Source organism: Parambassis ranga, chromosome 1, assembly GCF_900634625.1.
Source record: "Parambassis ranga chromosome 1, fParRan2.1, whole genome shotgun sequence".
Taxonomy (NCBI): domain Eukaryota; kingdom Metazoa; phylum Chordata; class Actinopteri; family Ambassidae; genus Parambassis; species Parambassis ranga.
In genome coordinates this window covers 14,566,092-14,638,180 of record NC_041022.1, presented here as the reverse complement: position 1 = coordinate 14,638,180, position 72,089 = coordinate 14,566,092, and the positions used below count along the sequence as shown (strand labels likewise).

At 40.3% G+C, this 72,089-nt stretch overlaps 1 protein-coding gene across 1 annotated transcript; it reads right to left on the bottom strand.

Annotated features, from left to right (window-relative positions):
- Window positions 1-31,140: 31,140 nt before the first annotated feature.
- mtnr1aa (melatonin receptor 1A a) lies at window positions 31,141-71,104 on the bottom strand. The gene is made up of 2 exons (XM_028401873.1): window positions 70,592-71,104; window positions 31,141-32,630 (listed from the first exon to the last, which is right to left on the bottom strand). Exons 1-2 carry the CDS (start codon window positions 70,773-70,775, stop codon window positions 31,762-31,764), a joined length of 1,053 nt encoding a protein of 350 aa, XP_028257674.1. The 5' UTR covers window positions 70,776-71,104; the 3' UTR covers window positions 31,141-31,761.
- Window positions 71,105-72,089: the final 985 nt, after the last annotated feature.

Below are 72,089 nucleotides of genomic sequence, written 5' to 3'. Positions count from 1 at the left end.
GGTACTCTTGGTGACAGTTTTATGAAGGTTCTTATACATGTTGCCTGGGAGGAGGTACAGCCATATTGTAGAGGCTAAAGTGGGATAACAAAAGCCTCTTATCAGAAAACACAACGGACTGAAAGCTCTCAACAACACATTAACTGGAACCAGCAGTGATCCATACCTGTGGCTGTTTCTAGATAAATCAGCGAAAAGGTAAATCCCTCTGTCCACAGGTGGGTTAAATGAAACTGTATGGACATCAAACTATTTTACACATTTAGACAATACTATCCTACAAATAAATCAACAGCATTTATGTCCCACTGACAAAGACCTCAGATGAAAAGGCAAGGAAGCAAGTCACCTGATTCTAAGACATTTGAAAATCATGTCATTATCGATAGTGATGTACAGAACGTTTTAAAATACAAAAGGTAACCTTGTGTAAAAAACATCTGCAGTTTGTCACTGCAGAACACAATAGATCCTGATCCTCAGAGAACCCAACCAGTGTCACACCTATGTCAAGGACAGAAGAGGTTAAAGACAAAAGGGAAGTGCGGTGGTGTAGAGATAATAGCTATGAAGCCTTCCCCGACCTCGGGCAAGGTGGTCCTGAGATGATCGACACATACATGACCCGTGTTACGAGAATGCTATGCCTTTCTCTTTACGATGGTCGGTGTAATACACACAGGGATGGTCATCAAAGGTGCAAGTCTAAGACAAAAAAAGGCTGCAAAGAGCCAGCAAGCTGTGCCACTCACATGGAAAGCTACCAACCAGTACATTGTCTATGGCGCCAGCATAGCCTTTTACAGAAGCCCTATGTTGGAGGAGAAGTGAACCATGAAAGGTCGAAGAAGTAAAGCATGACATTGTGACCTATTTCAATGCACGGTTCATTATCATACATACTAATGAATGCAGTGTAAAATGCATCTGTCTGTAACAGCAGATCCATCTGCTACCATGTGCTCAGGCTCCTCCTTCTGTATAAGGCATATGCACCTCTGCTGCTCTTTGTCTGCTGACGTCAATGTCACAGCCATGACCCATAGCTGCACCATATAGGTCAGAAAGAATCTCTGACACACATAGGGCATTGTTTCAACTTACTGCTTTCAAACATCTAGAATGCATAAATGCAATCTGAATGTCCTTTCTTTGCTTACACAAAGGTGCCGCACGCCCCACTGAGATCCTGCTACTTTCACTGCAAAACAACAGGATAACATCCTAAAAAAGAAAAGCAATTAAATAAGGAAGGCGTTTATAATGTAGAGCAACAGAGAGGAAAATGTAAAGGAACACCGAACATATCCCTGTTTTATCTTAATTCACAATCGAACACGTCTTGGAAATGAAAAAAGAAAATGAAACGTACTGGACTAAAATAATAATAAATCATGCAGACTGTGGACCTAACTTAAAACACAGTGTGCAGTGTGTGATGTTTATTTTTTTCTGTGTTGTCTTTGTTCACACATGAATGGCTCTAATCAGGAATACAAATCTAAACATACACAGATAATGAAATTGACTTGGTTATATTTTATTTCACATAGCAGGGTTGTCCAATAACCAGAAGGTTGGTGGTTCGATCCCAACACCTCCCTAGTCACTGTTGTGTGTCCTTGGGCAAGGCACCTTACCCACATAGCCTCCAGTGCACTCACTGGTGTATGGCGCTCTTTGCTGGGCTGCGTTAAGCAATTTCCCTATTGTGGGACTAATAAAGGTTTCTTAATTTAATTTAACCATTTGCAACAATGGTTTGGAATCTGCATAGAAGGTCTACATCTCTAGCTTCCAGTGGGCTATGATACAGCTACATTATATCCACTCATAATGTTCACTGTTATCTGGCCTGGCCACTGACACTAATAGCCATAGCAGTTATATTTCCCTGACTAAAAATGAGGCTCTGCATAAACATTCGCTCAGCTGGAAACTGTTTCTCAAGACAGTTCCTGCCAAATATCCAGCTTGACCTGCCAGTCATTCCGACTCTGACCCTGGGTTGTGGAGAACACAGCTCGCTTGGCTCGCAAGGCTTTCAACTCACCGCAAACCAGTGGGAAAGGAGAGAGAGCAAGCCGCAGGCCAATGTGTAGCTGAACTGATGGAGATCAGCAGCCGTTTTGAAACCCTACAGTCATGGCCGTGTCCGGGAGATAAGGTTATCAGTGTAGGAGTAGTACCCCTTGTATAAAGTCATAAGTTAGAAAAGCTGAACTTATAATTGGTCAAAAAATTAAATGAATTTAGACTGTTGATCTCTGACATGATGCCAATCAGTGTGGACAGAATCTGATCACTTACAGTTTCATAGTTTTTGACGACTATATCTAGGAAACCCGAGATATATAAACACATTAACACATAGATGCCTGTTCTGTTGTCCAACGGCACTCTCAAAGCTGTCTTCCAGTGTGACATTGTGTCATCCCACTTGATGCCTGTGTCACCTTGCATCCACAACATGGAGCCATTGCTGAGCTAGGTATTCATTTTCCCAATAGGGCTGCCCATGCAGGAAACAGCATGCACCCAGGGAAGCACATGGTGCTCAGGGGGCAAAAACATATACTCGGCACGTGTTACACTGAAATTACATTACATTGTTTCATCATGTCCTTCAAATTACCCACAGCCAGGTACATTGTGTTTCCAGCTGAGGAATGAGCTTAACTAGACGTCTGTGATCAGTGCTAAAGATTTGTGCCAGCAGTATGTACGCCGGTCCTTATTGGCCTACATTAGCGAGTGAGCAGCGGAATAAAAATGACTGGATTTAGGGTTCTGTTTGGGATCAGATTAGAAGCTAAACCCCGCGGTGACTGACAGCATAATAAGCCCCAAAGATTTGGAATATTGTAATCACTATCTTTTCCTTTACGCAATCACAGAAGCACAATCTTTCATTTTTATACACAACATATATCTCCTTTAATACTTATATTTTTCATTTTTTCCTCTAACGACTCTTTTTTTTCATAAATTCCATCACTTCCCAAGCTTGATATACTTTTTTCTCCCCCTTCTGTCAGTGTTATCGCTGTGCCCTTGGCTGTCATTTCTCCGGGGCTTTGATGGGTGCTGTGATGGCAAGATGATTGACAGGCTGAGCTGATTTCCACGCACTAATCATGACATCACTGCTCAGTCGATTTCATTTCACATCACATCACATCATATGAACGCAGCCTGATTGGAAGTAAAAAAGACCAGAAGACATTTTACTTCCTATCTTACAGGAAATTAAATGTACAGTGTCAGAGTCGCTTACAGCACAACTGATCTGCTTACACTTCGATATATTATAAGTTGTTCGAACAAAGAAAGATGATTAACTCGTCTTATCCATTTGTTTGCTCTCACTGCCCTGTGAAGTACTTTAAAGTGGCTATATCTCTCCAGGATTTTACAGACCTTTTTGAGATTGTTTGCAGCTTAAAATACCGGATTTTGCAGCAGATTTTTCAAAAATTGCAATGAAAGTTGTGACGTTTTTAGATGTGTGTTGTGGTGAAATTGTGGGGAGAAGAGAATGTTGCAAAATAAGTTTTACCTTCTTATTTATGATTCATAACAAGGCAATTTGGCATGCAAGCAAGAAAACACAGCTATCACCAATGCCATCTATGTTACTGCTAACTATGCACGCTACAGCACTTTAAGTTGACCGAGATGCGACAGCCTGTGCCTGTGACAAAACTATGGACAGAGCTTCTGCGAAGCCATTCGTTTGTTTCTGAAGAGCCATTTCAAGGCTCCCGGACGCTCCGACCGCCGCCATGTTGGCAGCGTCACAGTCCGCCAAAACTCCAAATACGGACAAAGGGCAGGAGCACAAGCCGAGATGGGGGGAGCTTGTACTGTCACATGTGTCATGTTGTTATCATTATCACCTAATCACACTAGACATTTTCCAGAAGTGGATGGGCTTAGTATATTACTGGCAGAAATATAAATATTTAAATGTATGTATATTTTTGGAACATGTTTTGCAGTGTGTGCAATGTACTTTTCCTTATTTTGCCCTTTTAGAGATTCCTATAGCTACAAACATCATTTACTTACCACTTTAGTTTAAGATTAATGTTATGAAAGGTCTTACAATGGTTACCTAATGCAGGTCAGGGAAAATAAATCTGGATAAGGTGAGCAAATTACACAATTGTCATGAACAGGAAATCTTTGAAAATCAAAGATATATCATTTTCTTTATTGTATTTTCTGCTAAAAGGTTGGAGGGTCTGTTAGGTTTGACTCACTTTTGAGGCCAGCCTCAAGTAGCCACTTGATGAACATCAGTTTCATGCTAAAGGTCCTCAAGGTTGATAAATACCTGCAAGTTGACTGGCACTGACTAAAATTACCCAAACTAACTAGGAAGGAAGAAAAATGACATGCAATAGTAATAATAAAAAACAAAAACAAACGGGTACACCTGGGACATTCCATTTTAATGATGGCAGATGACCATCCCTGATTTTACAGCAAAAAAAAGTAAATAAATAATTAGGGACGTCTATGGAGGGCTGTAATAAACCAACAATTTTGCTACAACTGTTGTGCTCTGAATTAGACTCTGGTCATTACTGCTCAAATGGGCCTCAGCAGGACAACAAAATATCCTCAAATGCATCTGAAATGGATATTTAGATGGAGACCAAATTTTCTAAATCCCAGCTCCAGATGCAGAGCCTCATCAGGCCAGGAAAATTTCAGACTGTGGGCAATAACACAAACATGGTGCACACAGAGCCAGTTTCAATAGCTGGTGTCATGGTCGAGGACAAATGTGACCAGTGTTTGGATTTGGCTACATTCAGATGAACAAATAACTCTGTAAAAGTAAATAAGATGGTTCGTCAATGTACTGCTGCTGATTGACACTGTCAGTCTCCATGGAAAAAAAACGGATGAGAAAAAGGATGAGATATGAAACAGGAAAAGTTTGAAATAATTTAACACCACTTGAAAAATATTCACCAATCTTATTTGAATAGAGATTATGATCCAATCCATGGTCCGTTGGGGAAACACTGATGTTGGAGACAGCAGAAAACGACTCAGTCTATCTTCAACTAAACATTAGTAACATTGGCAAATTCACATGCAATACACATGCTTGTGATGTTAAGAACAAGCTGTTCTGAGCTGTGTGTACCGCAACAGACAGCAAAACTGGGTAGGAGTTGTATGTGATGAAGGTGGCTGGTGTGCAGTGTCCTAGTTACACAGAGAATGCATATAGCTGCTTATTTTGTTCATTTTTGGATGCCATCCCATGTGTGGCAGCCATGGTTGGACTGAATCTCACTTTAACATTCAGGGCCTCTACTGCCATTATGTGAAACATCATTTACCACCTTGAAGATCATGGACCGCCATGTTTCACACATGTGAAAGGCACACAGACACAGTTAACCTCTGAGAAGGACTTAGAACATAAACATAAGAATGGAAGAAAATGGTAAACATGAGAGACACTTCCAAGATTCTTCAAACTCAGTTGTTCGAAAGTACTTTGACAAGTGATTACATTACATTACCCAAAATCAAATCTTGAATGTTTGATAAATGCAAACTTTTCGCTGTCTACGTGCTGCCTGCTGTGGCAGAGATGGAGATAGGAAAGCAAGCACAGGTCAGCTGCACAATAGAGAGTGTGAGAACTACACAACAATCTGTCTTCAAGTTCAAGTGCTTTGACTGAGCAGCAGTGATTTGGGCAAATTGCGTCTGTGCACCCTCTGATGAAAAACTTCAAGCAAGACCTTCCTGTTCAGAACTTCTTCAGAGCCAACAATTCAGAACTCCTTGAATAAAATCAGTGTGAGAAACAAAAAGGTTATTTTCTGGCCCCTTTATATTAGGGGAAAAATACAATTATAACACTTAAGGGTTTTTTTATTGTATGAAAGGAGCAGATCTTAAATCCTGGGCTGAAATAAGTCCCGTTCCTTCACTATAAAAATGGATTATTGACCATAAAATGAGGGAGAGACATATGAAGACTGGTATCTGTCCCCTCTACAAGTAAAGTGTTACATCTATCTAATGCACATATATTATTCCCATCCTGATATCCCCATCACTAACCTTCTCTTTGTTGCTGTCTCACTCTGTCTCTCTCCTTTTATCTTTCACCCTCCACACATGACTATACTATCCTATAAATAGCTGCAGCGTTCCCCCAAATCATCTTCTCACTGGGGGAAAAGGAGCGTTAAACCTAAATAACCATGCCTTTGCCTGACAGGCAAAAGGCCAATGTTTCACCTCTAAGCCTGACGCTAATCATGGTGACAATTTTTACAAAAAAAAACAAAAAACACACACACACACACAGATACTCACAGCAGCTCTGTCATCTCTGACATTTCCCATTTTCCATCTTGTTATCTGCAGCCTTCTGTTGACATTCCCAAAGCCTCACGTGCAGAGCCAGAAACAGTCGAAGGAGGATCTAAAAATAGCAGCAGCACACAGCTCAGCGTGCCCAATATGAGTGAGCACGTTTTTAATATCCCCTCATTAAATATGCATGAGATTAAGTACTCCAGACTCCACTGTTTATTGAGTGACAAGCATTGTTTTGAAATTCATACACTGCCTGCACACACCCCACAAATTTGCTGTTTATTCCATTCAATATGAATAATCGGTTGACTGACTGACACGTGAATAGAACCAAAACAGATATGACAGAATATACTGTATATAGTACTGTAATTATTACTACACAGTGATGCACTTCCCCACTGGGAACTTCCCTTTTCTTTTATGATGACAAGCTTGTACCTTCCAATTTATGTCTCCCGTTTTCTTGAAAATGCTCATTAGTGCAGAATATTGCATTTATAGAATAGATATAATACTTGATCTTCTAAATGTAGAAAAGGAGGTCAGAGAATGCAGCTGCTTAATCATAATTTTGGACCCTATGAACATTATGTACACAGTTTCCTCTGTGCTGCCTTCCCTTACTAAACTGTGCTCATACACCTCTAATGATCTGTGCCGGTGTCATTAATTCAAATGTGGGTCATTACTCATGACCTCACAGACCGGGCAGCATATGCCACACTAGGCACCAGAAGATCTGGCCTAACTTCACACCTGATTCTCACAAAGACCAACTCTCCATTATAGACCATCTTCATCAATTTACTTATCATTCTCCAACATAAGTGCCATATTTGTGGTAAAATAGGTACAACTGTTAACAGGCAGCCAAAATCCCCTTTGCTGAATTGGCTTCGGTGACAGCCCCTATAATCCGAAGGGACAGGTGTTGCCATGACAACAGCTTGCCCTGAGCTGAGCTGGCAAAGCTTACAAACAAATGATTACATGAGTATAAAAAAAAACCTATGTCAGTGCCAAATATGCCTGTAAAGAGCACACAAGGCATTCTGTTACCTCCGCCGCTCTGCGGGATGAAAGTAAAAAACACATCTAAGCCCTAATTGACTTCTTCAAACAGTCAGAGTAAGAGATGCAAAGTAGGTGAGTCAGCACGAACTGACCTTGAATCAGCAGCACATAACCCAGTTAAAAAAGAAAAAAGGGATGGACAGTGTATAGAGGCCTTATCACTATATTGGCTGGAGATAATTTAAGAGCAGAAACCCTCTTACAATATGAATGCCAATCAGACCACACCCATCTCTGGAACTGAGTTCTATTTCAACAAAATACAGTCAGAACATGGACATGAGCTAATGCTGAGTTTCCTCGATTGAAAATGCTTTGCCAGGCTTTTATTGCAGCTGCCTTCAGCTGCTGCTTGTTTGTCTCTCTCTGCCTTCAGCCCTGTCTCAGTCAGTCTTGTCTCAGTAAGTGAAAAGCCTACTCTACTGGGTTGAGATCAGGCAACTGAGTTGGACAGTAACGAATACCCAACATCTGCCTTTACAAACTCTTGCTAGCTGTAGCTGGTACCTGTGTGTTTTGGGCCATTATCCATCTGCAATAAGAAGCAGCGTCTATTTGCAGGATCTGGCTGAATCTGAGAATTCAACCTGCTGCTTCTGTCAGCAGTCACATCAACAACAAGCTCTAACAATGAGTCAGGCCCCCCAGATATTTTAAAATGGGTAACTTTACAGCAGAAATGAAGATGTTCACAGACCGCTACAACAAAACAGAGTATTGTGCAGTACAGTATATATATATATATATATATATATATATATATAGTCTCAACAGGTGACAATTATGGGAATGGCTATTGTTATTGTTTTGTTTGTGGGCATGACCACAAACAGTTAACACTTGATCTTCCAGCTAAAATATCATCTTTATTTTAGTAGCTTAGCTTAGCATTAAGAATAAGTTACTGGAACCAACACTATGATGTTTTTTTTTTGTTTAAAAAAACTTTAAAGGGATTTTAAATAAGAAAAAAGGGAATTAAATGGGTCCATTAACAGCAGTAGCAGAATTAATATCACTTTGTTTACTTTTAGTGGCCTTTGAGTCAGAATTTAGACGCATTTAGGGGAAATGTTTCTTTCTACCATGATGTCCACAACCCCAAAATATTCACCCCTGCTTTGACATTTTTAATTATGTAAAATAAATAAATAAAGTAAAGAGTACTGGAGAACCATTCCAAAAAAAAACTAAAGTGGAAGTATAAAGTAGCAGTAAGAACAAGGTCCCTAAAACGACACCTGACCACAGCACCACTTTTCCATAAAGAAGTGGCTTTCAAAATGTTCTAACTTCTAACGTCAAAGAAAACAATAACAGCAACAATCTGTTATCTCATAGTACAGTAAAAATTATGAAAATTTACTCTCAAAAACCAAAATCATGATGTCCACAATGTGTTAAATGTCTTTGGTTGTTGTGCATGAAATCAGCCCACCTCATTCTTTATCGGATAGAAAGTGACAAACACCATTATTCCATTTTCTTTTTTCAATGGTAACTCTACAGAAGCAAAGAGCTGTTGCTTTTCCTTAGAGGCTCACTACGTGGTGGAAGTAAGTGCATTTGCAACCAAAAAAAAGAAAAGTGTAGTGCAGTTATTGCAGTCATATCTCAGGCCAACGTCTCTTTAACAGTGTTCAGGAGCGCACCCTGTAAGCACAGCATAAAAAACATTTACGCACTGGATCGGTAAAAGGCTCGAACCTAATGAACCCTGAAGTAATGCCTGCACATAAAACCCAATAATGTAATATAGTCTGCAATGTTTTAAAAATAATATAAGGCTTCATGTATTGCACAGGAATGTTTTGCAATTGCAAGTTTTAAAGGGCATACAGTTATATTGTTGGCCCGATTTTGCTAAAGACACCCCTCACCCCTATACAAAATGTGCTGTTTGCCAGTAATGACAAGACAGATCAAACCAATAAAACAGCAGCTGAGGATGTCATATAGTGAATATGCACTGTGCCCTACTACAAAAAATGTTCTCCCTACATTACTGTAGGTGAGTAACGGCATGTCCATTTTGCCCTATTTTGCTCAAAGTGCTGCATTCTTCCAGACAGGAATGAATAAGTTCCCTGAACTATCTAGTCAGGTGTAGCTTCAGCAACGATAAGAGCAAAAATACTGTCAACAGGGAAATAGCACTGAAAATGAAATGGTGAATGCTGCTTTCAATGCATCCCAGTCCCGTGTATGCACACAAAAATCGATACCACTCTCATATCTGTCCATTAAACGTTTCCATTACGGGCGGGTTAACGTAAGTCTCAATGGAGCCGACAGTATGTAAGCTCACCATAAAGAAAACACTACAGGATATTGCCAAGAAGCAGCTCAGCATGGATTAGCGAAGCAGCCTTGGCTTGCCGCATGGACCCAGTCCTCTAAGGCACCTGACACTGTCTGTCAACATGAATGACAAGAGGTGGAATTATAGCCAGTGTAAAAGAAAAATTATTTACATTAGACTCTTTTTTGACTCAGCAGCCCATCTACTGGTACAAACTATGCTATGTACCTGTGCTATAAATGTCGCCTCTGTGGAAATGTCTTGCGAACAAACACAATGATGATATACAACATTTATTCAGTCTAGTAAAATGGTCAGATTATAACCAAAGTAGTATGTTTAAACAAGAAACCAGGAAATGAAATCCTGTGCAATGAAACAAATGAAATCCTGGGCCAATTGATCATATCAGTGTTCAATTTAAGACCACACTAACCAGGACATGACCAAGACCAAAATGTATATCAAAAGAAGACCAAGAATTTAAGGCTATGAGACCAAGTCAAGACCAAGGCCACTGTGCGATCATCAACATCGACTATGTGGTCTTGAGACTGATCCCAAGAAATACAACACTAGTACATCTTTGTCAGCATGTCTCTACTCACAAATAGTTACAAAACAAAACGTTGTTATTAAAAATGTGTCTCGTTAGCACTCGACTGTCTTTTGGGATTATAAGAAGAACAAAATTGCATTAAATAAATGAAAATAAAAAAATCATCATTGTCCAAATTCTAAAACTGTGTGAGAAGTAGGAGACAATGTGCCTCAAACCAGCAATAAAATCACAATAATGACTCCAGTGCTTCCATTATTCTGTTTATTGCCTGCTGCTCCAGTCAGTTTAGATGAAATATTGACTTAACTTGAAATTTGCCAGACTTTTTCTGTGGATTGGACGCTGCGTTTCCCTGGTAATCAGATGAGAAGAAATGGTCTGTGTTTTTTTATAATTGACAGAAAAAATGTTGCGACTGACAGTGTTCTGAGAATTTAACGCACTGTAATATAAGAGATTTAGTGACTGCAGCTGTTTCAGTTAAGAAGGACATTTACTTCCCTAGAGAAGATCAACAGCCCATAAGAGACAGTTCAGTGAATCCCACAGGTATCGCAGTTTGTTACCTGACCGTGTCAGTCTAATTCTGGGATTTCATTCGTATTGTGGAGCTTGTTTATTTGGCTTTGCATCACAGCCTGCACTGGCATTAAAAATTTACAGTCAATGCCTTGTGAAACTATTTTTGGGAGCTGCAACCCACAAAAGCTACCTTTCCCTGGGTAGCACAGGCTGCCAGGGTAATTTAGGTTTCTAAAAGCAGCTCTCACGTTTGTGCTTGTGATAGAGGAGCATTAAAGCATAGAGGCATTATAAGTCCTTCTCTGTGGACTCCGGCTTATATTCTCGCAGAGCTGTCTCATCCAGGAACACTTCAAATTAGCATCTCTGCCCACGGGGCAGTGCTAGGAAAACACTGGACTGTCTGTAACGTGGGAGCCAGGAGCTGGCTGACAAAGCCCAGAGGGCCAGAGCAGCCCTCTCTGCCTTTGGTTGGAGGTTTTTAGAGAGCAAGTGGGAGTGATAGATAGAGTAGGTGGACAGTTTCATCACTGTGAGGAAAGAACGAAAGCAGGGTGTTCTCCCAAATAATTCTGGAGGGTGGCTGGAACAATTAAAGAGAAGAGTTAAGTAGAGTTGATTACTTAATGTGAGAAAAAGCACACCTAAGTAGCCTAACAGCCATTCTAACCCACACATTCTCTCCCAGGCTAGCAGCTGCTTAAATGGGATTCCAGACTGCGTGAGAAAAAGAAGAAGAAGAAAAAAATTGGTCCAAATATCAGATGCATCCATTGAACATTCAAGATGTCATGTCAATTATTCAACACGCCTAGCTTTCTAATTATGCACATTCACATCAGTTATGCACATGAATTATGCACATGATTAAAATGTCAGATTGAAAAATAGGAAGAAATGTTTGGAAATAAAATCTGTATATGTTTAGTTTTCCTAAATAGCAAAAAAGCCACAAACAAACAGAATGTGCTGCGTAATGTAACGGTTGAGATGCGTTCAAAGAATGGACGATGAGCTACTACTGTGATTGTGCTGGCATGAATGGCACTGGAGACACATAGCTTGTGCTACTTCTGATGCTAGTTCATATATTTAAATAAGATTTATAAACAAATTCAGATTCTGCTGGGGAGGGGGGGGTCCACACATTTTTTATGCAAATGACTGACTGCGGGGTCTGACTAAACAATTCCACCACATCTGCACCTAATGTGAAGCAAAACATTGAGCTGAAGCATTCCACCAGTCATATGGAAAATATATCTGAATGAAACAGGAAATCATTAACAAAGGGTAAGACCATGAGTCAACAGCCAGGGCTTTTTTTAAAATGTAATCTCTGCCTCTGCTTCAATAGAAGATGCAGATGGATGGGTAGGATCAGGTTCTGCGAAGGAAGAAAAGCTCTGAGCAGCTCATTTGAAAAAAAAAAAAAGTACAAAAAAATGAACTGGGTCATGTTTTTTGGGACTGTGTTGGTTTACCAAACAACCTTTTGTGAAGCTTTTTATCTGTGCTCCCTGTTGTCTTCAGTAAACTGATCCCACCAAACATAAGGTCAAGTTGTCAACTTCTGAAATGGTACTGATCTCCTGCCAGATATTCCAACCTGTATATCAGCAATGACACATCACATGCAGGTAACTGTGATCGCAATGAAAATAATATGTCCCTGATCATGTTTTTTTTATTGTATAAAAATGTTGATTGACGCTATTCTATTCTGACGCTAGTCTATATTAGAACCAATAAAAAGCAGCCACATGGAGGGTGGGGACTGTTTACTTTTATGTATCTTTTACTTCAATCTTTCTAAACTCACGGCCAACAAAACGATGCTCGCATGGACAGAGACAGATGGAATTTGAGTCTACGATGACTGAGACTTGTGTCAGGGTACTGATCAGTGCTGATTAGAGCTGGGGATAAAAAAAAATACAACTGCAGTCATATCATTTGTAAAAACTGTTCTTTCTTAAGATAAAATCATTTCCACCATTGACATTTAGCTTTATTTATGTAACTGTTTTAATGCTCTTCCTCCTTAAACATTCAACTAAATAATTGCATTCCACTGTTATGAAACACTAAGTTTAAAATAGCAATGTGCATTCCCAATGTAGAGTCGACCCCCGTGCCCTAATGTACATCCTGTACATTTGTGCAGATGTAACAAGCATGTGAATGTAATTAGGCTTAACGTATGCAAGCAGGGAGCATGTTGTTAACGCTGTACTGTACCCATCAGTGTCATTAGCATGCTTAGTGTAGGCTACACATGGTGGATCATTTTCTACGCTGAGGGCAATTGCTTCTCAGACCAATTAGCCAATGGCCATGAAACATCCCACTGCTTCTATATAAGTTTGCATTTGTTATAATTGCTTATACATAACAACAACAACTGTATCAATTAACCTGGAGCTTAATTACAATTTCAAAATCAGATCTACTGTTTTGCAGGGCTCTTGGAAAGCCTGTGTTTACTTGTGAACCAAGATGCCTTCCACTTTCATCTTCCCAGTTCTATTTTTGGATGTGTTCTGTGTTGTCCAGCGCAGCCTTTCCTTCCAGAGGCTTGTTACTTAGAGCTGGTGGGATCTGGGCACATGTGTCCCTGTTTGTTTCCGATGTATTTTCAGGGAGGTTAATGCGTGCTGACATCACATAAATGTCCTCTCATCCAACTGAGAATATGCCAACCATGCAGCAAGCAAGCCAACTGCACACACGCAGGCACGCTCACTCGCTTTCTATCACTCTGTCCTCATCTCCCCATCTCAGTCAATACACTGGAACTCCCAACTCACCTTCATTTGTAAATAACAAGGCATTCCTGTTTGATGTCTCTGAAAGAGTGCAGTCATTTTTTATCTGTCCTTCTACTCAGAAGTAGTATCATATTTTCCTGCCTCCATTAAGTTGAAGAGATTTATATTTTTTATTAGGTCAAAATATAAGTGCTGCTTTAGGGGGAGCTGCGTGAAGTCTGATAACAACGGTTGGCACCGGAGACTTCAAGTTTGGAAAATAAGAGGAGCTTGGAGACGTGGAGTTAGAAAGATGTGAGCTTAACAGTCCTCTTAAGACTACTTGAGGTTAGACTGCAGGCATGTGGCTACAATTCGACTCTAGCAACACAGTGGACTCCTGAAAATTTCACAAAGTACACAGAGAAAAAACTCTAAACAGCACACACAGCACAGAGACACAAAAATATGAGTATCCCAAGGTAGATAGATAGTTCAAGACCAAGTTGAATTGAAATAATATATATGTACCTGTATATATCTCTGTATTCTCTCCTACAGTCCTCCAACACATGTGGATTCTGTGGATGTAACAAGCTACTGAACCACAAACACATAAAAAGGGTGGAATTCTTTCAAATTAAAAGCATGCAGAATAGGCACAGCAACATCAGAGTAAACTGCTCATGTTTTGTTGTATGTACCAAGGGTGCACATTGTGTTCATTACAAATCCAAACACATATTAAAGGTAGGGTAGGAGATTTCATTCTGATGCACGTTTTGTTAAATTAGTGTAACTCTTTACAATCCAATAGCAACCAATTGTTGGGCAGTTTCTCTTTAAAACGAAGAATATTATTATCTGTGCTATAAAAGCTATAAAACGCTAAAAACATCAGCCAATCCTCCGGGTGGACCCTGCGCGGAGTATTGGCTGGTTGTCACTCTCTTCCGGCACTGCATGCACCAGAGAGGTACATGCATGATGGCCGACTTCACAGACCGCAGCTCGTCTTCAGGTAATGCGCGTCCATGTGATTGGAGGCGTGGCTTCAGGGTGAGCTCCGAGATAAGGGGTGTGTGTTTACTTTTTCGAAATCTGGCCTACTCTCACTGAGTTTTCAAAATCTCCTACCCTACCTTTAACAAATATTTTAAAGAAATTACAAGGTCTGAATCACCATCTCTATGTCCCTATTTTGTCAAAGCTAATATGTCTGTGGATGCTCTCTTCACCAGGTCATGTCATATCCAAGAGTTTAAATTGAGGCAACTGGACACATGGATTCTTTTCCTGAAGTTTTGCAGAAATGGGGGAGTGGCCAAAACGTCCTCAGAAAAAAAAAAAAAAAAAAGTAGCCATGAGTAAGCACAAGTTTGGCCATTAGTAATGAGTATTTTTCATGTTAATTGATATTAATTTCATCATAGATCATAAATGCGTACCTCACTGTTGTGCTACAGGGTTTTAGCAGAGTAGGCAAACGGGTCTATCTAACAAACTCCGATCAAGTGGAAACAATAACTGATGTATCGCTGCATGTTTTAGGTGATCAATCAACAACAGAAACACTTCATCAATGTGGATCCACTTGGGCCTCGGAATGCAACACTGAAGGAAATGCGTTGAAGTGATGAGGTATAGGGAGATATTGGACAAATATAATAATTTGACTGGAAGAGTAACTTTGACTGTGTAGAACAGGCTTACATGAGGTTTTCATGCCTAAACAGCTCTCCCTGGTCTAGTTACACAGTTCTGTAGCCACAGGATGGAACTTTTTTTTAAATGGTCCTGTATCTACGTATTCAGTATATAAGTTGGCAGACAGGATTTTTAGAAAAGAAGAGGAAGGAGAGGATCACTTATCTAAAGATGGAAATAGCCCTAAAGATAATCATACAAACAGGTTGTTTGTGTTTATACTATTGAAGGTGTTTATTTAAAGAAATTACATAACAGATGATCACATTGATCAGCTGTGTGATTAATGTAACAATGTGCAATGAGTGAGCCACTCAACAGAATTTGATTTATCAATTGTAGAACTGCTATGCAGGTTATTTATTTCCCTCTAGATTTGATTTACATTTTTAGGAGGTGGTTTCACTGGAGCTGCAAGGGTCAGCCACCTGTTGATGGAGGGTTTTACTGTCCTGTTTGTAATAATAAGGACAGAAGTTCTTCACAGGCTTTAAAATGCTTGTAGGCTCAAGCCTCCTTAAATAAAACTTACAATCCTCTCCAACCTTAATATATTCCAAACTAAAACATCAAACATTATTTTCAAAGGTTCCTCTCTCTTTATGTGTCTGTGGTTCAGTAGCCTGATTAAGGCAGGCTTATAATAAAGCTTAAAAGGTCAATATCAAGCCCTACAAGATAATATCCTGATCATATCCACTTGCCTTGAAAGCTTAGATATTCAAATACTCAGTTTATTCAAAGTGTAATTCACAGTCATATTAACCAGGTCAAAAAATGCCGACTCCCTACCTTTGACTCTGCTCTGAAGTCTCCTTACAAGTTCTTTGCTTGGTTATTTATATTCTCTTAGTCCATTCGGGTCCACTGATCCATTCCACAACAATGTCTCAAACACAAAGTCCATTTTCACCTTCGGCAAACGTCCCTCGTCAGATAATAAATAAACTGCTACCACTTAAGGCCTTCTTCTCCACTCTGAATATTTGTGGTTTTTACTAAACATGCTGTCTGTATCATCAAAATGGTGGTGTCCTTGCCATTGTAGTAGAGGAAGCACTACTAATTAGAAAGGTGCTTCTGTTGTCCTATTGGTTATCAAAACTGTCAATCATTTACAGCTTTAACCAATTACTTCACTTTGCAACAAGTGGGCTTGGCAATGTTGGCCCCTCCCCCAGTGCAGTGCAGACAGAGATCAATAAAGAGGAAGAGGAGCAAACTTTTGTAGGCTGATATACTTTGTAAAGCTATAAGACAAAGCACACCAAAATGGTTTATAGCTTTTACTATATCCACTGACATGTTTCCTGTGGGAACAATGATCTAAGGCTAAAAATCAGCTCGATTGTCCCCTTATTGTATGCATCTTTGTTTTAATCATCACACCAGCAATTTATCTTCCTACCACACTGTTGCACTGCAATCACAAAAGTTATTTAGCTCACCCTGTGGCTAAATGAGAAGCTATAATAAAGTTCATTTTCCACTGTCTTACACCATCCCATTTAATCACTTGTAAAAAAACTATAGGACCTCAACTATCCCTTAAATTGTAATTTATTTTTATTTATTTATTGACTGTTTATGTTTCAGGCTAAATTACATGGCATTGGTATTACTCCATTACTCCAAACCATACAATCAAGGTGGCAACTTGTACTGTAAGTTTGAAACACTTAAAAGCTAGTTTATGCTAAAATTATGTAGCTAGTAAGGGTGCCTGCAAGGAAAAAAGGTCAAGAAGGATTGAACAAGAGAAAGACACTACATAATTTCTTTTACAAAGTGTACTTTAAAACCATGAACTGTATGGACTAGCCTACCTTCACCAGGAAAACATATTAGGCCAATATTTATAATTTAAAATTTTCTGTAACATCATGAGAGCCAAAAATGGGTGGAGGTGACCGCATAAGAGAACGGTATAGTACTCATTCTATGGATGTGTGTGTTTAAAGACAAACTGTGATCTTTACCTAAGCCCTAACCCTGTTTTTAATGTCTAACCTTAACCAGCATTTTTTAATGCTCAACCCAAATTGCAGGTAAAAAACAAAACAGCCCCCAAAGTCAGAGGGAGGTGGACCCTGGACTCATGAGTGAAGGTCTACCATACAGCCTGTGCCAACCTACATGGACGCAGCAGATGACATTGAACACCACACCCACAAGTTCCATTTTGGCAATCATTCATAAATGTAACTACGTGTTGTATATAGGAGATGTATTAATGACCAAATGTGGCCTTTTTCTGTTAGGTGAGGTATGAGCATTATGACAGCTCCCCAAAAGGCATGCCAGAAAATAATATAGGACCTGTCATCTTGTCCTGCTGTCTGACTTTACAGCATTTTTCTCTAAATTATTTTCACATGTTGTCATGTTACTTTGCCTGTTTCCTTTTTGTTGCAGCTCAAGGCCAATGTACACAAGGGGACGTTTTTGCCCTTAAGATGTGACACTATAGGCCAGCAACCAATACTAATCATCAATCACATTGCCATGCACGGATACAAAAAAGAAGCAAGCATACGCAAAGACGACCTTCACAGTGTCACCGTTCACAGTAGGGGCATTAAAGCCTGGCACCATGGTAGATAGAGCCACCTGAAAAAAGGAGGATCTATTCTCTACCAGGCAGGCGAAGACATATGTCCAGTACAGCACAGTTCATTAACCCCGTATGTTACCCTTGGCACATAAACACCACATACTACTGTAAGAACATGCAGGAATAATGTTAGTACCAAATACACAAGCTGGATAAATGTGATTTTTATTCCATTTTATGTCATTTATGTGGAAACTCGAGATAAACAAAAACCAATTCTTTTAGATGATCAAATGAAAGAGAACTTGTGACAAGGAAAATAATTTAAAAGTATGTATGTAATTATGTAAAGAAAGACAGAGGCGGTCGGAGGAAATGGAAAAACTTCTTCAAGGACTGAAATATCAGCTCTATATTACATTTATCTGGTGAGGTCAGGTTGTTCATTTCTCAGTAAAAGAAAACCCAATAATCTGAGTTCATTCCTATTATTGAAACTCACATAGTTGCCATATGAAACCTTCTTGTGGTCCAAATGTCTTTCTCAGTGTAGCCTTTTGCTTTGGAGGTCACCAGCCTCCATAAGGCCAACTCAAGTTTCATCATTATTTGTCTCCATAATCCTGTAAGCAACATTCATAAACAGTGCAGTGCAATGAAAAGGTGTCTCCCTCTTTGACTGGGGATGTTAGAATGCTTATAGAAAATTTCCTAACGCCATCCAATCTTTTTTTCTGTCAATTTAATTATGCGATAAAAAAATTGAACTTTAAATCAGCCACATTTGGTCTCTGGTTAGACCATCTCTGTGCCTATTGCATTATGCACAGCACAGCAGAAGTGACTTTGTGGTTTTATCTTTGGGCAGCAGATTTTGATATGAGCTCCTGCCCTAGCAAGCATCCATCCAGCTAAAGTGACAAGAATCTGATCCCTTATTATATCCAGGGATTTTGCAGCTGACTGTTTATTAGACTGGGATTATTATGCCTGTGAGTTAGAAGACAGAGACGTTAAATATTCTGACAAGTGAATCTATGTGAACGTCCGTGATTTGAGGGGATGAATAGAGAAAGTGAAACTTAGTCAGCTTTACCAGCAACTTAAAGATTAGCTCTGTAAGTCATGTAATTTCCATTAAGTTCAGCTGAGGTTATAGACTGACCGGCTGAGACTCCATACAATGGCACGATCTCAAACTGAGAAAAAAAGAAAATGGCTGAGGAGTAATCTCCTTGAGCATGTCAGATAATTGGGTAGCAGTTTGAACAGTGTTCATGACAGCTCCAACATGGTGCTTAAGGTATTTGAAGAACTCTCATCACAAAACAGTGTATCACGTCAAGTTAGCCAAGTTCAGACAAGGTGACTTCCGATTTGGCAGCTCTGCCTCCTTGGGGAATGACACTCATACGCGAGTGAGCCTGGCAGGGGTGCAACGCTCGCATCCATTTACTTGACAATTTTTTTATTTTTTATTTTTTATTTTTTTATGAACAGATGTACGGTCATTTATCTTTGCCTTGGCTGTGCAACTCAGTTTCCTTAATTGTCCCATAATTGATCGTAGAAGATGTTCATGTAGCTCCCAGAGTGACAGGCAGGAGGTTATGCCTCACTGTGGTGATTCTGGCTCTTAGCTTAAAGTTTATTTTAAAGCTACAAGCCAGAGCCAAAACTTCAGTTTCACACAATTCACACAGTGCACACAGGGCTATGGAAACACACAAAAAAGACAAATGGACAAATAAAAATCAGTAAATGGCTACACTGTATATTACATTACAGCATTATCTGCAGTAAAGCAGAAGGACCAGCAGGACAAATTCCTGTTGTTCCACATATTTTTGACGATGATAGCACACAGATACAACTGTTCTGCAGGAAGTAACACTAATACAGTACTATTTGTTTCACTTTTGTGAACCTGGTTGTAGTGATAGCAAACAACCAGACTATGTAAAACCTACGCCAGTAAATGGCAGTATGTACCTGATTTGATTACAATGAAAACTTAAGTAAAAATAAGATGTATAACAAAATATCCTGCAGGAAACAATGGGGCAAGTAAACACAAGACCTGTGCTGGTTATCACCCTGTTAGTGTATATGAGAAGCTATGCTGGACACAGAGATGCTGAAACAATGGAATAACAGTGACTGACACAATCTTTCAAAACACCATCTGTGCAACATTAATGTAAAGAGGGGCTGCCACAGCAGGGAAGTTAATAATACAACCTTCTTTCTATTGATTATGAATTAAAGTAAAAGCAAACACCCATAATAAACCAGTGCATCTGTTCATATGTACCATAAGGCGTGATTGACACTGAACTACAACTGGGATTATATTTCAGTCGAGACCACACTACACACATTACACTTAGTGGCTCCCACTCTCACTTAGATTAACAGCTACATATATTGCCAAGGATAACATAATGAGTGACAATGAAGGCATAATGACCTTTAATGAGTGTCTTTAATTCAGCTGCAGTGTTTAACAGATTGTGATTCCACATCAGCATGCCAGCTTCTGCACAGCGATCATTTACCATGACAGTTTTTGTGACATCATTAAGTCAAGGTGAATGTATGAACACACGTCTGCTCAGCTTGTCTTCACATGTGGAATGTTTCAAAATACAACAGAGCTGAATGAGAACTGCAAAGGCACAGTGCACAATGAGTGTATCTGTGTGCACAGAAATGAGACATTCTAAGTCATGGAGGATATCTTCTCCTCCAGCAAGCCCAGTTAACACTATTAATGTCTTCCCAGCATGTCCAAAAGCCGTCTCGCTTCCTCATTAGGAGAAAGTGTCACTGCCTGGACCATCGCTAAAAGGGGAACCCCTACTGTGAACTGAAACTGCGAGCAGACCACTGTCTCCTATTGGGGTTGCCTTGGTGCGTCTCGCTCGCTCTTTCTGGCCTCCCTCGCTTTCTTTGTCACTAAACCCATCCGTCACTGCTTTTTCCTGTTTTATCCAAGACTCGAGGAGGACTTTCTAATTAGTACAGTCATTAAAAGTAAAAAATCTCACAAAGAGGAATGGAGGCACTCGCTAATTCCACATTCAGACGGCATCATCCCTCTGTCGAAGGGAAAGATTGGACGGTCTGCATACGGCACTTTATAACGAAGAGCTAAAAATAACCACATTTTATTCTGATGATTTATCCTTAAAAAAAAAACCATCAAGAGTTCCTTCATACTCTTTGAGACGTCGAGGCAGTGTCTGTCTGTTTAATGTGAGGTCTGCAGAGATGTGGTAGAACAGCATTGTCACTGAAGTAAAATAATAAGAAAAGCTTTAGTTTCATTGAAACGAATCATCACACATCACATCATTGATTTAATAACACCAATGATGCAGCAGTATTTCAGGTCAGATAATGGATGGCATCTTTACATAAGCGGACCATTTATTTTATATAACCCCATAATAATTAAAAATGCACGCTGTATAATGAGTCTGGGTGCATGAGTTGCCATTGTCATGAGTGAACTGAGCAGTGAGATGTCTGGCTGAATAGCTCTACATTTTAGGAATATGCTTTTCATGCATTAAATAAGAATATTCTGTAACAGAACATCTGACTGAACATGTGACCCCAAAGTAAGGAACCCACTGTGACTCCTTTTTGTTTGGTCTGATTAAAAAGATAGAGGTGGGTTCAGATATGTGTCCATAAAATTCCTAACTAGTGTAGCTGAGCATAGGAAATTATTATTATTCAGTGACTGAGCTTTGTCTGTGTCGGTGAGGTTTGCTTATAATACAAACAAAGAGTAATGGAATATAAGCAGAAATTCTAGAAGCATATGGCAAACAAGTAGCCTGCTTGTACATTGCACAATAATCTGTGTGTTTGTATTACTTGCAGATGCACAGGCTATACTTCATTGTGGGGATAATATAGTTATTTAAAGCTCCAACATTGATCTTTGGTCTCCCCCTGTGGTTGGAGGTGGAATAAAAAAAACTACTGGTTAAGGTTAGGCAATAAAAAAAGACTACGGGGAACACATTTCATAAGGAAAACCCTTCGTCCCTTTCAGACCATCACAATGAGTCCCCCATTAACACACTCAGATGAGGTTTCTTTTTTTTTATTTAGGTCATCCCAAACTACGATGGTCCACTGTTTCTGTCAGCACTTCTGGCAAACTGGTCACTAAACCCCTTTGCTATCAGTGCTGTGTGAACCCATTTGACCATGTCATGAATGTAAGAGCCATCATAATATGCAAAAGTCCCACACTATAGCTTTATTGCAGCATATCAGATGTTTTGTTTGCAGACTTAGCTTGGGTTTATTGCGGTTCTTGGGGGAAATATTGCTCTGTGCACACTTATGGATGTATTAGTAGGGTTGTTTGTTTGAGCCATTCATATGTTCTCCTTATTTCCATACAAAGCATTTCCTTTGCCTGGTTTCTCTCTAAATCCAAACTTAGTATGCAAAGTCATGGTGACAAATATGTAGTTATCTATCTATTTGATAAAATAAAAGTTTATTTGAAATTTATTGCATATAAGGTGTTTTCTGCTGTTGTTTGTCTATTCTACTATTTTTTTGCACTGTTCTTCTTTTTATCCATGATCCAAGAAACAATATGGCATAATGATGTTTAATGTGTGATCTCTGACTTCCAATAAAACAGACTAAATGTCATGTATCTGAAATAGAACTCACTCTGGTATTCCAGGAATGTGTTTTTAGCTTTTTCTTTGAGTCTGTGAGCTTCTCAGTTGATGATCACTGACCTGTTTAATCAGAGCAACTGTACTATCTCATTCATTGATTTGCACTGTGGAAAGACAGTGTCAGCTCCAACCAACTGTCACAACAACATACTCCTGGATGCATCCAACCAGTAAAACCTACCCAGGCAGCAAGGCCTGCCTGCACTCAGACAGACTAAAAAAACTTTCAATAGCAAAGCAGCCATTAAAACACAGTGTTTAACACTGATATCATGCTATAATTGGCGGCAAGTGTATTTATATAATCTCTCATTTTCTGTCTGCAGTCGCATTGTTGTTGTTCCATTGACAATTAAATACAGTGAACTTGTGTGACGTGGATCGCAGGACACCGAAGCAAGAGATGCTTGTGCTGAATGAGCATTTCTCAGCTTCTTCTGAATTGGGACAGACTGTGTCAGCCTATTATGATATATTTAGATTACCATTGGGACAAAACCTTTATATATGGAAGGAAGAGAAGCTCCTGACCTGGTATATCTACACAAATTTCTTGGTTCCAATATGACTTCCCAAAAGAAGTTTCTTCCCTTTCAGTGGACTCATACAACAGTGAATGCATCATCACAATGTGAAGTATCACTGTGGTTACATGTTATCTGAATGAGCATCTGTAAAGTGTATGCAGCTGTGTCTGTTAGCTTGTCACACACACACACACACACACACTCTTGAAATTACAGTACATGTGACCCAGATAACCTTTCATGCCTACACTTCTTTCAGAGCTCTAAAAATAGCTGCTAACATTAAATGAAATATGACTGCACTTCAATGTAAATAATGCAATGAGTGGTTAAAGACATAGACATCCAGACCACCGTGCTGTTTCACTGTGTTCACCGCTTTAGGCAATGATTTATTCCCTTTTGCTTCACTGATGTTGGTACACTTCCCCCAAAATCTGTTATATGGAAAACTAAAGGTTACATTTAATGTAGAAGATTTAAGATTTTCACTTTTTAATTACACAGTAAAACAAAGTTGTCCACAATTTTTCTTACTCCAGATTTTAGTCTTTGTTTTCTCTCCGTTGTTCTTTATTATCTTGTTTACTGATGCTGAGACACACAGCTGGTAATTTTCCAGTTGGTTGCCATTGCAAGCCACTGCAGAAGGAGAGGGCACAGCCATCAAACTTCAAGATGGTAAAAAAAATGTGTAGGAAACATAATGGACACATGATTTTGACCTTTATTTATTCATTTTGTTATTAAACTTTACTGTATCTGATATTTCTATCTGCCAAAATAAATAGGTAATTTGATTTAAAATGATCTTTACCACGTTTATCTGGCATATTGATCCTTCCACAGCGATCAGAGCCATGTCTGTAGCAGTGTTCTGTTCAAATCAAACAACTGATTCCAATGACTATGAAACATTATCTGACAAGTAACCCCTAAGTCTAAATGGAAAAAATGTTGCTGAGAAACTTTTCTGAATGGATCAGATTTGAGAGGCTTCCAGATTATAAATTGACCAGGTGTGTTAGTAATCCAGCTTAGTAAAAAGGCCTCAGGTACAGATTTTTTCTTAGAATTTTTAGCCTTCCTCTGAGCCATTTTCAACAAATCCGTTTTTAATATCCTAGAATTATACACATTGAATTTCAAAATCCATTCCTTAAAGGTTGGGGCCAGATACAAACTGATGTTTAATAACATACATGCAGCTTACTTGGTGGAACATGCCGGTGTATATAAGCAGTGACTCAAACCTGGTTTGAAACAACATTTTTTTTGCCTCCATATGTGTGTGAATAAGTCATAACAAAGGCAGACAACACTGTGTAAATAGGCCCAGAAAAGACCTCCCATAAACAGGTCAGATCATAAACACTTTACATTGTGTGTGTTGAGAAGCTTCTCATTCATCTTCACACAAAACCACAACATACATGGTATACTGAGGAGCGAATAAAGGTCATATATATTTCCATATCAATGTCTTTGTAACATGAATGGTATACTCTGCTGAAAACATTCATTCATTCATTGCCATTTTTCTTTTTTATTTTTATCTTAGTCTCCTATCTAATCTAATCTATTCTGTTTTGACATCAAAACTCTAACAAATTGAATATTGTTATTTACAAAACTGCTTGCTAATTCTCCTGTGAGACCACAGCAGTGACTCATTTTTCGCATGTAGTGCAGTGTATGTTTTCACTTGTCTAGTGTCTGAATTCTAAAAAAGTGTTGTTTTAAATCAAACACAGTAAGCTGTGCACTCTGCAGGCATTGATAGCATCATTAATGGGCTCATTTTTCCAGCTATCACTAACTGCTGCTTTTTGCAAAGGCAACTATGTAAAAAAGTAGCAATTGTTATTGTTACCAGATTCAACAAACTTTGATGCATTTAATGCATTAAAAGACAACATTTGGCCATACTACCACAACACTGTAGTTACTGAGGTTTAAAACAGAGCCATAGGCATTTTAGTGTAATGACATTTTGATAAAAATGATGATAAAAAATAGAATTCAGTTTCAGGGTCCTTTTTGTGTGTCAAAGGAACAAAGCTTTTTTAATTGTCATGAGTTACTCTTTGTTTTCCTAATATGAGTCAAAATGCTATGGAAAAAAAGGCTTTTTAAGGTAAAAGGCTTTGCATGTTCCTTGGTAGTTGATAATGAAGTGATTTTAAATAAAATCCAATTATCTTACAAAGTAAAAGTAGTATCACAGTAATTAGGACACACGCATGTCACTTCAACCTGCAGTATCAGGACTACACACTCCCTTGGCAAGTGTTCAAGAACATTAAAGGTGGCTGCAGCTCAGGTACTTCATCAATGACACGTGTGCATAAGATTTTCATGTCCTTAGTGGCAGTGTTCACATGTAGTGATGGAAGCTGGAAAAAATGTGTCAGTGTTTTCTGAGAGCCCAGTTCCTCACATGTGAGTCATACTAATATCTTTCTTGGCTGTATGCTTGGATGAAATAATCTGTACTCACAGTATTATACGGCCTCTTCAAATAAAAAAAAGATGATGATCACTTAACGTCAAGAACTCCCACACTAATCCAGATCTAGTCTGAAATCCATTTCACATCTGTGAGTATTTTCACTGCAGTTGCTACATTTGTGTCAGCACAAACTTCCTCCCTCTGACATGAGACTGATGCTCTCATTTATCCTGGTCATGTTATGTCCAAGAGTTTAAATCGAGGCTTCTTCTGAACTGCTGAACTGAGGAAGCCACTTGGTGGAGTGGGAAAAATGTCTTCAAAAAAACTAAAAAAATAAATAGGATCCATTGGACTTCATGAAGCCTTTTCAAACTGCAGTTATCAAGTTAACACAAACTGTTGAAAATAGTCTGTTGATCTACTTAACATTGCGTAAATTGCAGCCCAAACAATAGGCACTAAGAGGGCACAGCAGACAACAAAGAATCAAACCTCAGTGAAAAACAATGTATGATGGAAACATGTGATTTATCTTGTTTCAGAAAATCATTTGCATTCCATTAATTCGTCTTATTATTCCGCACAGATGGATGTTGTCATCTGCTACAATTTTCCCCATCTACAGTGGAGCAGCATTTAAAGGGCCAGCGTGTAGGACTCTGGTAGTAAAAACTGAACATAAATCAATTATGTTTTTTATTAGTGCATAAACACCTGTAAGTACAAGTTGGTCATATAGCATATAGACCTTTACGTCTAGACAGGAAATTGGTTTTCCTCCACAGAGCCCAATCCAAAGAGTGGAAGTGAAGTGAGGCACCATCTGAAAGCATCCACACCAATTTGACAAATCAGAAAAACAAGCGTTCCTTCGGACTACAGAAAACTGACATGTTTTCAGGGGCACTAAAACTGGGACAAGCATGGACGTACAATTCGTGACTCACTATGTGAAAAACAAACTTATTGACTGCAGGAGGATGACGGCCCGCAAGGTCATTATGATAATCCAGCTTTTCAGCCTTCAAGCAATGAGCTTGTATCTAAAGGACTGATCAGTGTACTGCAAAGAACTACAAGCAATGGGCGGCTTCTTTTAACAGCAGACCAGTGACAAGCAATTTGGTTGGTTGAAATTTCGTTCAATCACTAGTGCTTTCTCTTCTGAGAGCTGTCCATATGAAGGGAGAACTGTGACACCATTACTTTTTGACACTGTTGTTGTTACTTATTATTTTGGTTGTACATACCCCAAATTAAATGAAAGTATTCGTTTCTTATTTGTGGTTTGTCAAATTTCAGGACATTTAGGCTTTGCTTTTATTGCTACATCACCTTTTCCATGCCTTAAATGACCTGCTCTTCTCTGATATATAAACTTTAATAACAATTTGTCATGTAAAATGGAGTCTGAGAAACGGCCAGTGATCAGCACGTTTCAAATGTGAGCTTTCAGATTTTAAATTGACCAGGCAGGTCTAGGATCCAGCTCGGTGAGGCAGGCCTCAGGGGCAGCTTGTCCTCAAGTTTTTCACCCTCATCTTCCTCTGAGCGGTTTAGAACATATCACTGATTTCAGCCACTCTGACCATTCCCTCAAAGTAATGTGCTGAAGTATGTTGGATGTTCTCTAAGGTTAAAGCATGTTGTGGTGTTTTTTCAGTTTTGTTTTGTTTGTAGGACAATAGAGATGTGCTATGCTCTTAAAAAGCCCACTCACATCTATGCAGCAAATACAAACAACACAAACAAAGAGTAAATAAATATATGGGCCAAGGATGCATGTGATTAACCCTTGAAGTGCTTGTTGAAAGCTGTGCCTATTCATCTGTACAAAGCCACAAAACAGCTGTATGTATGTTTTTAAAACCTGGATTTTTTTTTGGAACCAGAGTGGTTTTTATTTTGTGTTTGTATAACTACAATGCGAATGTATTACAACGTATTGGTCCTTTTTTGTGAAAAAGTGTCTATGTCTCAACATAGGTCTCTCGGTTTTGTTTGGTTGTTTTTTAAGTAGTGGATGCAGGAAATGCAACTTAACACTTGGTAAAAGTCACACCGAAATTTCACGAGAAAATAAGGAACATATCCGAAGAGCCTTCACATTCGAGGAAAAAAAAGACTAAACAGACAAGTTGCAAATAAATCCACTGAACATTTTCTTGACTTATTTTATTGTCTGTTTACAAGTTCTACCATTGTCGTCACATAGTGTGAGGGCTGCAACACAGTGCTATAACTTTAGTCAACACTATATTCTGAAATTATGTGTAAATGCTGTAATTTAGAGTGCCAGTGCATCATTTACATAACAAGAATCACAGATGTACCACCATTATGGTCCGGAAAGGTTTCAAACAAAACAAAACAAAACAAAACAAAACAATAGCTTCTCTCCGCCATATCCTAGAATCTGCTTCATTGTTTATAAGTGTGGTTCTCTTCTGTCAGAGATCCATACAGTTATCATTCCAGTGTGGTCAAGCAGAAACCAGAACTGACATGCCCTGCTGGGAACTGTGCTAAAAGGTACGAGAAAAACGACTTCCATGATTGGATAAAAGCCGAGGCAGGAAACAAAGCATGTGAATTCAGAGTGATTTCTTGTAATATGTGGAGGAATACACTGTAAATGACCATTTTAATTAACATATTTAAAAGAACGTTGTAAAGTAGAGGACTGACGCTTTTGTGCAAGTGCAGTGTGAAAATGAGCCTCTGTTTAGAGCTGTTGTAACACTTGTGTATAAAGTTGAAAAATGACCAGGCTGCTAATGGTCTCTTTTCGGGATACACCATTGTCATGTGGATTTATGTAACTCATGTTGTGTCATCCTCAGAATAGCAAGTGGAGTCATATGGCTTTGGCAGCTCCAGGGAGCTTTCTGAAGCCTGGATGAAGTGATTCACCTGTGGATTATGTCTGCGAGGTAGAAATGGGAGGACAGAGGGTTATTATCCAGCATCTTAGCAATTTTAGTCATCCTTCAGTGAGACTCTGAGCCAACCAACAGCCATCAAAGACACACTGGCACCTTCTGGGATAAATGATAGATGGAATATCAACTTCAGTGTCACAGTCAATGAGCTGCAGACAAAGCTAGGTCATTTTGGTGGCAATACTTTTCTGTTTGTGTTGTGATGGTATGTGCATTTTCCTGGCGTTAAATAAAAAAGTAAAAGCAGCAAATTTCGGATGAAGTTTCAGTGGCTTGCTGAAATATATAAAAAAAAAACTCTTGTAGCTGCAATGTTTTCTTGGACGTGCTGAATGTTTTAAAACCCCCCACACAACTTTTCAGTGGGATTCAATTCTTGGCTTTTGACTAGGTCACTTCATAACCTTCCATTTACTCCTTTTGAGACATTCCTCTGTGGATTTGTTAGTGGGCTTGGGATCATTAGCCCGTTGAAAGGTCCACCAAAAGGTCAACTTTCGGTCACGCAATCTTCAAGCACTCTTTGATATGATGTAGAATTCACCGCTGAATGTGACCATAAGCCGCCCACTGCCTGAAGCAGCCAAGCAGCCACCATTTTTCACAGTTAGTGTTGGGTCTTCTCCTGATGAACTGTTACTCTAAACACACAGCTACCTTTGATTCTACAATCCAAAAAAGCCTGCATGCTTTATGGCATCTTTTGGCACACATCCTTTTTTGACACATTTGTGTGGTCTCTTTATGATTGTAGATGCAGCACTGTGACAGGGGCAGGTCCTCTGATGAAATGTTTGGCCTCTCAGAGACTTTCCTTTGCATTAAGTGATCAGCGCAGAGGCTGAATGTGCTGAGACAGCCTGTCTTGGACAACCTGGCAGTCATTTGAAATTTACACCTCTTGCAGACGATTTCCCTTCCAGAAGAGTCATTTATTTAAAATACTTTGAAGATCTTCTTGAATTGTTTGCCAGATTTTTTTCTTCAAGGCCTTGGAAAGCTCCCACAGTGTTGGCATGGTGACACTGCACGCTTTAAAGGAAAGGATGAGTTACTAATCACTGGCACAATTTTACAGTTTAGGGATTTAAGGTTTTTGATAGATGTGTGGCTTACTTTTAGACTATTTTTTTATTCTTTGATTTTATTGTAGAGTACACGTTATCTTTCTGGTAACAGAAGATGGGCACTCTGTGCTCATAAAGGGAATGGCCATTGTCAACACAAATGCTCAGGTAGGCTAAGGCCTTTACATTTGCACTCCGGGGTCTAAAACCTGCCAAGATTTTCTCTCTCTCTTTTTTCTTTTTTATGGAGCATTCGGTGTAAATTGTAGACATGGTGAAAGTCTCAGTAAATCTGCAGTTTCTGAAACACTAGCCTGTGTGGCACAAACAACCATGCCACATTCAGATGCTTCAATTTTAAATTTTATTTTATTAAACTGACCTGGGCTTAGTTGTGCTCAGACATGCTATCCTGGAGCTTTGGCGAATGGTTTTGTCAGTGAGAAAGACACATTCTATTTTCTTTTTGTTATTGGATCAGTAATGGAAGATAAACCTAAATCAATGCTATCAGTGATACTGGTCATGTAACACCTGACTTTTCTCTTCCATTTAGTTGTACATCCTAGGCTATAAAAATGGTTGGGCCCAGATTACTGTACTTACTCTGTTTCGGGGGAGTGTAAATCCCTGGGATTTTTACATTTGCTCATCCCCTACCCATTCAGTATACCCATTTCCTGCCACACACAGCTCTTGGGATTAAACGGATAGAGAAGGGGGCAGGGAGTCCACTGGGAGCTGGCTCTTTTAGCTCTTGCTTTGAGGATGATGGTCAGCGGCAGTTACATAAGCCAAGTGGATTTCAAATGCATAGCTGAGCCATTCTCCTCTTTGGTGCATGATGCCTTTGTCTCCATTGTACTAACCAGGAAGCCCACGCTCACTGTATGTAACACACATGCAAAGGCTGATGTACAATGGCCTGTACAGTCCCTGCCTCCTATATGCTGCAGAGTCCTTGTCATGGTGAAGGACGTTGGTTCCTACCAACTCTTTGTATATGCTCACCTTCAGATTTGTTTACTGACAAACTGCCACATGCATGCAGAAAAAAAACAGGATATCATTTTTTTTGTGCAGCTAGTGATGACTGAGGATGGAACACCATTATTCAGGCAGATCTAAAGCTGAGCTGTGAGCTGTAAAAAAACATCATAACCATTACACCCTAATAAAATGAAACTATTTTAAGTGTTACATACTGAATCTACACAGAGCCCACACCACCACCTTGACCTGAGCTTTGATAAAGCATTTCTACATGTATACTAGTGTGTCCACATCAATCTTTACTCACACAGCTGGGATTTCTATGCCACTCTGTTGCTTTTAGTTCTAACAATCACAACTTTGAAGATCATTTGGCAGTTTGAACTTTCTTTTCTGCTTAACATTTTGCTGTATAGACACATGCATGCAAGGCTACACAAAGTTTACTTTACTATAAACTAGTAAAGTGAGTAAATTGAACACGAAGCTAAAGCAAATGCTCCATCAATATCAGATTTTATTTTGCATATGAACAACTCCTGATATCCATGCATACAGTATAATGATCTCACAAGGTGGTAAAGAGAGATAGAGAGAAAGAGAGAGAGAGAGAAAGAGAGAGATGTTTTTACTAAAATATAAATATAGTATTCCACCTAATGTAAGGGACAGTACTGTAGGGTATAATAAGACAGCAGCAACCCACATTGCTTGAACTCAATTAGTGTTACAGTGTCACAAATGAGGTTATTAAAATTGCTTAACTTCATTTATAAACGTCTGGTTATACGTTTAAACCAGTTTTTGTTTTGTAGAAATGTTTTTTTTTTTAATGGCCTCAATTTTTTTTCATTTAACTGGAACCTGATATATTTTACTATATATATCTACATGACATTTCATACAAAATAAATAGTTAATATAATGCATGATACATTTATATCATCACTGTAAACATGAAAACAAAACAGACATCATATATTTACTGTACTACAGGTACTGCAGAGCCAAACAAAAGTGCTTGATAAAAGACAAAGATAATACGCACCCCTGTTCTTACTGTGATTGTTCAGGGGTCAGATAGCACCGTACTGTATGACAGTCTGGGCAGCTCAGAGGATAGATTCTGTTTTAGATTTATATTTGGTATTTTTTAAAATTTTTCAGTTTTTTCTTTTTCTTTTCTTTTTTTAACAGCATTTAGTCCATGTCTCTGAGTTCTGCTTCAGACAGAGTCCACCTTGACCTGGTTATTGTTGGTCATGAGCGGTGACGGTTTACTCTTGAGCCTCTCCCCTGCGTCATTAGAGCTGTCCTGGAAGAAGATGCGAGCTGTACACACTGACACCACAATACGCTTGTACTCACGCCGGAAGTTCTGGTTCAGCACACCATACACGATGGCATTAAGGCAGCTATTGAAATAGGCCATGAAGTAGCTGGCCACAAATAACCACTCTGGGATGAGGGGAACCACCACCTCCGGTTTGATCGCTACGGCCAGGCCAATGAAGTTGAGCGGTGCCCAACACACGGCGAAGAGCACAAACACCACAAACATTGTGACAAAGTTTCTGACATCATGTGGGGTCAGTTTGGGTCGATTGTCTGGCTTGACCCTCCTCCTCACCTGTATGACCAATATCCAAATGCGCAGGTAGCAGTATGTGACAATCATGATGGGTAAAATGAAATGAAAGAAGACAACCGCGATCGTGTACGCCGAGCTGGCCGACTGCTCAAACGTACAGGAATAAACGCGCGGGTCATACTGGAGTGAACCCACAAACAGGTTGGGCACAATGGCCACTACAGTCAGTGCCCAGATGAGCATCACATAGCAGACTGAGTTTTTATCACTGTACAGTTTATCATATTTGAGGCTGTGGCAGATGTAACAGTAGCGGTTGATTGCGATGCCGGTGATGTTGAAGATGGAGCCGATGACGCTGACGCCCATGAGGAAGCCGCTGATTTGGCAGTGGACGTAACCCAGGTTCCAGCCATTGTGGAAGATGGAGGTGAGGACCAGAGGGTACGGATAGATGGCCACCACCAGGTCTGCCACTGCCAGGCTCACCACAAAGATGTTCCCTGCAGATAAAACAAAAACACCCCCACAGGAGGGAGACAGGGGAGGACGTGTGAGTCACCGACAACAGAAGCAGAGCAGATTGAACATGCAAATAAAGCAGACAAAGAGACTGTGAGTTATTATATCCACAGACTGCCAAATTCTTCATTCGGAATCATTTTACAATTATCTGCCAGGAGAAAAACTGAACCACATTTTATCTGCTTATTCCATATTTCCTTTTCACCACCTTACTGGAAGCCAGTTGTTTTATTGTTGACTATACAGGATACAGAAAAAATATAAATCAAGTGTCTCTTTTCAAATTGAATTGTTTCATGCTGCCTATTGTCATCTGTGTCCTACTTACATGTGAAACTCAAAACAGGAGAGGTAAAGTGGAGGCATTGGTTCACAAAAACAGCCATCTGTCAATGTAGTATGGACTGCTAAACTGCTGGTAGCAATTTAACTCTGCATTATTTGTAAATATGCTAAAACATGCAAAAACACTAACACAGTTCTTTTTAGACATCCATTTGTGTTGCGTGTCCCTTACATAACCCATGGGCAAAAAGCCTCAAGGCTGAATGTTAAGGCAAGGCAAGGTTTATTTATATAGCACCATTCATACACAAAGCAATTCAGAGTGAAATCAGAGGAAGTTAAAATCACAGAGTAAAAAGCAACATTTCAAAACATTAAATTAGGATGGAAAGAGCATAGAAATTAAAATCAATAAGAAATGAGAAATATTAAATGAGAAAAGAGCAGTCAATAAATAGCTAAGATTAATACATAGGAATTTCAGAGGAAGCTGCAGTAAACAATAGTGTTTTCAGGCCTGACTTAAATAAACGACAACGAAAAATAAATGACTGTCTGAGCAGAACTCAGCTATTCCGGAAGGCCCTGGGTGTCCTAGTCCCTGATACTAGTCTCGGTGCTTAAGATGTTGCGGAGGATGCAGACCTGCCGTTGTCTCCCTGCAGCTGGTGTTCACTCTGCAATAGGGCTGTAGGGCGGCCCAGAGAGAGGGCAGAGAGGTTTGGTTGCTCATAGAGTAAAGATTGTCCTCAATTCACGTCAAATGATGGCCCTTTGACTTTTGAATAGATCACCACATTCCCAGAACAGGTTTAAGTTCTATAAAGTTTACTTCTTGCATCCCACAGGTGTTAGACAGCCAGGTAGTCAGTGCACTGAATTTACTTATCATCCTATCAATGTTTGGGAGTGGCATTAAATTGTGAAATTATTGTATTTCCAGTTTGTTGAGTATCTCTAAATGTTTAGAGAAATATTTTTTTTTAAAGTTCTGATTCCCCTCTTGGTATCAATGGCACCCACATTCAGAATGATATGTTTGACTCCTGGCTGGTTTGACATGACCTGGAGAAGGAATCCAGTTATATCAGTGACCGTGGAACTTGGATAGCTGCATGTGAGCATTCTTTTATTCTTTACGTCACTGATAGCGCCGTGTCCAAGCAGCAAGATATCTCTGTCCTCCAGTTTGGGCATAGAATCTGTGTGCCCGAAGTTTCTTCTTCACTTCATGTATATCTCTCTCTCTGCAATTTTTTTTATACTTTATTTTCTGTTTCTTATTGACAGCAGTGTATACTGGCTCATTTACAGTCAGCTCAGACAGTGGTTGATATTTGTTTCTGGGCTGTATGCCTGGTGATGCAGCATATACTCCAGTGATATCAGCATTCATTTTTCTTTTTCTGTGCCTTTTTGGCTTAGCACCAAGTGTATGCCAGGTGGCATCAGTCTGTTCAGGTCCTGGTTTCTTAAGTTTTGGAAAGGACAAAGTGTCATCCAGCTTTAGCTTTTCAGCAGCAGGAATATCATAATTAACACTACTTTTTCTGGACGTAGATTTAACCTTCTTACTACCAGGTGTGATCGGGAACAGGTCCGTTGAGTTGTTGAAAATTAAAAAGTTAACATCCAAACATCTAGTGGTTAAAATCTTAAGTGCAGTTGAAAGAATGTATCTTATGTTACATGGGCCTAAAATTAATTGCAAAATTGTGAAATCTTTGGGAGAAAAAAAAGAAAAGTAGACCTGGCAAGAGCAGGAGCAGGCAGAAAAGCATCTGCACTCTTCAGAAGTGAGGTTGTTCTTAGGAGAGAATGCATCTGCAAACTTTGCATTGTTTGTGTGTGGATGTGCATATAGTATGTACTTGTGTGCTAATGAATGAACACATTTGGTAGTTCCCACCTGTGTGTGAACTTGCATCAGTGAATACTGAAAAAGGAAGGGGAGGTCCAGCTCGCTAAATAGTGCCCGTTTCAAATTGCCAACAGAGGAGTGTGCGTGCCAGGCAAACATAATCTACAGACCAAGCAGTAACGAAAGGCCACACAAGTGCATTCTTTGTCCTCGAACCGATGGGAAATATTAGACATGGCCTGTTGGAGAGCTGGGACTTTCGAACAAGGTGACAGCAACTGTGATTCTGTGCTTTTTTTCAAGTAAAATCCAGGAGGTGCGCTCAAAAGAGATAAAAGGGCAAATACCTGATTGTGCTGCGTGCGTAGGCACAGGATGCATTTGTGTTTCTAGCTTTCCTTGATTATACACACCTCTGCATTTTTTAGTTATATTTATCTCTGTGTGTTTTCACATTATGGCATTAGAAGCATCCACACATCCAGCCATACAGCATTTTCACTGCCGTCACTTGCACATCAGTGGAATGTGTTCCATGTATGGAGGTGAGCACCATATCACGAGGCCTAATGACAAGCACAACATTCAGTTTTGCAGATGTGACAACACCCTGTCACTGGAGATAAGACGCATTTACTGCATGTCAAATGGAAACCAAACGTATCGTATATCTCTGCAATCGCTGCGGTGCACGAGGCAATTTCATTTTCACACTTGACGTTTAGCCAGTCACTATCAGACACGGTCCCCCAACCTGGAGACAGGCCTGTCAGTCTCACCTGACTATAAGAAACATACAGCTGATCAGCTCGATGGCCTGTTATCTTCCATTAAACATGCCATCTATTCTGCTGCCAGAGATCATATGCAGCTATTAATTAAGTTTTGTCCTTTTATATTTGTCATTCATCTGCCCTCTATAGAGAATTAAGTCCACCTGCTGTTGTCACAAGATCCTGGCTGCTAGAGAGCTTTACTTATGTGTGTGTGTTCTATATTTGTCTTTGTGAGGACACTGAAGAGAGGACTTTTTCTATTTTTCATATTCCCTCTCTACTACACATTCCAACGTTATGATATTCACATTACAACGTTAGGAATCAAATATGAAATAAGTAAGCAAAATTTTTTTAGAGGAAAATATAGGGAAAGAAAAAAAAAGTAAAAAAAATACAAGGGCTGACAAAAAGCCAAAGAAGCAAAACTGAAAAATGCATCAAAAAGACAAAAAAGTTATAAACTGCATGAGGGACAGCAGCAAAATGCTTGCAATACAGACAAACTGACACATGGCCTGAATACACAAGGTGGGCATAATGACACAGGTGCACACAATGAAGGTGGGGCGAGTAATCACAAGGGAGGAAAAAAAGTGATGGCAACGATTGGTAGCTGAAGCACAATTAAGGAGCATGAGGGAAAAAAGAAAGTTTTAAGACTCAGTATTAGGTAAAGGTAAAGGGATTAGGGTAATAGTGTAAGTGGATTTAAGTCTTTAAGCTCAATTCTTTAACTGTTTACTAAAACATGTATTAGCCACATTAGCTTTAAGAGGTGATTACATGTCAATGTGTGCTCACCGACTAAAAACAGACTACTAGAAGAGTCAATACTCAGTTCACTTTTACAATCAGTTGCTACTTTTTAAGACCATTTAGCACTTTTGTTGTCTGTCTTGGTCATTTTTAAGGCCATAGGTTGGTGTTGTTGAACTAGGCTAAAAACTGGCAAATGCACTGTTGTTGTTATTGTCATATTTATACACCAACATGCTGTTTGATACATTCCCCAATAGCATTTATGTAGCTAAGGTATACAATGCCACCTTCAACTCATCTCTTCCAGCTAACTTTATTGTTTTTATTCTGGCATTTTTGTTTGTTTTGTGAATACATGTGCGTCTGTACAGACTGTAAAGCAGATTAACAAAAGTGGGGGAAAAATATATATATTATATACATATATATATATAATAATATATATATAATAAGTTAAAATCACAATCTGTTCTTGATTAAAAAATGTTTAGTGCAGATTAAAGCTAGGAATGCACATCTGTGCGTCCTTGTAGTACTTACAATATGGGGACAATAATCACATGGTCAATATGGGGACTTGGCTCCCATTTCCCAAACAGCTGACCCCACACAGACAAACAATTACATGTCATGGTTTAAGATGTGGTTATTGGCAAAGCTGAGTGTTAGACAAAGTCTCCGGGGAACAAGTGCAAGTGTGTGTCCTCCTAACTGACAGAAACGAGTGAGAATGTGTGCAGAGAGAGAGAGTGCAGTTAGTGAAGCTCTGTGTGTACTGCCAAACGAAAACTGTTAAAAAATGTTTCCACGTTCAGAGAAGGTGTTGAGACAATGTGCAAACAGCCAACTTTAGGGGCCTCCCCCTGTCTTCCTCAGCCATTCTTTACTGTAACAATGCTGTTACAGGATTTTAAACTCAAGTCACTCAGTATTAACAGCCCTGACCTTGACAAGGTGAAATGCCTACAGGCAGCTGGCTCTTTTGGCTGTTGGACACTCTCTCACTCACTGTCTCTGTCACTGTGACTAGTCCTGTGATTGACGCATCACTCTGAGTTTTCATTTGGCTTGAGGAGAGATATGGCCTGGTGCTGTGTCCCTTTTCCATTTCTGCAATCCCACACTTTCAACCAATTTCTGCTAGGATTTAGGAACAAGTGAAGCCCATCTGAGCACTTTTTGCCACTGTGGCTCGCAATGAATTCTGACACAACCTGGTAAGCTGAAAAGATATACAGTTCATTTAACGTCAGCTTGACTTTTTCCACATTTGATGGTGTTGCAGCATAATCTCAAATAGAATGTGGTGATATTTTTTCCTTACAACCACAAAAAAAATCTGTTTCTCATTGAAAATGAATCATGGGCATCACATCCAGATTACTTTTTTTAAACCATCCAAGTCTGTGCTAATTTTGTCAGTAATGACACCTTCAGTCTGGAATTAGGATTTTCCTTCTTTTGGTGCAGAGCAGTTAGTCCAGCTCAGTCAAGCTGAATATGAAGTGTCTGTGAGCAGCTATACAGAGGTTTTTCAACAGATTTTCCAAAGGAATTTAAGACCTGGCTTTTACTGGGTCATACAAGGGCGGTCACATTCTTGTCCTGAAGCCAATGCAGCTATATAGAAGGGCTGTGATGTGATTTGATATTGAAACTTGAGGCCAGTGCCACTAAATGTACAAACAAAATTTTCTATCTGAAATTAATATGTAATTTAAATGACTGCTAATTTGTCCCTCATCATCCATTTCTAAATAGATGCTTTTCCACTAAACTAATGTACTTCCATGCTGGAAGTTAGGATGTTATAACTAAGCAGAAATTTCTGGAGCTAAGATTTATTTCTAAATCCTAAATCCGGCCCGCTGTAACCTTCTATCCACCCCACACCACGATGTCCAAAACATATATGATCCGGCCCAAATTTTTTTTGTAAATGTATATTCTAATTTTTCATATACATTTAAACTACCCACAACATTCCACCGAATACAACCACAGTAATATTAACAAAAATGATTTATTTTGTGCAAAAATAACGGCAAAGATCAAAAGGTAGGCGCTCCTACTCAGGCTGTTGTTGCTGTTGGGAGACAGCGCCAGTGAACAACAGAGGTGTGGATGGTGACCACAGTTTCAAAGATGGACACAGCAGGATATTTTAGGAAGTTTGGTGGAAACAAAACGTTGTCCTAAAGGAAAATAATCTCAAGCGCAATCACTTGACTAAACACAGAGAACAGAAGGATCAGAGAGACCAGATGAAAAATGGCACACAGCTACAGAGGAGGCAAACATCTTAGCAACATATTTTTTTTCATATAGTCAGTTTTTGGATGAGTACCAATAATAGTAAGTGATAAGTGCAACTTCATTGTGTTTAGGGCTACTTTGGCATTTATTAGGGCTACTTTGGCATTTATTCAAAGAGAGAGAGAGACGGATTTACTGGATTACTGCTTCCTTGACTACACTCACCTCAACTTTGCTAAACTTCTTTGCTTGGATTTGGGTTACCCAGGAGTTTTAGCTAGTTTTAGACTGAAAACACAGACTTAAAATGGCTCTTCAGAAACTTTTACTTGACGTCTCCCTGATATGGAGATAAGCATTTAGTACTGCTGAGAGAACTGCAGCATTTCATTCTGACACCTCTTGCTGCTACTCGTTCAGTGACTGCTTTTATTCGTCTGCCTCTTCGCCTTTTTCCTGTCACACATTTTATCTCTTTCCCATTTCACATTATCCAATCAAATAAGCTTAAAACCTTCCACTCATTATGTCCATATACCAAACCGTGTGTATACTGTTTACCCCAATCAGTTCCTCCGGCACTATGCTGTCTTCCATCTCACAATGGCGACCTCTCCAACAGAGACCAACATAAACACTGGCCAGGCCAGAGGAAAGACCAATTATACGCTTATTTCCCATAATTGGGCATTAGCCCTGAATAAGTCTCTGCCAAGAACTGATCTACGGTTAATCAGTGGGACTTGAATTCATAAACAGTCTCTCCTGACTGAACTGGCAGTATATCCCTCCTGTGGGAAAACAAACTGTCACCATAACATAAGGCTTCACATTTGGCTGCATTTATTCTTCCTCCAACTTCACAAGACCCCTGTCCCTCTGCAACGAAAAAAGACACCCCCAGCATGAGACTGCCACCTTTATGCTTCATAGCAGTGTGTGTTAGACAGGTGGTGAGCTGTCCCTTTCCTGAGACTCCTGAGTTTTCTGCTTTGCATTACAACTTGATAGTTATATCTTGCAAATGTTTACTCTGAGAGATTTGCAGTTTTTTCAGCAGTGACCACTTCAATGCACTGAAAGTGGAATGGATTACAGAATAGTCCTACTGGGCTCTGGCCTAAGGGCCTAACGTGTCAGGAGCCCATGGGGGACGTTGTGAGTGAAAGAACTGTCCATCATTTCAGTATAAGGACCCCTAAAGGCCTTATGACAAACCAAAGTAATCATTTAAAACTTTCACTGTAAAAGTTTAGAATGAAAAAGGGAACATCTGATATGCAGGAAGTGTTTATTTACTCTGATTTTCGAGAGAGCATTAGGGGCTGTTGTTGACACACTGTTGGGTTATCTGACTCAAACTCTGATAAAATGTTTGCTTCTCCAGTAATAAGAGGCTATTAGTAAAGATGAGTGCTGCCTGATGAAGTGTGTTTTCAAATAGAATCCATTTAGTGTGATCCATTGCAGTGTCTCCACTGCTCCTATACAGAATGTTTAAATGATCAGACTGAGGCAGAACAAATGGTCTACACAGTACTCTAATTGTGCTGATCCTCTATCAGGGTGCAATGTCTCCAAATTCAGCAAAACCTGCCAGTGTGGGTGATAAATGGGAACATATACATTTTTTCCCATATATTCCATATATTGTGGCATTCCTAGTCTAATTTGCCCTGCCAACACACACAGTCTGACAGTTTCACATGCATAGATAATATAGCCACAATATTTAAAACTACAGAATATGATAAGGACAGGGCTGCAGCCATAGACTGTGGGGTGTCAAGCACACACTCATATACATAAGCTGCACAGTTTCTCCACACTTCACCTTCACCTTCCATACAAACACACTTATGTCATAATAAAGAAAACTCTTGAATTAAAACCTTAGCAGCATGGAACAATATATTAACTCTATATGACATGTTATTTTAACACAATATAAATTATCCCTCCCCACACTGATCACTGAAAAATAAATAAATAAAATGGCTCCAACAGTAATGCAGTTACAAAGTGAGATTATGACAGTGATGAAATTAAATTGGAATATCATTAGTGAGTCAGCAGATGCTGCTGTTAAGATTGTTAAAGGTCATAAGTAGCTCAATCTACTGTCAATAGAGGATGGGCAAACAAAAAAAAAGCAGACATTTAAAAAAACTGCTCTAAGAATTGCTAACTTATTTAAAACAAGCACTACACCAATGAACTTCATTTTAACTTCACTTTATTACACATTTGTCCATTTAGTTGGCTAAATCAACCGCTATGCTAGTTTTAAAGAATTTTTTATTATTATTATTATTATTTTTTATAAGCAAGTCGCCATCCAGCCTTTTGGGCAGTTTATCTGACATCACAATGTAATGTGTTAATAGGTAGTGGGGAGTGGTCATTAGCGAATCAATGTCAAGTGTAGGCTGCCACACGTGGGTGCTCGGCAGTCTCCGTAGGTGCTCTGACCCTGAAGCACCCACGGAATCGGCATCTATGCCCCAGGCTACTTGCTAATAAGGACTACAGATTGCTACAGTAACATCTCCACAGCCTGGCTCTAGCACAGAGCAGGACCAGCTATAAGGCGGGTGGATGCATCGCCTTCCAGATATGGTAGCTCAGATCATCACATGTGTACCCACTAGAAACAAAATGTAAACATACTTTAAAGCAAAGACACCACTGATGCCTCAATTCAATCCATCCATCCATTATCTGAACCCGCTTTGTCCGGCAGGCTAGAGCCTATCCCAGCTATCTATGGGTGAAAGGCAGGGTACATCCTGGACAGGTCACCAGTCAATCACATGGCAACATACACAACATACACATACAAACAACCATACTCACTCACACTGACACCTACGAGCAATTTAGAGTGACCTAACAAGCACGTCTTTACAATGTGGGAGGAAGCCAGAGCCTCACAAACTTCACACAGAAAATATTAAAAGTTATTAATTTGGTATAGAGTGTAGCACTCCACTCCACCTTTGTCAAATTCCGAAGCCACATATAAGATATAATGTGCACGTTGTAGGAGGTCAGCAGGTTTAGCCAGTCAGAATACATTAGCCTTGACACATTGAGCCCTTATGTCCTAACTGCACTATTGAACTAGGCATTTCATTACTTACGGTCAAAAGTCAACTATAACTGCATACCTTGTCAGAAGAAGTTACGGAGGTCAGAGTGAATATGCAGAAAAAGCATGAAACAGCCCTTTAGTCTGCCGCCCTGGGCGAAGCATGCTGCCGAACATACATTCTAATGTATGTTAATGTGTGAAAAACCACTGCAGGAGTATGAATACATTTCAATATGCCCAGAATATGTAAATTTTAATTATAATGACGCAACATGTATAGTCAAATGCATATCTCACGCTATGAATATCAATTACACAAAAAAAAGAGTATTTTCATGGCACTGCACAGTTAGGTGAAACCTGTAAGCTTATGTTCTTACATTTCCATCTTACACAAAAGCAGTATTACACAGGATGGCTGTTCCATGCACACAAGGAGGCACAAAGAGAGAATGGGTCAAATTTTAGTGTGACCTCAGTTAGCTATGAAATCCCCCAGATGATGCAAACTATATATTTAACAGAAATACAGAGCCACAACAAATGTATCTCCACAAACAGAACATTCAAATGTAGCCACGTTTGAATGGGACAACAAATGTAAGAGGACAAAACCCACCACATTGGACTTTTACTTTATTTTGTTAGAATGCATTGTGCACCGTCACCAAGCAGCAACCAATATGGCTAAAAAAATAAAAAAATGCAGCCATGAGGAAGAAGTGCAAAAACTGCAGACAGGTCATTCGAGCTGTCTGCCTTGGTGTCATCCACCCGTCTCAGCTCTGCTCACAATCCACCTCCACCTATCCACCACAAGTTTTCGGATTATCCGAGCGTTAGGCGGTGTCAGGCTCTGCCAAGATGGTGTCGGCCAGAGCCACCATACCAAGCTTCAAAAACACTCATCGGGAAACACGCGGGATAGGATTCATCCATGGTTATTCATATTTATGCTGACAATGGTGCAGTACACAGAGAGAGACTAAAACATGACTCATGATTAGCGCTAACAAATATGGAAGTCTTGAATAAAGCTGGGTTTTACATTAGTAAAGGGGCAATACTCCTCATGTGTGTGTGACTGTGTATTGGGGACAATCTCCCATCTCCCATCTAGCACTTTGACAGGAAAACAATTGGATTATCATTGCACTCTCTAGAATGGCAGCTCCCCAAGTGTGTGTGCACAAATCTGACAAAATACACACAAAGCAACTGTGGGGCTGGACTTTTACTTGAACTGCATTAAAAAAACAACCCAAAGAGAAAAGAGAAAGAGAGAGAGAGCGATGGAGGCAGCCCCATAAAAAGCAGAGTGATTATGTCCCTGGGTCACTATTGGATTTACGGATATTGTGTTTATGAATGAATCCAGTGACAGGCGTGGATGATGAGACTCCCGGCAGGTTTAATCTCCTCACTTCTCTTACTGAAGCTATTTCAAGAGTGTAGGATGCGTACAAAAAACACACAACATGCAGTACATTAATAATAAAACATGTAAAACTAAATCTGTCCATAGCCTTCTACCTTCTGTACTGTACAGAGATTTTTTTAGCTGCTGAAAGAATAGGGAAAATAAAAGGAAGCACTTCTGACACAGATTTAGATAGAAGTGGTTTATTCCTACCCTGATGTGGCAAAGAAAAGAAGGGATTTACAAACTGACCTCAAGTGGCCTCTCTTGCAAGAGGAGTACCAACCAGAAGCAGCAGAGTGGAAAGCAGAGAATTATGCACTACCAACCTGATTTCTATTTGTATCCAGCAGCCAGCTGTTTTTCTAAAAGCCCCAAGCTTAATCACAACTAACACACCAACAGAGCAAGTTGACTGAAATAATATGAATGACTATTCTTTTTGTTGTCTGTTTTAATGCCAGACTGTTTCCTGACTCATGACATACACAAGGATGTTTTATCACTCTGTGCTCCTGTGCAATTCTCTTATCGGACTCAGAATGTTTTCCCATTGGGTAGGAGATTCCTCAGAGATACTCTGCAGTTAACACACAATGTCCTCTGTCCAGCACAAATGTGAAACAGTGGAGTGTTTTCTTTCTCTAAAAACAGGAAATTTGCTACAGCAATGCAATTCTGGTCTCAAGTTAATATATTGTATTTGCGTCAAGGAAACGTTAGCAAGTTCCTGTTAGGTTATTCTGCGTGTTCAAGCACTGGGATGAAAACTTAAGTCTGATTGAGGTGTACCGCCTGAAAACCTCAAAAACCGAACTAAACAGTTTTGATCTCAAATCGCTGGACCTCGTTTCTTACAGCAACCACCGCAATTTTGAGGATCATGTGTTGTGAAAATACCTGTCTGCCACACTTACTTTCTCTGTTCAGGGAGCAGAGATGACAAAACACCACGGGTGGTGTCACACTGGATGTCAGCCAGGCCCCCACAGCTGGTGGCCTGACACAACCTGACAGGTCCAGTCACGTCTTCCAGATAAAGGCCCCTAGACAAGTTGTCCAATGTCATGTTGTCAATCTGATTACACAGTCATCATGTGTCATGAGCAAGTGGCAAAAGAGGAAATAAAAAACATTAACCCATTTGTCAGGCCAGGCATGAAAATTAACTCACTGCAACTCTGTGCTTGAGCTCCATTCTGTTGTCTTTTCTCAGAAATGTAACGGCAGTTATCTTTCCGTCACACTGATCTTGATGAACATCAGGTCGTTGTGTTCAGAGTACTGTACTTTAGATCCCCTGAGGAGTTGTGGGATGGGTGGACCATGTGGCCACAGCTCCTGTAGCTGCTGGTCCTGCTAAGATTTACAGTACTCCAGCTGCTGCCCAGTGAGCCACACTCTGCTTCAGCTACTCCATCATATTTGTATATTGAGCTCTATGCACACTAGTGTAGGCAGTCATCTTTTTATCAAGGTTCCAAATAGAAAACACGAAGTAGGACAATGAGATAAATACTGAGTGAATATAAAGGGGTTTTTTTCTCTCTGGTCAAACTAACAATAATGTGGCAAGATAAATATTTTTCTTTCCTCAATTACATGGAAGATAGGAATGCTTTACTTATATAAAGTTGCATTAAATTTGTGACCATTATAAGCCCAACATGTGGCTCCAAACATAGTCCAGTCTTGCCACCATTAAATGCCATGTGATGCTAGCCTAATAATGTCCCACACTATCACCAATACATGTGGTACACAATTTATACTCATTTGTTTCTCTTAAAGTTTGTATCTTTTCTTAGCACAAAATATGCAAAACGCAAATGTGCAGCTGCTTTTCAGAAGACGGCTACCATTGCAGCAAAAAAAGGAGGCAGGAAAGTACAACCATACATGGTATCCCCTTATGACATCACATGGGGCTGCAAAGCTGAATTGCAGAAACATGGAACTGGCCTGTGTGGGGAAGATTTGAAAGGATTCATACTTAAAAGCTGCATTTAAGACTGGAATAATTTTTATTAGAAGACAAAACATCTTTGAGGCATTAGATTTCTTAATAACAAATTTGTTAGAAGAAACTAGTGGGTCTGTACATGATTTCGCACTAAAAACTTTATTTGTGTTGTCAGTTCTTTAACTTCAAAACAAATCTCAAGGCTGTTCAGACTGATTATCTTACTATGAATATGTTGTACTGCCACCACAGTACGATAGGTGATAGTTCTCTTTACCAAGACAAAATGGAGAAAAACTGATACATACTTGTGAGACAAGCCATTGTAAAGACAAAATGAGGATGCAGTTTGGACTGAAAATCACAGAAGAAAATATTCCCCGCGCCACATAGGGCTGTTTCTTTGCTTGGTAAAGATGGAGCTGTCTGTGACAAAAACACATTTTCTGTACAAATCCACAAAGAACACAATTTCTTAAACAAGCAAATTCTTACAATCAAAATGAAAAACATAATCACTGCAAAAAAAACTAACCTTTACACGTACAAACAAACACGATGTATGAATGTGTGTTTCCTGTGTTAAAAATCCATTAAAGTACACAAAGACCACACACAGCACACCGTACATGAACACAATGAAGACAAGTTATCTGGTAAAAAATGATTTTTCAAACTGTTTTCACCCCACCAATTCCTCACTCACACGCACGCACACACGAATGGTACCTTTTAATCCCCTCCCACCATGCTTCAGTATTCCACAGGTGATACCAGCCTGCCAGAGTGGCTGTCTGAAAGGCAGACCAGTGCAGAGCGTGGCAGGGGGTTGATGGGTTGACCCAGATAGAGAGAGACAGACTTAAAGTTCAACCTAGACACACGGGATACGTTTGAATACAGTGTAATGGTGACCACAGCTTTTCTGTCTCTGTACTGCTCCTAGGCACACAAACCATAAACCATTTCCTGTGCTCCACCTGTCTCCTTTAAAAAACAACATCCACCCCAGTGCTGCTTATCTACAATTCAAACAAGCTACATTTTGCAGTGTTGATTTGCCTGCTGGCTAAGGTTGCTGTTTTTTGTTTTTGTTGTCAAATATGCTTTAAAGCAACCTGTGTTCATATATTGTTACATTTCCTGATGACTAAATTTGTGAGAAAGACAACAAAAGTCATGTCAGTTATGTAAGAGTGTACACATCCAGCTCTGCACACAGAGGGCTACTGTATAGATGAACAGAGGTACTGTCTGCGGATGGTCACATGCTGAAACATTCGATTCTCTTCTAGCTGTGCTGAAACTCCAGCAGGTTAAAGGAGGATGACAAAGAGCCCGGAGGCTTTAAACCCCTACATGGAGCCACCTTTGATTGCTGAAAGGATAAACAATACAGTGTAGCACAATATATCTGATCTCTGTGTGCCCTGAGTCCTGATATCTAATGCCATAACCACATGTGGTTTGTTAAGGAGGAGGCACAGGTGTAGTGGTGTGAAGATATGCTGTAATGCCTCCAAGCGGCATACACCTACTTAAACCTATAGTGCACAGCTTGCCTGGTAAGACCGCAGTCAATCATGTTACAATTCCTCTTGTAACCTGTGGTGCTCCATGCACAGACAGACTTTTGTTCACTGGCTTTGGTTTCACAAGCGTCACACTGCTAAAACTGCCCAAAGTCTGGGCAGAAGCACTGGTCAGTAATCCTCAAGCTTCACAGCTCACACAAACAAACATAAGTAAACTTTGTCAACAAGAAGACAACTCTGCCAGCGCTTAGACCGATGATCCCTACAAGCTACCGAGACAAATCTGGAGAAGGAAACAACAAAATGGGCATAACGTTGGATAACAACACTGCGACACCAATGTGCACTGACAGATGATGGAAATCCTCAATTAGTCTCCGACAGGTAAAAGCTGTGCACAGACAATATCAACAAAATATGCTAAAAACATTTCTTAAGCTACACTTAGTGCAATAATGACTGGGGTTTCATTTTTAACGACTGTGTTTGGTTAGTATCATTGCTCATACTATTATTGATTTGCTTCTATTCACCTTGGTAATGTTGATACAAAGTGCAAAACAGCATTGATACAAACACTTTTATAACCTTTTCAGATTAGAATTTCTTCTTGCATTTTAGAAACGTCTTCAACTCCAAACTGGACTTTTATTTTGAAACATCTGCACGCATACTATGTGCAACAGCTGGATGATTTAGTGGACAGGAGAATACACCAAGGAGTGTAACACACACGAGGTACATTATCGAAATGGTGAAAATGCAGCAGTCAAAAAATGATTTACAAACATATATAGTAGCATTAAAACTCATTGAAATAATATGATAAAACATCTGTGACTACGTGAAGCAGTCCTTGCTAGAGACTTGGTGATGCAAGTACTCAGGGCTGATGATGCTGATCTCCTGCCTCATATCCTGTCATATTACTTCCAGACCTCTCCATTGTCTCTGTGCAGTAATGTTTACCTCTTTTTTTACACAGTATTGTATTTGTTCTTCAGTGCCAAGTTCCTGAAGAGGAGCCAAAGAAGCTAGCTTGTTTGCTAATTTCGAGATAACTGGGGTCACCAAGAAGGCAAGTTTACACTTTATGTAGTTTTATCCAAAGATGATTTTCCATTGCCTCATATAAGAAGAAAAAAAGCAGCACCCAGATGAGGTTAATATACACTGGATAGTGGGACACTTTTATCTGTTTTGATCACCCAATAAAACCTGATATGTGCAATGTGTGTTTTATTAGTGATTACATTAAAATGAACTAATTTAATCCTTAAATTCACCTGGAATGCTATACATGTATCCCTCCCTTGAAATCTAAACAACCAAACTAATATCAATTTATATTGCAGAATTAGTGGAAATAAAAACATACACACACAAGTGCCAGAGTTAACATTGGCACAAAGCCTCCTTTGAGTACATTTCACCTCGTCACACACGCACTTACACACAGCAACCAATTACAGGGTGGCTTGGATTCCCATTTGCAATTACCAAGCAGCTTGATCCTGTCAGAAGATTGGATTGATCCCATTTATGTCATTTAGGTCCCTGGAAAGCAAGTATTTAATGAGGAGTTACTGCCACTCATTATGAAATGAGCACACTCATCATGCTTCAAGGTTATTGAGGTTATTGCACAATAAAAATCACAGCTTCAGTAGAGTCCAGGTTGTTTCCATTTTGATTACTGCAAATACTGTAAACAGTTTTATTTTAAAATGTGCACATACAGTGTAGATTTTTTGACTATTGCAACAATCTGCTAACCACCACATACAGTATAATCTGTTCCATGAATATGTGATCCAAATGCATTACAGCATGAGACTGAGGAATAGTAAATATTTATGCCAAGAGATATTTTCAGTCTACCATAATTGTACTTTACAGTGGTTGTGGAGGCAGTGTCATACATGGTGGAAGTTCTGAGCTTATCATTACAGCACAGCTGATGTCGGATGTGTGTGTGTGTGTGTGTGTATTTGTGTGTATAAGCGCTGTTTGCTCTACTTTCTCACAACAGCTGCTGTATAACTTTAGGATCTTGTTTTGGGTGAAACATTTGCAGCTTGTATTAGAAACCATGAATCCAGTGTTTTTTCCACCAGCACCTCAATTACCATCTGTCTCCACAGACTGGAAGCTGCAATGTCTATACGTACAGCAGCTGATGTGTTTGACAGCTGTCAACATTGATGTTTCCTACTAAAGCTTCCCTGAGTAGATTCCTCTGTGGGATCAAATATGGGTTTGGGTGTCTTACAGCCCAGTTTCTGGCAATTGTTCAACACCACAAAGTTGGTGACTATGAGCTAGACACTGAAGGACTTTTTGCAGCTAAAGAAATTGATATTTCCTGAGGAGTTGATGGAGATCAAAACATAAGCTTCAAAGATTGGACTTAGGCCTTTGGTCTTGCCTTAGTAGCTCACTAGTTTGTTATCAGGCAGCTGTTAATGCCTGCACAGCATTTCTGCTCAACGCACCTCCACCGGTGCCAGAGTACCAGCTGTGCAGGCATTAACAGCTGGGAGCCATCCCTCACTGATGTTTTGCCCCTTTAATCTCCAGAACATCTCAGGATGGTGGGGCAACAGACATGGATACTGGACACTGGACACTGATGTTCTGCTCTGATGCGAGCAGCCTTGTATGGTATGTCCCGCTGATACAAAGTGGACAACCTGTCTCTGCTGGGACGTTGCTGGTCTTGCCCTAGTAGCTCACTACATCTCTATACTGCACTCCGATGTGCATGTTCATTTGTCAATTAAAAAGAAAAGTACGCCAATAAGTTTTTGACATTCACTGAAAGTCAACTGAAAAGCAGGACTCTATGGAAGTCTTAAACGATGAATTAGTAAAATAATCAGTTACATAACTGCTACAAATGTTTGTATATTTTGATATATCTCTTGTTCCCATGGAAAATTGAGGTCAGACTAGTGCTTTAGCATCTGTTGAGCTTTATTATATATGATTAGTTTGCGCAACAGTTATTTCCATCATCCTATCTGACCCCAATTGACCTGAATAAGCTCAATGTAATCTCCTTATACCATAGTTGGGATTCTTTCTGCATGCGTTGAATGTTATCATTTGACCTTGTTTTCAGACGTACATACCATAAATTTGAGGGCTTTAAAAGATGAGCCATATTTTATTGCTTGTGGTCGACGGCTTATCTTACCAATTTTTTTCCCTGAATGTCACTCCAAGCATAAGAGTATTGAATTTCATATTTACAGAATGTAAGGGCTGCGCTTTGGAGTCACACACACAGAGCAGCTAGAATGTCATATCCTCACTAATCCTTGTATTAAAAAGCTACTCCTTTTTTTTCATCATTAGTATGTTTTCACATTCAAATGTCTCTCAAACTCTATGGCTGCACTGCCGTTCCCATCATTCTTACGACAGTAAGATCAAAAGTTCACTTAAACATTGCGTGTGTGTGTGTGTGTGTGTGTGTGTGTACAGTCACACAGGAAAGTCATATGAAGACAGAAAGTGTATCTGCGTGTGGAAAGGAGCTCCGTAGACTGACAGTAAATACACAGAAAAAAATAAGCATCATGTGTAAACACACAGAGAGCAGTTGGGAGACAAACATCAATCACTCACCCACGCTTGTCATACAAACCCCTTTGTCTTCACACTCGCAAACGTTGACAAGCTGGTAGCAGAAAACACAACTAATGATACCTTTCCTCCATATTTCATATGCTATTTGTGTGGACCTAGATTTATCTGAGGTTTGTGTATGGTTGTTTGTTTGTATGGGGGGGCAGCTCTAGCTTAACTAGAGCTGCAGCTAATAAACATTTTCATCATAAAATAATCTCTCACTTATTTTTTTCAGTGAAGGAAATAACTGTTAGGCTATTCAAAGCCCAAAGCGTGTCTTGTACTGTAGTGAGAACCTGAAACAGACACTGTAATTATACAGTGACAGCGTAGCTTGATGAACAAGTTTTACATTATAATAGATCGACTGTGCACACAGTGAATGGGTACTTAAGTGAGAATTATCACATGACCCCCACTGTTTCTTTGAGCACCATAGAGTTGTTTTAGGCCGTAATTCCAACACTTTATTTTACACCCACTGCGTTCAACTTCCACTAAACAGCAGTCTGACATCAACAAGGGAACAGTCAAGAAATACCAGGACATTAGAAACTCAAATACCAGTGTAATAATACATAAAAACATAATTAAAAAGGATTACCTGTCTACAGACTGCAGTACCACACTGCACTCGGGCCTCTGAGAAATGAACACAAGACATACATGCACAGGGCCCCAGGTCAAATCCTTTTCATTATTCGTCCCCTTAACCTAAAGCACTGCAGGGCCAACCTCAACAGTTCACCCAAAGTTAACCTATATCCTTTTCATATTCTTATTATCACAGTCTAACCTCAGCTGCAGAAAGGTGAGGACTGGTCAAAATGACCCATTCCTCAGTCTGAATCTCACACACACACATGCACATATGCACATGAAATTACAGCACAGGGCAGTCATTTGCACTCTTGACAGAATTATTTAGCTTATGTGGAATTAATGGACACAGATGACGAATGAATGATCAATTACACAATGTGGATGTGATGATACTGTATTTAACACCGTGAATAACTGACAGCATCAGCTGCAGGCCGTTCTGAAAGCTAATTGAATTACAAAAGGAGGGACACAGATTCTCATATTCTGCTTTCACCACAGTTTGACGCATAGATCTCCAAACATTTTTCACCCTCAGCAGGAAAGTTGGTCATCACCTCTGGTGATATCATCCACCTCCTCCCTATGGCTTCATTGCTAGCTATGCAACTCTCCACAACAGTTCATGTAACTTCCCCTTTTCCTGAGAGAATACTGTAGGCCAGAATGTGTTCTGATGTAACCATTTGATGTAACCAAAGTGGAGACGTTCGTTACATCAAATCTAGCACAGGGGATTTTTTTTAACATAACCTTGACCTCAAAACTGGGGATGATTTTATGTCGTTGTGAAAATACCAACTTAACAGCTTACCTCACACTCCCAACCTCACACAGTTGTAATGTGATGGTCTCATGGTCTGGGTGCCACTTTCAAGATTTATGAAGCAGCAGCATCTATTGCATCAGGCGAACATGTGTAACATCCAAAGTGAAACATGCTTAGTTGGTCATCAAAAGTGTATAGAAGGGTAGATAATTGATTTCAGACCCTTATTTGTTGTAGCTTTTAAGTATGAGGATTTACTTTTCATCTCATTCACAGACATCATCAAGATTTCTTCTTTTTCTTCCCCCTCGTGATGATCCGAGTCATTTATTATTGAATATCTGCTGATACTGATGCAATACTTGCAATTTCCTTTTGCGCACTGCACACTTCAAGTACATAGAAGTTATTAACATCAATCTAATGTATATGCCTGACAGCAGAATAGCTCTGCATGCATTAAGAAAAACATGCCTGCGTCCAAGTTTCCGCTCCGCTGCGTTCACACAAAATCCGACAGTTCAGTACCTTCCTGTAGGCTTGTGCGGAGGTGTTTTAGACCCTAACTGACACTAAAACAATAAGAAAATCACTGCTTTGTTGCTGCTAACAGCGATCCCTGTCTGTGTTCACTCTCCGCTCCTTCAAGCAAAGCTGCTTTCACAGGAGAGCATCAGGCACATCTGAAAGATTTGCCGTTTCCTGCTGTCTTCCACTGTTATGTTGTATTGTAATAGTCTTGAAATGAGGTTGTGTTAAGTTGTTAAGACAAGGTAGTCAACTATCATAACTACTCAGACAGTGTTTAGCTAGTGATGATATTGGCAAGCAGGTAAGCTAAGCTTAGCCAGCTAGCTGCAACCTTGAACTGGTGTTGTTAGCCCTTTGAATACATTAGATGCCATGATGTGCCCAAAGAACGATGCTACTTTAGGTAGATAGAAAGATGAGCGTAGCTTGGCACTCAAGAGGCAACAATGAAAAAAAAAAAAAAAAAAATCAGGCTGTGATTTGCAAAACAAAAAATTGTAAATAGCGTAAACTATGGTTGTAGAGTTGTTGTTTTTGGACAAATTATAAAAAATAGTCAATGCAACATCATTTGTATTTCTATAAAGAATGGTGTGCTATTCTGTCTTTCTCAAAAAAAAAAAAGATCTAGTGTAAAAATCAGTTCTAGCCCCACTCTGAACCAGCACAGTATTAATCAGATAGATTTATCTCTTTTTTAATGCTACTGACTCTATATTTAGACTGCATGGCTGCCTCCCAGTGGTTCTCACGGCAGAAGGCCGAAGTAAACAACTGGTTTGTGCACCCAAAAGACATAAAAAAAGACACTGAACTGAACATTGGAGCTCAGTTTGTCAGGAGAGAAACTCACTTTAATCTCTGCTGGATGTTAAAGCAGGAAGTTGTTTGCCAACATAATTATCTCAAGGACTGTGTTTCTGTGTTCTGTTTCTTTGTCCCAAATAATAATGATCCAAAAATCCCTTATTTCCAGCGATGCACGGGCCTTGGTAAGAGAAGCTGATAGCATCATTGCTAAACAATCCTCAGTAACCAGACAATTTGGAACCAGCTCTAAATGGAAGCAAATTCTGAAATTGCATCCTTAATGACCTCATCATTAACATGCCCTCATTGCACACTGCTATCAGCAATAACACCATCCTCTCATTAGTGCTCAAGCTATACAGGGCGATCCTCTCTGCATAGCATTATAGGACAGGAGGCTAATCCCCATACGTGCCCAAATGTCAATCCTACATACAGTCCATGCGGCGTCACACTGTTACATGACATTTTACATGATTTATTGTACTAAATCAGCTTGCATTTTTGTGCTCCTGCATAAGTCCAAACAGCGACTACAGCTAAACAAAAAGTCCAATCTGACTGAATTGCTTCTAGTCAAAATTAGAATTCATAAGATATTAGGTTGAGTGCAGACTCAGCAAAGGCTCTTTTAATAAAAGCAATTACATCATAGATATCTATTCACATCTTCAATTTGATCACAGTGCAATATTTCCCATAAAACAGATCAGATTATTTTCATACAATGCTCATATATTCTCAGAGAAAACCAGGCTTACACTAGGTCACTGAGCACTGAACAACATGAACATCCAACTTCCTACTGCATAATTACCTATTGCTTCTGGACAACACCCAAAGTACGCTGGAATGAACCCAAGCAATGTGTGAATTTGTCTGAAAGTGTGACAAAATACACTCACTTAGACAATAATTGTGGGGAGCATGTTTGTGGGTCATTAAAGGAAAGCATACTGTGATGAAGAAAGCTCACACACTAAGCTCCTGCTCATTAGAAGGGAAGCGGGGGACTCAACTAATTACTTGACAAACGTGACAGGCCACGAAGAATGTGTCATAATCTGCCTCTTGAGAATTAGTGTACACCTCTGCACTAACTCTGCGCCACTACATTATCAGAAAGGATCATTTCCACATCTCTCAGCTCTCATAATGCTGCAGGTAAAACAAATGTTAATGATGTCTATGCACAATACAAAGACCTTAACAGTACAATAAAGTGGGTATTAAATTAAGTGACTAAAGAAGCAAAAGTGAGACAAAGAGACACTAATTTGGACGCGAGCGCCATAAGAGAGATCTAACTAGAAAATTTCACAAGAAATTTTGAGTGGGCCAATGCGCGCTCGCCCACACTCTGCTGCCGGTTCGCCCCCCTATAAATGCTTTTGGAAGACACCGCCATCACTGCCACATGTCAGTAAGTCCACTGATGACATTTCATGGTTTTACAGTGTTTCTGATTGGTTTGATATAAGGTTTAATAGGCCCTAAGCTTCTCCATTCATTCTGAATGGGGAAATCCTAAAGATGTGGATGAAAGTTTGGCTGCTATTTCATGAAGTTGGGTAAAAGACATGAACATGAGGACTCAATATGATAAAGTCCAACTACTTCTGAGTTGTCTAAAGTTGAAATGAATATTCTGTGTAGAGGCATGCCAGAACGATAGGCTTCCAAAGTTGACTGGGTTTTGTCAGGGATGTCACCGATTTTCCATTATTTCCTATGAGGAGGGTTAGGTCAGCTTAACCGGCTTGCCTGTAAATATGGTAGGTGGTACAGACATGGCGCCTCAATATGTCAGAGGTCTAATCTTTATCTACATTTAACATTTTGAATGAAGGTTCTACGTGAAAGCATGCCCAAACGGCATGCCTTCAAAGTTAGGTGTGTTTTCATCCTAACTTGGCTGTTTTCCCTGTATTTCCTATGGGAAGAATTCAGTTTAGTTCTGAGGGCGGTTGTCACACACCATCATTCCAATCGCTACCAAAAGTCATAGCACACCATTCCAGACCGAGCCGGTCGATTTGATGTATAACACGTGTAGATTAACTCAAAACTGCGAGAGGAGTTGCGCGTCAAAGTTTCTGAAAGTGCAGTTATAAGTAAATACTAGAAAATTTCACAAGAAATTTTGAGTGGGCCAATGCGCGCTCGCCCACACTCTGCTGCCGGTTCGCCCCCCTATAAATGCTTTTGGAAGACACTGCCATCACTGCCACATCTGCACGACTCCACTGATGACATTTCATGGTTTTACAGTGTTTCTGATTGGTTTTACATAAGGTTTAATAGGCCCTAAGTCTCTCCATTCATTCTGAATGGAGGAATCCTAAAGATGTGGATGCAACTTTGGCTGCTATTTTATGGAGTTGGGCAAAACAGATGAAGATGAGGACTCAATATGATAAAGTTCAACTCCTTATGAGCAGTTAACAGTTGAAATGAATATTCTGTGTAGAGGCATGCCAGACTGCTAAGCGTTCAAAGTTGAGTGGGTTTTGTCAGGGATCTCACCTCATTTCCCATTATTTCCTATGAGGAGGGTTAGGTCAGCTTAACCAGCTTGCCTGTAAATATGGTAGGTGATACAGACATGGCGCCTCAATATGTCAGAGGTCTAATCTTTATCTACATTTAACATTTTGAATGAAGGTTCTGTGTGGAAGCATGCCCAAACGGCATGCCTTCAAAGTTAGGTGTGTTTTCATCCTAACTTGGCTGTTTTCCCTGTATTTCCTATGGGAAGAATTCAGTTTAGTTCTGAGGGCGGTTGTCACACACCATCATTCCCATCGCTACCAAAAGTCATAGCACACCATTCCAGACCGAGCCGGTCGATTTGATGTATAACATGTGTGGCTGGACTCAAAACTGCGGGAGGAGTTACGCGTCAAAGTTTCTGAAAGTGCAATTATAAGTAAATACTAGAAAATTTCACAAGAAATTTTGAGTGGGCCAATGCGCGCTCGCCCACACTCTGCTGCCGGTTCGCCCCCCTATAAATGCTTTTGGAAGACACCGCCATCACTGCCACATGTCAGTAAGTCCACTGATGACATTTCATAGTTTTACAGTGTTTCTGATTGGTTTTATATAAGGTTTAATAGGCCCTAAGTTGCTCCATTCATTCTGAATGGAGGAATCCTAAAGATGTGGATGCAACTTTGGCTGCTATTTTATGGAGTTGGGCAAAACAGATGAAGATGAGGACTCAATATGATAAAGTTCAACTCCTTATGAGCAGTTAACAGTTGAAATGAATATTCTGTGTAGAGGCATGCCAGACTGATAAGCGTTCAAAGTTGAGTGGGTTTTGTTAGGGGTCTGACCAATTTTCCATTATTTCCTATGAGGAGGGTTAGGTCAGCTTAACCGGCTTGCCTGTAAATATGGTAGGTCGTACAGACATGGCGCCTCAATATGTCAGAGGTCTAATCTTTATCTACATTTTACATTTTGAATGAAGGTTCTGCGTGAAAGCATGCCCAAACGGCATGCGTTCAAAGTTTGACAGTGATTTGATGCCTGTGGGGAGGGTCGATTGCAGTTTTTCGGGATTTTTTCGGATACCGTTTGTCCGATCGCCACCAAACCTCAGAGGGTAGAAGTCCTGACCGAGCCGGTCGATTTGATGTATAATTTGTAGGGGTGGCTAGCGCTAGTTAGCTCCATAATGAATTTGGGGCTTTTATTTTGAAAATCAGTGTGTGTCTGTGTAAGTGTGTGTGTGTGCGGGGGTGGGTTGGGGACACTCCCCAATGCATGTTAAAACATGTTTAAGTGTTTTATTTTGAAAATCTGAATGTCAGCCATATCCTGTTATTGTGCAGGGTCTTTTATTTTGAAAATCCCTGTTTGTGTGTCTGTGTGTTGGCAGGTGTGTATAGTGTGTGTCTGCATATTTCTGGGTGGCTTGTGTGTAGTTTGCCGGGCCTAGTAAGATATGTAATGATTTGGAGGCTTTTATTTTGAAAATCAGTGTGTGTGTGTGTGTGTGTGTGTGTGTGTGTCTGTGTGCATGTGTGAGTGTAGTTGTGTATGTTCCTGTATGGTTGTGTATGTATGTGTGTGTCTGCCTGTGTATGGCTCAATGCAGTGTAATTACATTGGGTTGAATGAGCCCAATGCATTGTTAATGGGAGCGGCCATCTTTGGTGATGTCATCAGAGAAGCCTCCAAGTCAGTTGGAGCATCTGTGTAGGTTACCATGGAAACGGCTGCCTCAACCCCCCCAGCCCCCCTTCTGTTGCAGAGGTGTGTGTGTCTGTCTCTGTATGGATCAATACAGTCTAGTTACATTGGGTTGAATGAGCCCAATGCATTGTCAATGGGAGCGGCCATGTTAGGTGATGTCATCAGAGAAGCCTCCAAGTCAGTTAAAGCACCTGTGGAGGTTACCCTGGAAACGGCCCCCTCGGCCCTCCCACCCCCCTCCCTTCTGTTGCAGAGTGAGAGAGCACAGACTCTGTAGCTGCTTCTGAGAAAACTCAGAGGCAGCTAGAAAAAGCCTCCCAAACAACTTCTTTTTACTGGACAACGAAAAGTCACAGAGAAAAAATTCTTTCACCGTGAGCGCCAGGCACTTGTCTACTAATGCCATTTTCAAATTCATGTGTTTTGATCGACGTATGTGATTTTTCTGGCAGGTTAGAAATGCCTTGCCCATCAGGATTTTCATCTGAAATCTTGGCCAAGTTTAACATGGGAGCGGATGGGAGGAGGGAGTGGCGCTCCCTTCGCTTGAGGGTCACCTGACCAAAAACCGTGGGTCACATGACAAAAAGGGGCGCACCAGCTTGTCCGGGACAAAAATCCCTACGTTTTGATAGCATATTTATGTATGTGGAGCACCCAGTGTGGCCACAAATTGAAGTAGTTTACCTTTTTTTTCTGTTTTGGAAAAAACAGGGAAAGTTAGAGTGCGTGACATCATCCCACTCTAGCGGAGAGAGAGAAAAATGTTCCAAACCCACGTCAAAACGTAAACTGCCAAATCTCCTAAACTAAGCAAAATTCAAGCACACATGTATATAGAAAGGATGTAGGTCTACTTGTGCTGATTCGTTTAAACCGAAAATCATGTCTGTAGGTGACAGTATGCCGGCGCTATGTGGACTCAAAGAGACCCCGGTTTTGGGGTTTTTTGCCTTTTTTTCTCGCTCTCCCCATTCACCGTCTATGTCGTTCGCCCACTGGTTTTTCGCGAATAACGCAAAAACCGTACGTCGGAACGGAAAGAAAAGTCATAGCACACCATTCCCGATATGGCCGGACGTTCTGTGAAAGTTTCAGGTCGCTGGCGCGAAAGCTGTGGGACGAGTTACGCGGCAAAGTTTTGGCGGAAGAAGGAGAATAATAATAAGAAGAAGAAGTATGAGCAATAGTAATAGTGGAACAATGCCCTAGGGCAGAGCCTATTGTAAAGCCTGCGGCTTTACAATAGGCTCTGCCCTAGGGCATTGGCCCACTAACTAGAAAATTTCACAAGAAATTTTGAGTGGGCCAATGCGCGCTCGCCCACACTCTGCTGCCGGTCCATCCATCCCACTTGCCAAAACCTCATAGCCTCAACGCTGCCACATGTTACTGATGCCACTGATGACATTTCATGGTTTTACAGTGTTTCTTATTGGTTTTATTTAAGGTTTAATAGGCCCTAAGCTTCTCCATTCATTCTGAATGGAGGAATCCTAAAGATGTGGATGCAACTTTGGCTGCTATTTTATGGAGTTGGACAAAACGGATGAAGATGAGGACTCAATATGATAAAGTTCAACTCCTTATGAGCAGTTAACAGTTGAAATGAATATTCTGTGTAGAGGCATGCCAGACTGATAAGCGTTCAAAGTTGACTGGGTTTTGTCAGGGGTCCGACCGATTTCCCATTATTTCCTATGAGGAGGGTTGTGTCAGCTTAGGTGGCTTTCCTGTAAATATGGTAAGTGGTACAGACATGGCGCCTCAATATGTCAGAGGTGTAATGTTTACCTACATTTTACATTTTGAATGAAGGTTCTGTGGGACAGCATGCCCAAACGGCATGCGTTCAAAGTTTGACAGTGATTTGATGCCTGTGGGGAGGGTTGATCGCAGTTTTTCGGGATTTTTTCGGATACCGTTTGTCCGATCGCCACCAAACCTCAGAGGGTAGTAGTCCTGACCGAGCCGGTCGATTTGATGTATAATTTGTAGGGGTGGCTAGCGCTAGTTAGCTCTATAATGAATTTGGGGCTTTTATTTTGAAAATCAGTGTGTGTCTGTGTAAGTGTGTGTGTGTGCGGGGGTGGGTTGGGGACACTCCCCAATGCATGTTAAAACATGTTTAAGTGTTTTATTTTGAAAATCTGAATGTCAGCCATATCCTGTTATTGTGCAGGGTCTTTTATTTTGAAAATCCCTGTTTGTGTGTCTGTGTGTTGGCAGGTGTGTATAGTGTGTGTCTGCATATTTCTGGGTGGCTTGTGTGTAGTTTGCCAGGCCTAGTAAGGTGTGTAATGATTTGGAGGCTTTTATTTTGAAAATCAGTGTGTGTGTGTGTGCGTGTGTGTGTGTGTGTGTGTGTGTGTCTGTGTGCATGTGTGAGTGTAGTTGTGTATGTTCCTGTATGGTTGTGTATGTATGTGTGTGTCTGCCTCTGTATGGGTCAATACAGTGTAATTACATTGGTTTGAATGAGCCCAATGCATTGTTAATGGGAGCGGCCATCTTTGGTGATGTCATCAGAGAAGCCTCCAAGTCAGGTGGAGCATCTGTGTAGGTTACCATGGAAACGGCTGCCTCAACCCCCCCAGCCCCCCTTCTGTTGCAGAGGTGTGTGTGTCTGTCTCTGTATGGATCAATACAGTCTAGTTACATTGGGTTGAATGAGCCCAATGCATTGTCAATGGGAGCGGCCATGTTAGGTGATGTCATCAGAGAAGCCTCCAAGTCAGTTAAAGCACCTGTGGAGGTTACCCTGGAAACGGCCCCCTCGGCCCTCCCACCCCCCTCCCTTCTGTTGCAGAGTGAGAGAGCACAGACTCTGTAGCTGCTTCTGAGAAAACTCAGAGGCAGCTAGAAAAAGCCTCCCAAACAACTTCTTTTTACTGGACAACGAAAAGTCACAGAGGAAAAATTCTTTCACCGTGAGCGCCAGGCACTTGTCTACTAATGCCATTTTCAAATTCATGTGTTTTGATCGACGTATGTGATTTTTCTGGCAGGTTAGAAATGCCTTGCCCATCAGGATTTTCATCTGAAATCTTGGCCAAGTTTAACATGGGAGCGGATGGGAGGAGGGAGTGGCGCTCCCTTCGCTTGAGGGTCACCTGACCAAAAACCGTGGGTCACATGACAAAAAGGGGCGCACCAGCTTGTCCGGGACAAAAATCCCTACGTTTTGATAGCATATTTATGTATGTGGAGCACCCAGTGTGGCCACAAATTGAAGTAGTTTACCTTTTTTTTCTGTTTTGGAAAAAACAGGGAAAGTTAGAGTGCGTGACATCATCCCACTCTAGCGGGTTCTCGCTCTCCCCATTCATCGTCTATGTCGTTCGCCCACTGGTTTTTCGCGAATAACGCGAAAACCGTACGTCGGAACGGAAAGAAAAGTCATAGCACACCATTCCCGATATGGCCGGACGTTCTGTGAAAGTTTCAGGTCGCTGGCGCAAAAGCTGTGGGACTAGTTACGCGGCAAAGTTTTGTCCGGAAGAAGGAGAATAAAGAAGAATAAGTATTTACAATAGTAATAGTGGAACAATGCCCTAGGGCAGAGCCTATTGTAAAGCCTGCGGCTTTACAATAGGCTCTGCCCTAGGGCATTGGCCCACTAATAATAGAAATATTCAGTGGTGATTAGACTAAATTAAATGGATGAGTGATCATTTTCTCCATCATGACAGGATTGTTGGTTGGATAACAGTATAGCATTACACAATATACAAGTTTTGGCTATGTGAAGAGTTGAGCACAGCATGTTTTTACTGTCACTTACTCAGTCACTGTCAAACTGCACGCTAGAAATGCAATAAGAAATACATGAAGTCCACTTTAAAATATGGCAAACAGTGTAAGAAATTACCTTATTATGACCATCTGACAAATACAGTGGTCCATCCTGGCTATAATGCGGTTCACCTTTTGCGGCCTTGCAGTTTCGCGGATTTGTTTTTAGTGCAATTTTACATGCTTTTTTTTTTTCAACAGTGCATTATGATCTGCGTCCTGATTGGCCGTAGACCACTGTCAATCAATCTCCTCCATGCCGTGTCTCCTGTACAGTACAGAATGCGTTCAGCTTGCCAAATTTACATAAATCTTCCATCACTAGCAGTGTTTCTATGAAGGTTTGAACAAGAGAGAAAAGTGAGAGAATGTTAATGCCCGTCTGAGAAAGGTGTATAAAGTGTGTAGTGAGGGGTCTTACAGCCTTAAAACATCTATAATAATTGTAAGAAATAAAGCTGACTACTTGGTGGATTTTGCCTATTGCAGGGTTATTTTTAGAACGTAACTCCAGCGATTAACAAGGGACCACTGTATATCTAACTGCTCCTCTAACTCTGCATTCTATTTTAACCTTAAAGCTGAAATGTTCTGGTTCCCAGTAGCAGTTATGTGTGACCAAAACCTCACAAATAAAAATGTCTTGGGCAGTTGACAATTTACAGGAGTGCAGCCTTCTGGATATAGAGTTTGTACAAAAGAACCTCACAATGTCTGCATCAACATTAGCATGAGTGCACGCAAACACTACATAATGTTTTTTTTCAATCCCTTTTGTAATGTTAATAAACTGTTGAGCAAATACTAGTGGAACAAAAGTTTTACTGGGGGCACGCTGTTTTCGTTTTCCATAGAAACGCCTTCAACTAGAGTGTGACATGACTTGGAGACAAATGAAACACAGCATGTATTCACAAACTAGTCCCTTAACACTAGTCTCCTCCAACATGCTGCCTGTGGGAAGGGGCAGTGATAATGAACCAGTGAAGCTGGCATCTTAAAACCAAAACAATGAGTTAAAAGACACTAAAATGCTCTATAAACTACTTTATGATCCTCTGTGGACTTGTGACATGCACACATCTATTATTAATATAGTGATGTAAGCAGCTATACTGCTTAGAGGTTTATATAACATAAGACCTGATATCAGTACTTTTTTAAAGGAAACTTTCAGTGTTTTTTAAGGTTATAAAAATGACCTGCAACTTTAAAGAGATCAGACAAAGACAAATCACTTCTCTAAGATTGTTCTCCTGATTGCTTGGATTTCCAATGATTTTCTACAATTCCTTCCATTCCTTCCTTACAAACTACGTATTTGCTACCGTGTTTAAATTTGTTCCACAGTAATTCTGTGAACAGGGAACGTTTCTAACTGCTGGTTGTTACATAACGCAACTGTTCACAGAAGGTTTCTGAAGAAAATCAGGATGACTTGTCTTGTGCACGCTGAAAAGTACACATCCGTCTCTGTGAATTTCTTAGGAAATGCAGATTTTAATGTTTTGCTGTTTGTTTTTAGTGTTTTTTTTTACAATAAAACTTTCTTTCAAATTGTCTCCAGAGTCATCCTGTTTTCTGACACTCTGCAAATAGTCACACATCTGCTCTAAAATTAGGCGACAATGTAAAATTTGCTGTCTTTCTATTTTAGACATGGCTTTGTTTGAACTGTGTTGCTAATTTACACAGACAACATGCCCCCCCTCGTCGACCTCAGGATTATTTTTAGCGTGTTGGGCCGCCCGTTCTTTGCTTTGTACTTACTGAAATCATTATTTTTGTAACGGTGCACACTCACAGATCAGTGTGTATGTGAGGCAGCACTGTGTCTGAGTGATAAACCACCAGGCTGAACCCAGAGACAGTGGTGTGATAAGGCTGAATGGGACAGTGTTCACAGGGATACATCAAATGGCATTCATGTGTCTGCCATAATAATCATCATTACATGCCATTCAAGTGAATCACTCTCCATACAGAGTAATGGGGGGTTTCTGATTGAGCCTGTTAGTCCGGTGGGTGAACTGTGCCCTGTTTTTAGACCCATTTAATAACAGAATAACAATAAGGGAGGAGCAGTTTTAGAAGGGGGTCAGTTTGTCTGCTTTTACTTTTTCTGACTGAAGATTGACTGACCCTGCATTTTTTTCTCCCATCAGTGCCCCGCTTTAACAATCATACAGTCTGACGCATTCACAGCTGGAAGCTGCTGAGTCCAACCACACTGTTGCCGACTGACTAGCAATGGTGGACCAAGCAAGTGCTTCTGTCAAGGGCACCTTGAACACAGATGAGAGTGTTTCTTCCCTGTTCTGATTCTCTCAACTGGGATTCAAACTGGCATCCTTCCCATTACCAGCAAGCATCTCTAACCTCTGAGCTCCTGCTGCCTTGTGTATGTGTGTGTGTGATCAAATAGTTACCACTCTACTGTAGGCACTCTACAGTATGCATGTGTTATGCATAGTTCCCCTTGAATGAGCATTAGGGTTTACTTGATCTCACTGCCCTGAGCTTTCCATGTGCGTCATCCCAGGCTCCCATCGAGCAGAAACAAGTTTTCACTGTATAATATTGTAAATGATTAAAAATAGCACAGGGAAGCATAGTAAGTGTGTGCATGTGAGGGGGTAGCTGGAGTGGCGGGGGTGTCTGTGGAATCATAGATGGCAGCAAATGTGCTCTCTTGTATGTGTAAGTGTTTATTGACTCATTATGTTGGTTAAATCTCCTCTGAGTACAAGACGCAGACGGGAATGGGAGAGAAAGAGAGAAAAAACAAAACACATCAGGACAGGGGGTCGCCATGGAGGAGAGCAGATGTTCTTGTTAAATTCAACCATGTCAAGCCGTTCCTCGTTTAACAACCTCTCAAAAATAACAGCTTTAATTCACTTTGTCCTCTTGGTCGGGAATCCACAGGGTTTGTGTGATAACCGGCTTATTGCCTGACTAGCTTGATGCAAAGAGCTATTGGCAGAATTCCTCTACAGGTATGCGGTCTGACAACATAACGTCCTTAGAGAATGGTGGGGGTGTTGGATCAAAGTGATGCAAACAGACAGGGTGTCATGGAATATGAAGCCTGGAAGGTCAAATTTAAGTGAAAATAAAAAAAAAATCTGAGCATGCCTGTGTGAGGGTGAGTAAGCTTGGGAAGAGGAGGAATACAAAGAAGGTTGGAGATGAGGTGCAAAACTTGGCGAGAGGAAATGTAAACCAGGAGAAGAAAAAGAAGAAAACAGAAAGGTGTTTGCTCAGTGGAAATATCAGGAAAAAACAGCCCACACTCTTATCATACAGCAAATGCAAATCATATATGCAGACTGGATTATGGCAGGCAGGCTTTGTGTGTTCAGATAATCCTGTAAATATTAGAAAATCATGAAATCATGTAGAAGATGGGAGCCATTTTATTAGACTAAGTCAAAAGATTGCTTGCTGGGTCAATTTTTCTTTGTCTGAAGACCCTGGAAAGAGGCCCTGAACCCAGCAGGACAACATGGCACCTGTCAAGCCTGAACTAATCCAGTCACATTGAGAAAAACACACTTTCAGCAGAGCCATTTTCCCATGATTGTTGCCATTAATGCTAACAGTCTCTCTCTCTCTCTTTTCCGCTGTATGTCTGGTTTGTATGACAAGCTCACACTAATCTGTTGCCTCCCATTTCTTGTCTTTATCTCTACTATCATGCACCGTTGTGAACATCTCTCTCTCTCTCTCTCTCTCTCTCTCTCTCTCTCTCTCTCTGACTCGCCCCCTCCCATGCTGTGTCTACGAAAGAAAGGCAGTCACAAACAAGCCGGACAAGGTTGGCAACACAAACAACGATAACAATCACCCACACAATCCCAGCAGCGGAACCACAACCGTGCATAACTGCTACCTAATTAGATCTGTGTGTGATCTAATGTTTGAGTTTTAATCCTTATGAGAACCAGAAAGCCCTCTTGATGGGAGATTTGTACAAAAGAGATCTGCAAGCTTGCACAATTAATAAAAACATATCAAGTATTTTACATGTTTGAGGAGACACAGGAGATCTGAAAGAGGCAGTTAATGCTGACTGTAAGTTATCAGGTGCAGAGCAGCCTCAAGGTACGCCAGCAGTTTTTGCTTTTTTTTTCCCCTGTGTCCTGGCTGACAGCAGGGGCATTAACTAATCTATAGCTGAGAGTTAAGTGCTTCATGAGTAAAAGAAGGAGATCCTTATCCTCGCACAACCACTGTTCATTTATTCAGCTTGGGCAAACTATAAATTAATTGCAGAGTCATGACCTGCTGGCTGTTGTGGGTCCCCAATTAGTGCGTGTTTTTCACCCACTGAGCCTTTTTCTTTTGGTTCTTATACTGTTAAGCCGCTCCACCATACTGTGCCGCTCCGATGCTTATCACAGCCATCACCACAGAAACTGACAAACCCAGCGAGCGGCCGTGACTTGTGCACCTTGGAGTTATCTGTGAGAATGGCATGATACCGTCAGCCAGTCATCTGCCAAATATGGGCCTTAATTAAATAATGCCATCCGTTGCAGTGTTTGTATTACCTTTTTTGTTTCTTCTTCAAGTTACACTAATCCGTGAAATAAACACCCAGGATGGTATCAAGTTCAAAACTAATATTTCAGTCATGATGAACTGCAAAAATATGTGACTGCACTAAAGATATGTTTATTTGATTAGAAATGTAATCAGATTATGTCTTGGCAAAAGACATAAAGTACCTCTTATGTCAACTTGAGAAAACGCACGTACTCCCTAACCTCTGGCCTTTTCAGTTATTCAGCATCTTTCAATAACTGAAGCTATGAGGCCCACCTGAGCTCTGTCTCATACTCAAAATCCATCTCATCCATACAGATTTAAAAAATTCAGATGCTATTTACGATGCAAAATATACCATATAAGCCATCCAATCAAGTTGTGACCTTCTTTATGTGTCTTTATGTTTTGTTTCCTTTGATCCCATGCTGGTAAGCAAAGCAGGACTGAAGCATCATTTTCTGCTCTCCAGACAGAAAAACTCATCGACGAACACATTCACACTCATTCTTTGTCACGTATCCTGTTACGCCTGACAGCTTTCGTCATGCAGTACATCATCCAGCTGTGTGAGTTTGTGTTAAGACTTCAACAAAGCATGCAAGAGGAGGTAGTGGGGAGGAGATGTGGGTTTGCTTTTGGCTTGTTACCGTGGTAACCATGACCTAAAACCATAATCTCTTGAAAAACCTATACAAGTAGTACTGTTTGCTAACCAAACAAAAATGACTTAATGAATTAAATACTTGTTTCCTAAAATTGAGTGATGGTGATGACATGGTGATGTTTTGCTACCCATCACTAACTGGTGGTTAGGGACTATCCTGCACCTTAGAACATGACGTTCAAGAACCCTGACTGTGCGTCCGTATCAGATGAGCTTAAAATGAGGCCATCCTGAAGCACTGCCTTTCCCGTATTTAACAAGTGATTCACAGGAAGTAAAACACATACATTTAATATTACTGCGTCAATCAGGCTCTTTGTTTACTGCTCATACAGAGCTGAATGAGTTACAGCTAAAACAAAAACACACCCTATGACAACCGCTGGACATTAAAAGCCTTCAGCTGGCAACAAATCAAGCAGGATTACAAAGTCTTATGGTAAACAGGGAAATACTTTTCAGCAGATGAACGTCAAAAGGTCAAACATCCTTCATACCAAAACAATCTTTAAAAGGAAGTGGAGTTTGATATGGAGTTAACGCTCTCTTTATTGCCACAACAGTGTACCGTCTTGATGTTACAGTTTGCAGAACTTCTGAGACACAGAAGTGTGCGTTCACAGCTGCTGCTTCGCAGTCACTGTGAGTGAAACTGTAGCTGTGCGAGCCAACGGGGGCTCAGCAGGGTTCGCAAAGAGGGAGCCTTGTCATCAGAGGTGGGAACACATGATACAGCCACCCGATACTGAATCCGCTGGCAGAGGATACATTATGCGGTGTGGCGTTACAATGCCTGACACATCGTTTCAGTGATACTAAACTCCACATCAAGGCGTCTTAGACTGAACTTTTCTTTCTTTGTGTGCCAGACAGGGTGCAGGTACAAGAAGTAGTAAACACAGGTTTTCAAGTAGGAAGTGGTGAGACGAATACTGCCTGCAAGTGAAAAAATAAGAGGTCGCCACCTAGAATCTTTACAACCAACTCTAGTGATTTAAGAAAAGCCTGTACTTGCCTGTAAGACACATGCATACGTTTCCTTTTAGCTCTTTTCCAGCATAACAAATTCATCCCAAGAAACCTCCTGTTCCTCAGTTTAATCACACTTGTAAGTTGCAATCTTGATATAGATGCTCCCACTGATAAGGCTTGGACTAAGGGATTAGTTTCTCACAAAACAAGTCTTTCAAAGGCTTTCGTCATGATGAAAATAAAACAGGAAGCTGCGAAATCAACATCTACTGTAAAACATCTACAGAAGGGGATTTGTTTTCTTTTCACAGTCATCTCTTTATTAAGCTCCACAGTGCTGAGCCAATTTCCGTTTAGAATCTCCCAACAAAGCCAATAGAGCCTAAAACATTCATTTTAATTAGAGACACATGCAAATACCAGTAAATTCTGCATTAATTCCTCAAAAATACTCATTACACTGAGACCAATAATGTTCTGTAATAGATACTAGAGGTGTAATGAACGATCAGAAATAACATTCTGCCCGGCATGCAGCCAAGTCACGCAACGCTGGAATTAAAAAAAAAAAAAAAAAAAAAAAAAAAAAAAAGATAAGCACTACATCACACTCCAAAACAGACAGCCAGCCTCCAATGTGGAGCTCTGTGGTTTATTTTGCAGTGGCAGAGCTCAGCACACCAAGGTATCAGTACACGAAGGCTTGTCTTTATCTGTCACTTCACATTGTGAATGGTACAGTAGGTAAGTCTCTGCTTCAACTTCCCTGTGCTGCTCAACTTTCTGCCGTGAAGCAAAAACAAAACACAAATGATGCCTTTCAGGTTGTTTACACACCTGCCGTATATATATATATTCTCCAGATGCCAATACATGTGTGAAAAAAAAGCATGATGCCATAGCTTAAAGAAGAGTGCTGACAAGCAGCCTAGCAGGGCCGCTGCTGGACAATGGGGACTGCAAACTATACTTAAAAATTCAGACGTTAACCCCTTTTCACAGCATGTCACGTCATGTTATTGTCTGCTCTGTAATATAAAGAGTTCACATGAAGGGGACACTTCAGTCAACATATAGGAAGAACAGCAACGTCACACGTCTGTGTGTTTCAGCCTGTGTGTGTACACATCAGAATACATTTCAGCAGCTATCGTCCAGGTTAGCTTGCCAAAACGATTACTTCAGATAACACCTTGTCTGCATGATTCATGCTGTCCTCAACATGGATTAAAAAATTCCTTCATCCACAACATAACGGCCACATTTCAGATGATTTATTGGCGACGAGCTGAGCTCACAGCACTGACTCTGTATCCAGCCATGCAGCTCAGACCGCTCACCATGTGTTGTTGGCTTCACGCTCACTCACTCACTGGCCATTTCATGCACTGACAGTAGGTTTGGCCATGCAGAGACAGCACTGCTACTGCTGCTGCTTGCAATATGTGTCCACATCTCCTGCCAGGTTCTCCTCTGAGTATATTTCATTACTTCTTATTTAATTTATCCCCATGATGTTGGACTGCTGTGCAGTTTCTAACAACATTTAGTTCATGCCAAGAAAATTTATACCTATTTGTTTCTCCATAGAGGAGATCCATTAAATTAAACAAAGGCAGATTGAATTCCATGTGGATGGATAACGTGGCTGTTAAAAAACCACTCCTGAGATTTTAGACAGGTGCTCGGCCCAGCAGAAATATGTGGTCAAACAATCATCGGCGGCATCAAATTCTCACAGATAAGGCCCGATAAAACAAACTGCGATTCAGCTATGAATGGAAATGTTTTACACCGAATCAATATGTCTGCCGATAAGCACACAATTTGCCAATGAGGAAAACTGAAGAGGAAATTGTGAGAGCCCTAAGTTAGGCATGCACGTCTTCAGAACTTGAATGGAAAGTAGCAAATGCACTTCAAAGGCATGAACTTGAGGAAGCACGTCACTGTCCGACATAAGCCTTCTTAGTGTTCAAGGAGAGTTTACAAAAAAAACAACTAAAAGGTATTTATTTTTCCCCTCACTTCCCTTTGATGTTAAAATGTCAGACTTTACAGTACGGCTGATAGGAATTTATGGTATTTTCAGCTGGTATGCTCAGCCATATGCAACATTCTAAGTATTGAAAATATAAGTTAGCTGCATGCTTGATTAAATTCCTGCTGCTGCACCATTATGACCTCCTTACATGTAATTAGTCATAATTAATGGAACAACTTCAAAGATGAAGTTTCCTAAATGTATACCTTCTCTCGTCTTCTACTTTGTTCCAAAAATTAACATGCAATATCACCACTAACAGAATCACACACACACATATATATATATATATATATATATATATTCCAGACAGCTGTGTTGTGAGCAGCTGAGTTTCATGTGTACATTTATCAATATCATCCACCCCCGTCTGCTCCTCCACATGATGGAAATCTACTCTGACCTGAACGTTTCTGCAGTGGATGAAATGGTAATGTCCGGCGTGTATTTAGCAAATCACCCTCACAACTACAGCCTCCAAATGATGACAACAATGATATGTGTAGCTGCCAGGTACTGTGAGCAACCTGAGCACGACAGGAGCCTCTTGGGTTTTCTCAGCCAGCGCTCCGTCCTCTCTGACTATTAAATTATGAGTGTTTTACCACCTCGCCTGAGCAAGGCAAACACTGCTGTGTCAATCTTGTCCAAACTGGAGGGCGCACAATTTAATCCACAACCCATATCATAATTACATCCACGGTCAAGTGTTATACACACACACACAGACACACGGGGAGATGATGTTTTAAAAAAAAAAGTTCCATCATCAAGCTGGTAATAAATTTAACATTTTGTTGTCATTATGATTATTAAATTAAATCCTCCGCCTGGAATAACATGGGTAGTGGGAAAAGCCTGGGAAGCATTAGTGTAAGCAGTGCTGGGATGAGAGCTGGGCTTTCCCCAGACTGTGTCAATAATTGCTATAGTGTTTCTCCTCTGAGCCTGCTTAACTGCTGCGTACTTGGTGTAGGTCACTGAAATTATATCCGCTTCAAAAGTAGGCTATATCAAGTGGATGTTGATTATGACTGTCCATTATAATCAACATCTGTGATGAATACATTTCAGAGCGGCGTTACTGCTCTCAGTAGGGAATAATTAAAAAAAAAAAACACATACACAAAAAAGCAGGGTGATGTTATGTTATATGAGGAGAGCTCAGGCATCTTCATGCCGGCTCGGATTTGTAAACAAATTGCATAAAATGTAAACAACATAAAAGTAAAAAAGACAACAGTAAAGAAAAGAGAGTTTCAACCAGCCCAGGTATCAATTGTGACTTTAGAAAAAAAAAACAATTTTTTTTGTTTGTTTTGCTTTTTAAAATGCAGCTGAGTAATCACGCGCGCGCCGCTGCGGCGCCATGCGTGCATACTTTGTGGCAGCCTCGCGCTCACCTGCGTTCCTGAGCTTCTTGTTCCGATAGACGGAGAAGATGACCAGCAGGTTGCCCAGGATGTCAACAACGATAGTGAAGATGAGGAAGCAGCCCAAAGTTGTGGTAACCCACGGCGGGCGGTTCAGGACGGCGTCAGTGGGGTCCGGCGCGGAGCTGTTCAGGTGAGACCCATTTATAACCATTGTACACAGTCGCGGAACTTTCTCAACTGAGCCAAATTCAACCTGCCGTCACTCCTAACGCCTGGATTTCGGAGAAGCCGGAGGTGGGATACTACAACAACAACCTCCTGCAGGTTTCATCTTCACCCTCTCCACGCGCGCTTCTTCTTCTTCTTCTTCCTCCTCCTCTTCTTCTTCTTCTTCTTCTTCTCCCTCCACCTCTTCTTCTCCCTCGCTTCACCCAGCTGCCGTGGACCAGCTCTTGCAGCCTCCCCCCTCGGTGTCACTTCTGCGCCCGTGTGCCATTCACTTTGTCGGTACGCATGTGTGACATGAAGCCGCCACTTCAAACCTTCGCAGCATGTGATCAAACATTTCGGAGAGCAGCGGCTTTATTACAGCGAGAAACACTGCCGCCCAGCGGCCGCCATGTGCACCTGCAGCTCCACTGCTCCGTCCTACTTTTTTTTCTCTCTCTTTTTTCACTCCTGGGATGCGTGTTCATTCATGGCTTTGTGGTTGCTCGCTCCGCTTTATTTCAGCAGCCCATTCATTATTATTTTAAAGAATCATTCATGTTATACATCTCTTTCCGGGAGAAGATTGAATGAACGCCCATTCAGGCTGGATGGAAGGTCTTTAAATCATCTGAAATTCAGATTTCACCTTTTCACATCTTGGATTACGCTTTAAGATTCTAAATAAACTTTAGTGTGGATTATTTTTACTCTAATTTTTTTCTCACATTTCCACTAAAAATGTTAAATAAATGCAGGACAAGGAATTCCAGGCACAAACATTCTGTCATAAACACTAAATGACACACTGACCATGCACAGAGCCTAGAATCAGGTACCACAGTTTAAGAATGGATGAAGTTTCTTTACAAAGAATAACCATTATGCTATTGTTAGTTAATGATGCTCAGAATAAATGGGTCAACCCCCCCACCACCACCACCACCATCCGCACCACCCTCCTTCATACAAACATGCAGCTTCAGCAGCCTATTCATGAGCTGTCTGAAAAAAAGTGACAGTTTGTCATAATAGAAAAGGTGAAAGCTCATTAGGCTTTATTTTGATCTGCAGAATAAAGCCTGTTTAGATGCAAACTTCATGTTATCACAGAAATATTAGCACAATAGACAGGAGCAGCAATTTGTCAGTCTGAAAAGAAAAAGGTAAACATAATTAGGCAAGATGTCAGATTGTGATATACATCAATAAAATAAAACAATCGCACAATTATTCAGTACTAAAAATAATGGTCAGCAATAGATTACAGCTTTTCTGACTGGTAAACATCTACTTTTTTATTACGAGGTAATCCAAA

What these genes read in the sequence shown, in the direction of transcription:
- mtnr1aa (XM_028401873.1), bottom strand. Translation starts at nt 70,775, where the DNA reads ATGGTTATAAATGGGTCTCACCTGAACAGCTCCGCGCCGGACCCCACT. An exon ending in CAAGAAGCTCAGGAACGCAG is followed by an intron (nt 32,631 to 70,591) that starts GTGAGCGCGAGG and finishes TTTTATCTGCAG; the next exon opens with GGAACATCTTTGTGGTGAGC.